Raw genomic sequence first — 72,089 nt, 5'->3', positions numbered from 1 at the left:
AAAGAAGAAGGAAAAGGGGAGTCCTACCACTCTGATGGAGTTTGCTCAATTTTTGGACCCATACCAGGATGTTTTTTACGAGTTGTCCAGATTGTGTAAAATAGCAGTAGTTTTACCGGTGAGCAGTGCATCCTGTGAAAGAAGTTTTTCAACTCTTAGGATCATTAAGAGTTATTTGAGGTCTACAATGACAGAAAAGAGACTGTCAAGTTTGACTGTACTCAGCATTGAATCCAAACGCAGTAAAGCTTTGGATCTCAATAAGTTTGTGAGGCGTTTTGCTGAACAACATGGAAATCGCCGCATTCAGCTGTTATAGCCAACTTGATGCTCTGCTCACGAATGACTCGATGAGCATAGAAAACTGTTAACGTGATAAACTTGTGTTAAGGGAAATGTGTACATTTGTCCTCAGTTGTTAAATATATATATATATATATATTCTGTACTCAAGCTCACAAAGGGATGTCAAAGGGATGTCATGTTATTATTGTACCACTGTGAGGCAATAAATGTTGTTATTCTAAGTTAGCTCGGCTGAGCGAAAGGATGCACCTGCAGTGCAGAGTAAAATAAACCATGCCTAAGGACTTAACAGTTCATCGTCTCTGTCTCAACTATTTCTCTCCGAGTGCAACGTATGAGGAAGCTGCCATCCTTAACCTCTTTGTGGGGGTCTAACATTGATTGTTAACATTGATTGATATGACTGCGATTAAATCAAATCAAATCAAGTTTATTTATAAAGCACATTTTAAAACAACTTTCGGTCGCGCCAAAGTGCTGTACATGAATAAAAAATATACGGAACATATTGCAATTTGTAGCATTTAAGTTAAAAACAACAAATATAAAGGCAGACACAGTTAAAATACAAAATGAAAAATGTCATGCTCTGCTCACTTTTAAAAGGCCAGAGAGAAAAAGTGTGTTTTTAGAGAGGATTTAAAAGCCCCTAGTGTCTGGGCCGACCTCACAGGTAAGGGCAGAGTGTTCCAGAGCCTGGGACCAGCTGCTGCGAAGGCTCGGTGCCCTCTAGTTTTTAGCCTGGTTTTCGGCACTACCAGCAGCATTTGGTCGGCAGACCTTAGAGCTCTGGCTGGGGTGTATCGCTGGATTAAGTCAGCTATATAAGCCGGAGCCAGCCCGTTTAGGGCCTTAAAAACAAATAAAAGGAGTTTAAAATCTATTCGGAACTGAACTGGAAGCCAGTGAAGTGAGGCCAGAATGGGGGTAATGTGGTCACGCCTTTTGTGGCCAGTCAGGAGACGTGCAGCTGCGTTCTGTACTAGCTGCAGGCGTTTTATGGATGCCTGATCCATGCCCACATACAAAGCGTTGCAGTAGTCCAGTCGCGATGTCACAAAAGCGTTAATTACCCTCTCTAAGTCTTTAAAAGATAAAAACGACTTGGTCTTAGCCAATAGTCGTAATTTAAAAAAGCAGGTTTTGACTACGCTGCTGACCTGTTTATCGAATTTAAAAGTGCTATTGAAGGTTACTCCAAGGTTCGTTACAGCGGGGAGGATGTTTTTACTCAGGGAGCCAAGAATGTCAACCTGGGAGGCCGGAGTCCAAAAAGTCAAGCAGTCCATCAATTGCTGTAAGGAGTTGGCATTAGCATTGAGAGGTAGATATATCTGAACGTCATCAGCGTAGCAGTGGAAGGGGATGTTGTGCTTGGAGAGAATTGCACCTAGGGGCAGTATATATAATAGAAAGAGGATGGGGCCCAGAATAGAACCTTGGGGATTAAATCAGCATATACTTCTGCCACCCCTCAAAATCTCCTGCCACCCTCTTGCCACCCCATGAATATTTTTCTAGATCCGCCCCTGTTTCAATGCCATCAGACCTGCCCTGCTCAGCAGGAAGCTACTGGACATGCAGGAGGATGCTCCACTGGTGAGCTGGATAACCAACTATCTGACAGCTCGGCCACAGTACGTGAAGCTGCAGAACAACACCTCTGACATCATATTGAGCAGCCCGGCGCTCCTCAGGGCACGGTCCTCTCTCCCTTCCTGTTCACAGTCTATACATCAGACTTCAGACGCTGCTCACAGTCCTGCCATCTGCAGAAGTTCTCAGACGACTCTGCCATTGTGGGCTGTGTCATCGGAGACCAGGAAGCTGAGGACAGGAGTGTGGTGGACAGCGATGTGGAGCGGTGCGGTCAGAACCATCTGCAGCTCAACGTCACTAAAACTAAGGAGCTAGTGGTTGACTTCAGGAAGCGGAGTACCGCCCCAAGCCCAGTTACCATCGTGGGCATGGATGTGGACATTGTGGACAGCTACCTGGGTGTCCACAGACATTACACTGGACTGGAGTAAAACACAGAGGCCCTATATAAGAAGGGCCAGAGTCGCCTGTATTTCCTCAGGAGACTCAGGTCCTTCAAGGTCGAGGAGCCTCTCTGGAGGAGCTCTAACCGAAGGGACACTGATGGTTCCTCCACGGCTCCTCCACGGATGCATTTCCAGGAACGGTGGAGGCATGATGCACGGCCGGACTTATCTCAGCCAATGACAGCTCTGCATGCATCCCCTGGATATTATTTTAGAAACTGCTTTCATCGCGACGCGATGTTTACAGAGAGAACAGCTGTGAGGTCCGTGCAGAAAGCAGAGCAGTGTGTAAAATATATATCACTCAGTATAACAGGCCTACTCTCTTTATTTGCTTTAGTTTAGTAGATATCTACAAAGAGTCGATATTTTTCTAAGACCATTTAGTGCTTCACATAATAAAATACACAACGGCTGTAGCCTGATTATGCTTTAGGAGCTGTAGGTGTGTGTGGTACAGTGTGTAGGTGTGTGTGTGGTACAGTGTGTAGGTGTGTAGCTCTGACCTGAGTTTCAACAGTCACATTAAAACAGTTACTAAATCAGCCTACTATCACCTAAAGAATATATCTAGGATTAAAAGACTAATGTCACAGCAGGATTTGGAAAAACTTGTCCATGCCTTTATCTTCAGTAGACTCGACTACTGCAATGGTGTCTTCACAGGTCTCACTAAAAAATCTATTAGAAAGCTGCAGCTGATTCAGAACGCCGCTGCTTGAGTCCTCACTGACACTAAGAAAGTGGACCACATCACTCCTGTTCTGAAGTCTTTACACTGGCTTCCTGTGTGTCAAAGAATATATTTCAAAATATTGATGCTGGTTTATAAAGCACTGAATGGTTTAGGCCCAAAATACATTACTGACCTCCTGCTAAACTATGAACCATCCAGATCTCTCAGGTCTTCAGGGACTGGTCAGCTTTCTGTCCCCAGAGTCAGAACTAAACATGGTAAAGCAGCATTCAGTTATTATGCTCCAAATATCTGGAACAAACTCCCAGAAACCTGCAGGTCCGCTGCAACTCTTACTACTTTTAAATCCAGGCTGAAGACTTTTCTTTTTGTCGCTGCTTTTAATTGAACTATTCATATCTTAAACTGCACTGTAACTTTTATCCATGTACTTTTTTCTTGTAATGTTTAATTGAACTATTCATATTTTAGACTGCACTGTAACTTTTATCCATGTATTTTTCCTTAATGTTTCTGCACTGTAACTTTTATCCATGTATTTTTCCTTAATGTTTATTTTATTAGCTTTTCTTTTTTAATGCTTAATGTCTTTCATTTCTTTTTTGTAAAGCACTTTGAATTACCCTGCGTCGAAAAGTGCTATATAAATAAACTTGCCTTGCCTTGCCTTGCCTTGTGTGTGTGTGTGTGTGTGTGTGTGTGTGTGTGTGTGTGTGTGTGTGTGTGTGTGTGTGTGTGTGTGTGTGTGTGTGTGTGTGTGTGTGTGTGTGTGGTACAGTGTGTAGATGTGTGTGTGGTACAGTGCGTAGATGTGTGTGTGTGGTACAGTGCGTAGATGTGTGTGTGTGGTACACTGTGTAGGTGTGTGTTGTACAGTGTGTAGGTGCGTGTGTGTGGTACAGTGTGTAGGTGTGTGTGGTACAGTGTGTAGGTGTGTGTGTTGTACAGTGCGTAGATGCGGCGGACAGACAGGTCTCAGTTGGTTTGGTGTCCTCTGCTTACTTTTAATACTTGTAAATACAACTTTTGACCCGTAATTTCAATTCCCCATTTCAGCGACCAGAGAGAGGGGGGGGGATATATCCAGTCTCTGATTGTGTTACATAATTATGAGAGTGCTCTCATACTTGTTTGATTCTGAAATTGTATATATTTATATAAATGTGTGTGTGTGTGTGTGTGTGTGTGTGTGTGTGTGTGTGTGTGTGTGTGTGTGTGTGTGTGTGTGTGTGTGTGTGTGTGTGTGTGTGTGTGTGTGTGTGTGTGTGTGTGTGTGTGTGTGTCCGCATCTGTAGCCTGTTATTGTCTCATTATACCGCCCTGTGAATGAATCAAAGTAAATATAGAAGTGGTCATGAACACATCTGTCCATCAGACAGAGGGCTGCTGTGCCTCCTGTCATCATTAATGGACGTCTCTTTGAAATGACCGCTCAGAGAAGAGGAGTTCTCATTTCTCTAACCGTCTGCTGCTTCCACTCCTCTCTCTTCGGTTCCCCTCCTCAGTCCTCCGCTCGCATCTCCTGTGGGCGGCACCAAGTCTCGAGGATAGGAGTCGAGGAGGGGAAATTTGAGTATTGAGAAACCTCTATAGTATGCCGCTCGTCCAATGAAATGACTTGGTTGCTCTATGACGCGTTGAACCCAATGTGAGCAAATTACTATGAATGCTGCGACGCAGCACCTGAGATTACTTCCAAAAAGTTATTCAGGTTCTCAATTTTTTACGTTTGACGTTATATTCGTTCAGTACACTTAGGTACACACGTGTACCGAACCAAATGGCCCATACCGAAATTATTCGGAACGGGTACGTATACCGTTACACCCCTAGTGTCTACATATACGCCGGGATCCTGAGTCGAGGCTAATCCTGTTGCTGTGGTCGTGTGTCAGGACACACGACCACAGCAACAGGATGTGCTCAGGATAGAGGATCCAGGGATCCTCTATCCTGAGCACTGGATCTGAGTCCTGGACTTCGAGTCGTGGCTGAACCAGTCTGTGCGGTCCTGCCTGACTCATCATACTACTTCCCTGATGTACAATTACAGGATTGTTGACATCCTCGTGGATTCATCTTCTCATTACAGACACATGCATTTCCTAACATTCGGTCTATATGCTGTAAAATGTATTATCTCTTCAATTTATACACGGCATCTATTGCACGTCTGTACGTCCTGGGAGAGAGGTTCCCTCCTCTGTTGCTCTCCCTGAGGTTTCTCCCATGTTCCCTTTAAACTGGGTTTTCTCTGGAAGTTTTTCCTTGTACGATGTGAGGGTCTAAGGACAGAGGGTGTCATATTGTCATACTGATATTCTGTACACACTGTGAAGACCACTGAGACAAATGTAACATTTGTGATATTGGGTTATATAAATAAACATTGATTGATAGACAAAGAATTTAGATAATATAAATAAATGTTCACCAAAAGTAATAAGTATAATAGAAAGTAGACATAGGCCTACACTTGAGTCAATTTACATTACTGTGATCTGATTAGTGTGCTCTGCAGGTTTTTACTATTGTTCTAACACTAACCCTAACCCTTCTTTCGTAGTGTGTGAAATATATGATATTCTAGGACTAGGGTTACAATATGTAACCCACCGTTCTTCTGCAGAGGTCCTTGAACGCACCGCGGCCACTCTCACGGGGGCTGCGCGCGTTCGTATTAACGCTGTGTTTCACATTCAACAGTGAAATGCATTAATCAGAGCTATTATACCAGGCAAGGTGTGTTTTCTGACAACAGCACACCAGCAGTAGCGTCTCTTGAACCCGTACAGTGCTTTGACAGCACTTTCTGCGGTTTATTCCACTCACATGCGGTCGCCCACCTGCTGCTTCCTTTACTGGAGTTTACAGCGGGGCGGCGAGTGTGGGACAGTGTTCTGTCCTCTGAGGATGAGCAAGAAGCAGCATACGTCAAGCTGCGACTACTCCTCATCCACGTGACCCAGGATATCGATCATCACAGTCTTTTTGGAAAGTGCCATGCGGCGTGATCCCCCAGGGACATCACACGGCAAGCCGTGGCGGCCACACCGTAGAGTCGACCAAGGTATTAATTTGGCCAATGCTGCGGCCAAATAATCGCTCTGATCCGGTGAGGTTGGGGCATCTTGCGGAAGAGCAATGATCGAGATGCCCAACACACCCGTGTTTATTTGCAGACGCCCTGTCACGCGGAAGATATCACTTGCCCCCTCACATATGCTTTCATTGTTACCCATAGTGTGAAATAGCTTATCTCAGGGGACTCATTGGTTTCGAGGAATACATCTATTTTGAGTCAATTTAAGTATTTTTAAAAGAGCAACATTCAGACAGTCGTTGTTCCCATGAGGAGCCCAACAGAACTCCGTCTTTACATGGCGCTGTCTCACCGGAAGTCAACAAGACATACTATAAACTGCTAACACTATCACTACAATTAGAGACTCAAACACTAGTTAGGACCATTACAGACACACTTTATAAAACAAAACATCTCACTGGCAAACAAAATCAATACCTTGACGGTCCAGCTGAGCCCAGGCCTCACCCCTTTACCTCCTCCCAAAAATCCACAAACCTGTGGAGGCATGGACGGTCCCATCTGTTGTTCCGGTTGGCTGCCCCATTGTTAGGGACTGCGGATCAGAAACATAAACATAGACCAGGGGTGGGGAACCTCCGGCCCCTGGGCTGTATACGGCCTGCGAGACAATTTGGTACAGCCCTCGAGGTAATTTATAAACACACGCAAAAAAGAAAAAAAATTAAGAAATCTAGACCGCTAAAAAATTAAACAAGCGAGTGCCTGTTTTTCCTGGTCAAGGTCAGGGTCCATGAACACAACACGAGCCTAACGTGTCATCACGTGGTATATCGTCGCTCGGCACTTCAGATAAGGAGCCGTACACATGCCGCAGTTTAGGCATAGCTGTGTCTTTAGTTGAAAGCCCAGTGGTGATCTGTTCATCTGTCATACTGATTATAAAGTCAATAACTGTGTTGTTATTAGCATCTGGTTAGCTAGCTATGCTAACAAATATAAGAAGCTTTTTCTACAACCAGTGAGGTAAAGGCACATCTTTATATGATCATTATAGTTATAAAAAAATAAGAGAATAAAGTAAAGAGGTATAAAATAGTGAAAAAAATGTGTTATTAATAAACAAGGATACATATCGGTGTTGAGAGATGTATCCATAGATCTCTTAATGTTGCTCTCAAAGTGCACCAGATTGATGCTTTTAACTTCAACATTTAAATGCTTCCCGGGGGAGCATGCCCCCTGGACCCCCCTAGAGGTGGTGAGCCCCCCCCCCCCATTAAATCATGTTCACATGGATAGGAAACTAAATACATTGGCACACATCTTGTGTCCATATCTTTCTGTTGTGGTGGTCATGCCACAACCGTGCACGTGCATGCATGCACGAGTCATGGTGAGATATCTGGATTAAGAGGTTGCTTTTTCTTTGCACAGCAGGAAAGAAAGAAGAAATGAATGGGCTGTGATTTTAGTATTTTTAAGCAGAGGTCAATAATTTGTACGGCCCTCGGAGGATGTTGAAAAAATTTAAATGGCCCTTGAGAGGAAAAAGGTTCCCCACCCCTGACATAGACCATTACATAAATCCACTCTGTAAACTTCACCCCAGTTATATTAAGGACACTGTTGGACAATTTGTTAAGAAAATCAATAACTTTTTAGCATTCCTTCCTCCACTGAGGGAGATTATGAAGTCATACATGCAGTATGAGACAGCCAGATTTAAGCGGGAGGAGTGCCGTTTGGGAAACATGGAGCAGCCGTTTTCAGGGATACAGGAACAGGTTTCCCTGATAAAAGAGAACAGACTAAAGGCAGAGCCGGCTGCAGAACAACAAATGCCTCGGGCCACTCCATTGAAGAAGAAGAAGAAGAAGAAGGTTAAGAAAAGTAAAATGGAGCCGGATGCAGTAGACGAGGAGGGTCTCGTGAGTCCAGCTGAAACGACAGCAGAGGAAAAGAAGAAGGGGAAAAAGGGGAAGAAGGTGGATGGTCAGGAGGAGGTGCAGTCTGAGGACCAACCAGCAGGGGGCAATGCAGAGACAGAAAAGGAGCCGGAGACAACAGATGCAGACGCCTCTCTGCTCGCTTCAGGCCAAAAGAAGAAACGTCTCCAGAAGAAACTGAGTCTGAAGAAGAGACAGAGGATCCAGAAGAAAGAGACGCAGAAACACCGGGCGGAGTGGAGACACATGGAGGAGAGAAAAATGGCCAAGATCCATAAGTGTCGCAGGAATGAGCTACTGTTCTCTTTCGGGAGAGGAAGGAGGAAATGTGACGAAGGTAACTTTGTCACTGTGGACTAACGGCTTCGGGCCTTGTATATTGCACATTTCTTTTATTTTGAAAAGTGTTCCCCCTCCCGTTCTTTCTGTTACTCCTGATTATGTTCACCTGGTGCCCTGTGTTGTCCCCCCCCCCCCCACCTGTGTCTAATTGCTGATTAGTGTGTAGGTATTTAGGCTCTGTTTTCCCTGTCTGTGGAGGCTGGTAGTGTGGGGGAGATCCTTGTGGCTGGTGACTGTGTTCACCTGGGCAGCAATATTGAGGCTGTGTATCCTGTACCACAGCGATGAATAAATGCCCACACCGGGTTATATTTGAATTCTCTGCCTCTGCCTCCTTGCTTGGTTGGGCTGCTCAACGGTCAGCTTCACAGTGCTCAAAGCTCTTTACAAGCAAGTAAAGAAGAACACAAATTACAACTAATGATACTGCAGAACAGAAGTGTTGTTGCTCTGGAAACCATGAAGTGTGTAATACATGGCAATAATTCAAGTGGGACAAAAGTGGTGACCAGACCAACATTCCGAAAGATAGGGGATTTGCTCTGTCATCAATTCCAGCACATTTCTCAATATTTACTTCCCTTTTCTCTTTTAGTTCATTCTTTCTCACAGTCAGCAATAAGTCAATGCTCGCTAAACTGTGGATTTCTTTCCATTGTTTTAAAACACGAAACGTTCGATGACCATATCTCTAAAAAATCCATGAACCATTTTCTTACTCAAACTTAAGCAGAATTCAGTCTCGCCACTCTATTTTGCACATGTTTTCGTCTTAGAGTGTCGAGACTGAATTCTATAAAGCAAACAATCTCTTAGAATAAAAAAAGCAATTTCTTCTTTCTTCCAGGTAAGGACTCTCCCATACCTGACCTTTCTATTAACATCAGCCCCGGTGTTGTTTCCTCCACCCAGACTGCAAAGACTCAGTATGACACAACACACTTTCCCTCACTGCTAACATGGCTCCTGCAGATACAAGAACAACATCAGAAGGATACGACCTAAAAGCAAGGAAAAACGTATCCATGCTTTTATCTTCAGTAGACTGGACTACTGCAATGGTGTCTTCACAGGTCTCACTAAAACATCTATTAGGAAGCTGCAGCTGATTCAGAACGCCGCTGCTCGAGTCCTCACTAACACTAAGAAAGTGGATCACATCACTACTGTTCTGAAGTCTTTACGCTGGCTTCCTGTGTGTCAAAGAATAGATTTCAAAATACTGCTGCTGGTTTATAAAGCACTGAATGGTTTAGGCCCAAAATACATTTCTGACCTCCTGCTAAATTATGAACCATCCAGATCTCTCAGGTCTTCAGGGACTGGTCAGCTTTCTGTCCCCAGAGTCAGAACTAAACATGGAGAAGCAGCGTTCAGTTATTATGCTCCAAATATCTGGAACTAACTCCCAGAAACCTGCAGGTCCGCTGCAACTCTGACTACTTTTAAATCCAGCAAGAAGACTTTTCTTTTTGTCGCTGCTTTTAATTGAAACCGAGCCGTTGTGTTCATCAGTAAAGTGGAACTTCTGTGTGAACTATTCATATCTTAAACTGCACTGTAACTTTTTATTCATGTACTTTTTAGTCATGTATTTTTTCTTTTAATGTTTCTTTTATTATATTTTACTGTTTTTAAATGCCTTTGTCTGAATGTCTTTCATTTTTGTAAAGCACCTTGGATTGCCTTGTGTTGAAAGGTGTTATATAAATAAAATTGCCTTGCCTTGCCTTACCTCTACTGACCTTAAGGTGATGCGAGTCCTGGTCCAGGCTCTGGTCCTCTCACGCCTTCACTACTGCAGCTCCCTCCTGGCTGTTCCACCTGTGCCATCCTCTTCCGGACCCTGGTGCTGGCCCACCAAGCTGTGGATGGATCAGCCCCTTCCCACAGCCAGGCCTTGGTCAAACCATACACTCCAGCACGTGCACTTCGTTCTGCATCGGCCAATTAGCTTGCTACTCCTTCACCGCGAGTGGTACCACAAATGTATATTTATATTACAATGTACTTTAACATTAAGATTAACCTTTATTGAAGTCAGTTTTCCACTCTGTTTTATATTCTTTAATACACACAGTACAAATACACAGGTATAGGTGCACACATGCATATGCATTTAGAGAGATAACACCCCAAGGTAGCTGCCATTCTGTTTGGAGCCAGGGAGCAGTTGGGGGTGTGGTGCCTTGCTCAAGGACAACTCGACAGGGCCTACTGTAGGAGGGAAACTGGGAGACAACGAGGAGGAGTACAGGGCCTTGGTGGAGAACTTCGTAGGCTGGTGTGACAACAATCACCTCCAGCTCAACATCAGCAAGACTAAGGAGCTGGTGGTTGACTTCAGGTGGAGCAGCAAGAGGCCTCTGACCCCCACCACCATCAGGGGGGAGGAGGTGGAGGCGGTGAAGAGCTACAAGTTCCTGGGAGTGCACCTCAACAATCAACTGGACTGGAGTGACAACACCGAAGCTCTCTTCAGGAAGGGGCAGAGCCAGCTGTTCTTCCTGAGGAGGCTCAGGTCCTTCAGCACGAGGCTGCTGCAGATGTTCTCCAAGTCTGTGGTGGCCAGTGGGCTCTTCTTCGTTGGGGTGTGCTGGGGGGAGACAACAACAAAAGGGACAGATTTGTACATATTAGGGCTGAACGATATACCGTGTCATGGCGATAACCGCGGTATGCACATGCGCGGTATTCACACCGCAGGGACGTGCAGTTTTATTCATTTAAAAAAAAAATGCTAACGCACTTTAGCACAGAATTCAAAAATAAAGATACCTTTATTACTTATCGAAACTGCACATACAATATATCTGATTAAAGCTGAGACTCCACAGATTATTTAAAGGGGACCTATCATGCAAAATGCACCTTTGTACGTCTTTTATACATGAATATGTGTCCCCGGTGTTCCAGGGAACTCACCAAGTGTCAGAAAACACAACCCTCTCTATTTTCCTCCTTCGCCAAATCTCTAAAAAAGGGGCTGCAACGGATCTGAAAAAAAACGGATCCAGATTTCAACACTTTTCTACGTCACAGAGAAGTCCTCGGCTTATTGGTCAACTCTCCACCTATCAGGGGAATGAGCCACGGCCACGTGCATTGCCAAACCTCTCATTCGCATATAGGCTATCGGCAGGCTAAATAATCAACACCCCAGTCACATCTGTGTTTTTGCCTGCTCTTGCCAGGATGTCTAAGATAGTTAAACGTTGTGCTGTTGTTGGCTGCAAGACTCGGGACAGGGGACTGCATGCAAGGCCATCAGTGGAAAAATAAATGAATCTGTGGCTAGACTTCATTTACAAGGGACATGTGCCAGAAGACCACGGCAGATTTCTGTTTGTGTGTTCCAAACATTTTACGACGGACATGTTTATGAACTTGTCTCAAGTCCAACACGGATATGCCTCCAAAGTAATGCTAAACCCGGGATCAATACCAACCATCCGGGACCAGGCCAGTGAGGACACATCCAATTTTGAAGCTGTAAGTTTTTATTTAGCGGTGTTTTTCCTGATAAAGCTATCTCTAGCTTGTAGCATGTAGCATGTAGCTTCGCCGTATCAATGTCGCCTCAAACCCACATAGTAATCGGTTAGGTGTTTATATATTTTTGTAACATTTTATTTTGTACGCTCCGCAGTCTTTGCTTTGTCTTTTATTTGAATTATCAGGCATTTGCTAACATGTTCAGACATACTGCCGTAATGGCGATCTGTGTGAAGGCTGTAAAGCCACGCCCTAGGCGATAACACAAGTATTTATTCTCCTATTTATTAGTATTTTGTATCCTCTAAAATCATATTGAGTAAGTTATAACAAACGTAATCTTCTGTAGGCAAGTGCCGTTTTTTCCAGCGTTATATGTAAAAGCTTTTGTGATTGTAGTCTGTAAGAACGATCAGATATCATCGATCTGTAAGCTAAGCTACGCTACGCTAATGAGACATGCCGTTTTTTGCAGCGTTATATGTAAAAGCTTTTGTGATTGTAGTCTGTAAGAATGATCAGATATCATCGATCTGTAAGCTAAGCTACGCTACGCTAATGAGACATGCCGTTTTTTCCAGCGTTATATGTAAAAGCTTTTGTGATTGTAGTCTGTAAGAACGATCAGATTTCATCGATCTGTAAGCTAAGCTACGCTACGCTAATGAGACATGCCGTTTTTTTCAGCGTTATATGTAAAAGCTTTTGTGTGTTTACTTGTTTGCGCACATGAATATAAATGGGGGTGTGTTAGGATACAACACTGTGTATGTATGCGAGGGGACACACACACACCACGAGTAAAACTGAGCTAAAGCCCCGTTGGTCTGTTGTTGTTGACAAGTCCTTACCTCTAGCAACAGGCTAATTAGTGGCTAGCACTCATTACAGTCAGTCTACTGAGCTCAGCCCCTCTCCAACACATCATCTGTATTGAGTCAGAAACACAGCATGCACGTTACGGTTCAAAACTAACTCAGATTGGAAAAGGCTAAGCAAAGAGCTTTGCTAAATAGAGAGTTTTAGCCCCATCTTTTGGGATTTCAGACTATATTTATCCAAATAGTATTTTCTCATCCTGAATACTAAGTTGAGATGATTTTGTTCTAACTATGTGTTCTTCTTTACAGGCCAGCACCTCACATACTTAATAATTAGTGACAATTTGTACATCCTTTGCTATTATTTACATTTGTTTTTATCATGGCGGAAATGAAAGACTGTACCTGGCAGCCCTGCACTACAATGAAAACGCTGAGCGTGCACAAGCCACTACATCCACTGGAAACCCTCTGTATAAACTGCAGTTCCCAAAGGCCAGGAAGGGAGAATGCAGAGCAAAACCAGTAAAGACTGACTCCACATTCCGTAAGTGTTTAAAATATTTATTATACAACTATTTACAAATATAAAATAAAAAAATTAGAAAGAAGTTTCAGTTTTTTACATGCATATACTAATCTAAACCACATTTTTTTGTTGTGCTTCTTTTACCATTGCACAGCCCTACGTGGCCAACTTGATGGACCTCATCTTCGACCAAGTCTTTGTGGACCCTGCACCATTATGAGCGACCTGACAGGGAGGAGGTCATCGCCGGGTATGCTACACGGTTCAATTTGGCTGCTGTCTGAACCCAACATCGACATTTCACGGATCAGGAAACTCCCTGCGTATCCTGAGGACAACGCAGGCCGGAATCACCACTCTGATCCTGCGTCCAAGGAAGCCCCAGCACCAGCTCACAAAGCTTCTGTAAAAATATTTAGTGTCATTTATACAAAATACAAGTAGGCTACATTTAGTTTTTTTGTATGGGTTTTTTTAACCGTTGATTTTGACAATAAAGTTCCGAGTTGATATCAAAATGTGTCGTGATTATTCATGTTTGGATGGGTAAAGAATATTCTGATTTCAAAAGCATAAGGTTGTGTGTGTGGACTTTTTTGTCGTACACATGGGTGTGTTATGCCATTGCTGTGTAGTATATAATATAATAGTACATGTACAATGACAGAATGAAAGATTGCATAAAGCCATATACACCAGTATTTATTTCCATGAACAATATTAGCATTCGTTTTACAATTTCAGTCAAAACAAACAAACCACTCACTGCTCTATTTGCCTCAACTGTAGTCCACCATGTTCAGCTCTGTAAATATTCAACGCATTCTGCAGGGAGAACACATTTAGGCACACAGGCTCCAATCCAGGATGGTCCACCATACAGATTACAGAGTCCTCAAGTTACTGCATCCGTCTTGACACATTCTGATAAACATATATTGAATGACATGTGAAAAATGTATTTAAACAGACAACTTAGTAAAGCTGTCAAAAATGTTACCTGTGGTATCTCCATGCAGCACACATTCTCCGTTCAGAAGGCATCGTGGCGCAATTTGCACAAAGAAGTCAATAACTGAGCTTTTAAAAACACATGAAACTACACACATTGCTGACAACTGAGGTGTTGTTGGAGTTATACTTTTTATCACCCTAAGTTATTCAACTTTCCAACGGTTGTTGCACGATGTTGGAAGAAAAGGACTGTAAACTATTAATAAACACAATGAGGCCATTGTATATATGCTGAAAATATGAATGTCTCCCTTTATAAATATATATATATATATATCGCTGTTTTTGCATTACAAACTGTACACATTGCATTCTTGCTAATTAGCCAAAATATGAACGGAATAAGGAGCAAGCATCGTAACAGAGTAAAATAAATAGGGACAACAGCTTGTCAGCTAACCATTCAGAAACGTCCTGCTGCAACCGAGATGTTTGCACCTCCACCAAAACCTCCGCTGCTTCAGGGTCAGTCTCTGGATCAAATTGATAATATGCTTGAACACATGCATTGCTCTGAGATGACATGTTTTTTCGACACTCGTAATCACAGCAAGCATGGTAACGTGACTCTCGCCGGCTCATGCCTGCTCTTCTGCAGGAGGGCGTGGTCAGCTGCTGCTCAGAATTTTCAAAGACGGGCTTGGAATAGAGCGAAAATGAGCGAAACTAGGCATGTCTAAAAAATGATCTGTTTGGTATTTTGAAAAATAAAATGTATAAATATACCTTATATCGGTATGGTCATACACTATATCATTTAAATATAGCATGATAGGTCTCCTTTAAGTATAGTATCTAAGCGATCCGATCTCGCAACAGGGGAAGCAAACACAGACATCACAACACGTACCTTTTACGGAGCTTTTACGGGAGATCGTCTCACCGTAGCTGTCAATCTGATCAAAAGACGTGTTCAATGGCATTAAAACGAGAAAAAACGCGGCTGAATCGGTTGATCCATAGGTTGATAATGTATCTGTGGCTTTGAAGCAATTGTTTATAATCCATAATTCCATTTTTATGTAAAAATCGGAGCACAACAGTTAGCTGCTAATGGTAGCCACCAGAGTGTATGCAGCTTCCGGTTTTGGCTACACGTCACTCTCACTCCTTATTTGGTCATGTGTGTGTGTTAGACTGCGCTGGACTGCTGCATAGCCAAGACCGGAAGCAGCAGCCACTCTGGTGGCTACCATTAGCAGCTAACTTTTGCTCTGCGATATTTACATACAAATGGAATTATGGATTATAAATTAAATCATTTTTGTATACAGAGACGGTAAAAACCTATGGATTATCCGATTCAGCCGCGTTTTTTCTTTCTCGTTTTAATGCCATTGAACACGTCTTTTGATCAGATTGACAGCTACGGTGAGACATCTCCCCTAGAAGCTCCGTAAAGGTACGTGTTGTGATGTCTGTGTTTGCTTCCCCTGTCCGAGTTCAGATCACTCAGTGATGATACTATATACCTAAATAATCTGTGGAACCTCAGCTTTAATCGGATATCTTGTAAATGCAGCTACGATAAGTAATAATAAGGGTACTTTTATCTTGAGTTCTGTGCCAAAGTGCGTTAGCATTTTTCGCTCAGGGGTAATTTAGATGCTTCTTATGAGACTTGTGTTTTGTTTTGGTAAAAATGGTTAGTATGGTCAGTTAGCTGAGATTATTTCCGGTAATCTGGTATAACACATTAATAGGTTCTTAAATATTACGATCCCCTGAGACACTGTCGTGAAAAAAAAAGTAAAGTACCCGCCGGGACTTTGGGGTTTAATAGGTTAAAAAAAACGCAATATATACCGCAGGGGGGGGGGGGGAAATCGCGATGTCAGTTTTTTTCAATACCGTGCAGCCCTAGTACATATGTCTGTAAAGGATTTTGGTTTCAGTTGTGTGTGTGTGAGCAGGCTCAGATTGGCCATCGGGAGATTCGGGACTTTTCCCGGTGGGCTGCTGCCTCCGGCTGGTCCGGCGCAGTGGTGCTGTGAAAGTCCACTGCCATAACGAGTCTCCAGCTGTAACAGTCCACTACCGCCCGCGAGCACCCAGGTTCGATTCCGGCCTGAGGTCCAAAGAATGTATTTTTTTTTACTTTTTACTGTGGACAATACCCACAGGAGCAAGTTCAGGTGAAGTGTCTTGCCCAAGGACACAACGGCCTGACGCAGTGGCGGCAGGAGCGGGTTTCGAACTGGAGTTCCCCAGCACCCCCCTTGATCTGATGATCAGATGCACAGACCACTGCGCCAACCGCCCCGTTGTAAATGGAATGTAATGTAATGTAATGTAATAATAATACATTACATTTATATAGCGCTTTTCTTGGTGCTCAAAGCGCTTTACAAGCAAGTAAAGAAGAACAAAAATTACAACTAATGATACTGCAGAACAGAAGTGTTGTTGCTCTGGAAACCATGAAGTGTGTAATACATGGCAATAATTCAAGTGGGACAAAAGTGGTGACCAGACCAACATTTCGAAAGATATAGCCAGGGGATTTGCTCTGTCATCAATTCCAGCACATTTCTCAATATTTACTTCCCTTTTAGTTCATTCTTTCTCACAGTCAGCAATAAGTCAATGCTCGCTAAACTGTGGATTTCTTTCCATTGTTTTAAAACAAGAAACGTTCGATGACCATATCTCTAAAAAATCCATGAACCATTATCTTACTCAAACTTAAGCAGAATTCAGTCTCGCCACTCTATTTTGCACATGTTTTCGTCTTAAAGTGTCGAGACTGAATTCTATAAAGCAAACAATCTCTTAGAATAAAAAAAGCAATTTCTTCTTTCTTCCAGGTAAGGACTCTCCCATACCTGACCTTTCTATTAACATCAGCCCCGGTGTTGTTTCCTCCACCCAGACTGCAAAGACTCAGTGTGACACAACACACTTTCCCTCACTGCTAACATGGCTCCTGCAGATACAAGAACAACATCAGAAGGATACGACCTAAAAGCAAGGAAAAACTTATCCATGCTTTTATCTTCAGTAGACTGGACTACTGTAATGGTGTCTTCACAGGTCTCACTAAAAAATCTATTAGGAAGCTGCAGCTGATTCAGAACGCCGCTGCTCGAGTCCTCACTAACACTAAGAAAGTGGATCACATCACTCCAGTTCTGAAGTCTTTACACTGGCTTCCTGTGTGTCAAAGAATAGATTTCAAAATACTGCTGCTGGTTTATAAAGCACTGAATGGTTTAGGCCCAAAATACATTTCTGACCTCCTGCTAAATGATGAACCATCCAGATCTCTCAGGTCTTCAGGGACTGGTCAGCTTTCTGTCCCCAGAGTCAGAACTAAACATGGAGAAGCAGCGTTCAGTTGTTATGCTCCAAATATCTGGAACAAACTCCCAGAAACCTGCAGATCCGCTGCAACTCTGACTACTTTTAAATCCAGCAAGAAGACTTTTCTTTTTGTCGCTGCTTTTAATTGAAACCGAGCCGTTGTGTTCATCAGTGGAACTTCTGTGTGAACTATTCATATCTTAAACTGCACTGTAACTTTTTATGCATGTACCTTTTAGTCATGTATTTTTTCTTTTAATGTTTCTTTTATTATCTTTTACTGTTTTTAAATGCCTTTGTCTGAATGTCTTTCATTTTTGTAAAGCACCTTGGATTGCCTTGTGTTGAAAGGTGCTATATAAATAAAATTACCTTGCCTTGCCTTGCCTCTACTGACCTTAAGGTGATGCGAGTCCTAGTCCAGGCTCTGGTCCTCTCACGCCTTCACTACTGCAGCTCCCTCCTGGCTGTTCCACCTGTGCCATCCTCTTCCGGACCCTGGTGCTGGCCCATCAAGCTGTGGATGGATCAGCCCCTTCCCACAGCCAGGCCTTGGTCAAACCATACACTCCAGCACGTGCACTTCGTTCTGCATCGGCCAATTGGCTTGCTACTCCTTCACCGCGAGTGGTACCACAAATGTATATTTATATTACAATGTACTTTAACATTAAGATGAACCTTTATTGAAGTCAGTTTTCCACTCTGTTTTATATTCTTTAATACACACAGTACAAATACACACAGGTATAGGTGCACACATGCATATGCATTTAGAGAGATAACACCCCAAGGTAGCTGCCATTCTATTTGGAGCGAGGGAGCAGTTGGGGGTGTGGTGCCTTGCTCAAGGACAACTCGACAGGGCCTACTGTAGGAGGGAAACTGGCACGTCTCCTGCTTCCAGCGTGTCTGATGTGCGACCGAGCAATACTGGAGCCCCCCAAGGAACTGTGCTGTCACCATTCCTGTTCCCTCTACACCTCAGACTTTCGCTTCAACTCCGGCTCATGCCACCTACAGAGGTTCTCCGATGACTCCTCCATCGTCAGCTACATCACAGATGACAACGAGGAGGAGTACAGGGCCCTGGTGGAGAACTTCGTAGGCTGGTGTGACAACAATCACCTCCAGCTCAACATCAGCAAGACTAAGGAGCTGGTGGTTGACTTCAGGTGGAGCAGCAAGGGGCCTCTGACCCCCATCACCATCAGGGGGGAGGAGGTGGAGGCGATGAAGAGCTACAAGTTCCTGGGAGTGCACCTCAACAATCAACTGGACTGGAGTGACAACACCGAAGCTCTCTTCAGGAAGGGGCAGAGCCAGCTGTTCTTCCTGAGGAGGCTCAGGTCCTTCAGCACGAGACTGCTGCAGATGTTCTCCCAGTCTGTGGTGGCCAGTGGGCTCTTCTTCCTTGGGGTGTGCTGGGGGGAGACAACAACAAAAGGGACAGATTTGTACATATTAGGGCTGAACGATATACCGTGTCATGGCGATAACCGCGGTATGCGCATGCGCGGTATTCACACCGCAGGGAGGTGCAGTTTTATTCATTTTTAAAAAAAATGCTAACGCACTTTAGCACAGAATTCAAAATAAAGATACCCTTATTACTTATCGAAACTGCACAGAATACAATATATCCGATTAAAGCTGAGACTCCACAGATTATTTAAGTATAGTATCTAAGCGATCCGATCTCGCAACAGGGGAAGCAAACACAGATATCACAACACGTACCTTTTACGGAGCTTTTACGGGAGATCGTCTCACCGTAGCTGTCAATCTGATCAAAAGACGTGTTCAATGGCATTAAAACGAGAAAGAAAAAACGCGGCTGAATCGGTTGAGCAATTGTTTATAATCCATAATTCCATTTTTATGTAAAAATCGGAGCACAACAGTTAGCTGCTAATGGTAGCCACCAGAGTGTATGCAGCTTCCGGTTTTGGCTACGCGTCACTCTCACTCCTTATTTGGTAATGTGTGTGTGTTAGACTGCGCTGGACTGCCGCATAGCCAAGACCGGAAGCAGCAGCCACTCTGGTGGCTACCATTAGCAGCTAACTTTTGCTCTGCGATATTTACATAAAAATGGAATTATGGATTATAAATTAAATCATTTTTTTATACAGAGACGTTAAAAACCTATGGATTAACCGATTCAGCCGCGCTTTTTCTTTCTCGTTTTAATGCCATTGAACACGTCTTTTGATCAGATTGACAGCTACGGTGAGACATCTCCCCTAGAAGCTACGTAAAGGTACGTGTTGTGATGTCTGTGTTTGCTTCCCCTGTCCGAGTTCAGATCACTCAGTGATGATACTATATACCTAAATAATCTGTGGAACCTCAGCTTTAATCGGATATCTTGTAAGTGCAGCTACGATAAGTAATAATAAGGGTACTTTTATCTTGAGTTCTGTGCCAAAGTGCGTTAGCATTTTTCGCTCAGGGGTCATTTAGATGCTTCTTATGAGACTTGTGTTTTGTTTTGGTAAAAATGGTTAGTATGGTCAAGTAGCTGAGATTATTTCCGTTAATCTGGTATAACACATTAATAGGTTCTTAAATATTACGATCCCCTGAGACACTGTCGTGGAAAAAAAAAAGTAAAGTACCCGCCGGGACTTTGGGGTTTAACAGGTTTAAAAAAACGCAATATATACCGCAGGGGGGGGGGGGGGAAATCGCGATGTCAGTTTTTTTCAATACCGTGCAGCCCTAGTACATCAACCCTGTCTCCTAAAAATTACGTTCCCACAGAACTAAACTGCATTCTCAATTACGTTTAGCTAGAAACGTATTTACTCCCACGTTACGTTTGTTATGAACGTATCTCAAATACGTTTATTTTCTACATATCTTCTAGAAACATGTTTTTTCCCAGGTTACGTTCCTTATGAACGTATCTGAAATACGTTTATTTTCTACATATCTTTGCCATTTATTGTCTTGCTTATAATGATGATAGGCTAATAGTCATTTATAAATATCATTTTAGAGCACACCTTTGAAATCGACAATCGGGCTCGATATATGGTTAAATTAAAATCAGTAGGCGAGGCTGTAATTTCGCCAGCTGTTACTCTCATGTGCGAGGCAGAACATAATAGTTTTAACATGCCAAAAATTGCTGTGTCGTTCATTGCACCTCAAACATTAAAACAAATCCAGAGTTACGTGTTTCTGTACTTCCTCTAAGAAGAAAGGACAGTAACAGAAGAGCTCTGTGGCTTCAGGCTTGATCGCCGTTCAAATGACAGCGTTGGTTTCCCCAAAAGTGGGCGGGGCTGTAAAGTGAAGTAGATTTTACTGTCATCTATTATTCAAAACCATTCTATTTATTCTAACGTATTACATGCCAGTGTTTTATCTTTTTATTTATTTGTTTTTATTTTAAATCGTATAATGTCGGACTTTATTTCTCTTGTTTTACTTCTACACATTAATATCTGATTTGTAAAACATCACAGACAGAAAGGCATAGGCTATCCGTCATTTAATAGTAAGCTATTGAAATTGTGATTCCATAGATGTGTCTGCCATCACCCAAATCCCCTGACTATTCTCTCAACTCAGTATTTAGATTCTTATATTCAAAGAAAATCAGTAATATCTTTAAAAACTACAAGTCCTTTTCGATCAGCTGTGCACCGTTATGGTGTAAATATAACCTATATACCAATTGGATCAAATATAAAAGTCAGCCGAATTACTATTGATACTGCAAGGAGACGTATTTTGTGAAAAGAAATTGAAGATGTTGTTTAATTGTTGATATATTTATGATCCACGTCAAGTATTCAGTTTTGGCAGCAGTTCTCCTGTTTGTCTCTCTCTATAAATAAAGAATTACGGCAGATGTGTAATATGTAATGCAGCCGAACCGTGTATTACAATGCCGTTATGTGATGACTTCCAAAGAGAAAAGCAAGCACACTCTGAATTAGGTATTATTTTATTTTTCGTTGTCGGATATCATATCTCCATATCATATCAACACCATATCCCAGCGTGCATTGCGGCTAAAACATCCAATCAACAAGCTTCAAGCTGAGGATCTTGGGTAATCAGTTTAGTGGGTTTGTGGTGTGTATCGCTCAAAATGTCCCGTCTGTTTCCGGTGACTTTATTTACGGCTAAAAAGCCCAAGATTATAGAATTAAATGAATAAATAAAAACAAGGATAATTGTGTGTTATTGTTGAGTAAATAACAGTGTGTTATTTAGAAAAGAATAATAAATTAGAAGGAAAAGATTTAAAAAAATACAGATTTCAGTATTTTGAGGCTCTGAGCCCCATTTCTTTTCCTCACAGACGGAAAAAAAGTCCGACATTATACGATTTAAAATAAAAACAAATAAATAAAAGATAAAACACTGGCATGTAATTTACGTTAGAATAAATAGAATGGTTTTGAATAATAGATGAGAGTAAATCTACTTCACTTTACAGCCCCGCCCACTTTTGGGGAAACCAGCGCTGTCATTTGAACGGCGATCAAGCCTGAAGTCACAGAGCTCTTCTGTTACTGTCCTTTCTTCTTAGAGGAAATACAGAAACACGTAACTCTGGATTTGTTTTAATGTTTGAGGTGCAATAAACGACACAGCTTCTTGGCATGATCAAACTATTATGTTCTGCCTCGCACATGAGAGTAACAGCTGGCGAAATTACAGCCTCGCCTACTGATTTTAATTTAACCATATATCGAGCCCGATTGTCGATTTCAAAGGTGTGCTCTAAAATGATATTTATAAATAACTTATTATCATTATTATAAGCAAGACAATAAATGGCAAAGATATGTAGAAAATAAACGTATTTAAGTTACATTCATAACTAACGTAACGTGGAAGAAAATATGCTTCTAGAAGATATGTAGAAAATAAACGTATTTGAGATACGTTCATAACAAACGTAACGTGGGAGAAAATACGTTTCTAGCTAAACGTAATTGAGAATGCAGTTTAGTTCTGTGGGAACGTAATTTTTAGGAGACAGGGTTGAGTACATATGTCTGTAAAGGATTTTGGTTTCAGTTGTGTGTGTGTGAGCAGGCTCAGATTGGCCATCGGGAGATTCGGGACTTTTCCCGGTGGGCCGCTGCCGTTGGTGGGCTGCTGCCTTCGGTGGGCCGCTGGCTCAGGCATAGGTGGGCCGTGGACTTTCACAGCGCCACTGCGCCAGTACCGCATCCGCCGCCGAAAACACCCACCGTTGCGAGGCTCCGGCTGGTCCGGCGCAGCGGTGCTGTGAAAGTCCACCGCCATTATGAGTCTCCGGCTGTAACAGTCCACTACCGCCCGCGAGCACCCAGGTTCGATTCCGGCCTGAGGTCCAAATAATGTATTTTTTTTTAAATAGAAAAAAATGATAATAATAATCTCCCGTTCATCGCGCGCCCCACACTTTGAGAAACGCTGGTTTAAGCTGATGGCACAAAAGCTTACTGGCACGTTGCCCATGTTCGTAGAAGTTAAAACATGATTTTAAGGGAAGATCTCCAGTATCACCATTGATCAGAGAATCAAATCCTGTTTGAAGCGAAATGCTCTCCTTGTAAAGATTCTCCGAAGGCGATATGGAATGTAATCGGTCAATCACTTTAATCCTATCAATCAATTATGTAGCTCCTTTGGATTTCCTTTTAGTTTTAACAGCATTATAAGATATCACTTGCCCCCTCATATATGCTTTCATTGTTACCCATAGTGTGAAATAGCTTATCTCAGGGGACTCATTGGTTTCGAGGAATACATCTATTTTGAGTCAATTTAAGTATGTTTAAAAGAGCAACATTCTGACAGTCGTTGTTCCCATGAGGAGCCCAACAGAACTCCGTCTTTACATGGCGCTGCCCTCACCGGAAGTCAACAAGACATACTATAAACTGCTAACACTATCACTACAATTAGAGACTCAAACACTAGTTAGGACCATTACAGACACACTTTATAAAACAAAACATCTCACTGGCAAACAAAATCAATACCTTCACGGTCCAGCTGAGCCCAGGCCTCACCCCTTTACCTCCTCCCAAAAATCCACAAACCTGTGGAGGCATGGACGGTCCCATCTGTTGTTCCGGTTGGCCGCCCCATTGTTAGGGACTGCGGATCAGAAACATAAACATAGACCATTACATAAATCCACTCTGTAAACTTCACCCCAGTTATATTAAGGACACTGTTGGACAATTTGTTAAGAAAATCAATAACTTTTTAGCATTCCTTTATCGCCGAGAGCCAGTGCACTTACGCCTTTCCCTAACCTAACCCTAAAGTGCGAATGGCAATGAATGGGTTTGAGGAAGTGTGAATGTGCCTGGACTCATGGACAGAGGCAGAAATCCTTCGTCTCATGCTGGCTGTGTAATAATAATAATACATTACATTTATATAGCGCTTTTCTTGGTGCTCAAAGCGCTTTACAAGCAAGTAAAGAAGAACAAAAATTACAACTAATGATACTGCAGAACAGAAGTGTTGTTGCTCTGGAAACCATGAAGTGTGTAATACATGGCAATAATTCAAGTGGGACAAAAGTGGTGACCAGACCAACATTTCGAAAGATATAGCCAGGGGATTTGCTCTGTCATCAATTCCAGCACATTTCTCAATATTTACTTCCCTTTTAGTTCATTCTTTCTCACAGTCAGCAATAAGTCAATGCTCGCTAAACTGTGGATTTCTTTCCATTGTTTTAAAACAAGAAACGTTCGATGACCATATCTCTAAAAAATCCATGAACCATTTTCTTACTCAAACTTAAGCAGAATTCAGTCTCGCCACTCTATTTTGCACATGTTTTCGTCTTAGAGTGTCGAGACTGAATTCTATAAAGCAAACAATCTCTTAGAATAAAAAAAGCAATTTCTTCTTTCTTCCAGGTAAGGACTCTCCCATACCTGACCTTTCTATTAACATCAGCCCCGGTGTTGTTTCCTCCACCCAGACTGCAAAGACTCAGTGTGACACAACACACTTTCCCTCACTGCTAACATGCCTCCTGCAGATACAACAACAACATCAGAAGGATACGACCTAAAAGCAAGGAAAAACTTATCCATGCTTTTATCTTCAGTAGACTGGACTACTGCAATGGTGTCTTCACAGGTCTCACTAAAAAATCTATTAGGAAGCTGCAGCTGAATCAGAACGCCGCTGCTCGAGTCCTCACTAACACTAAGAAAGTGGATCACATCACTCCTGTTCTGAAGTCTTTACACTGGCTTCCTGTGTGTCAAAGAATAGATTTCAAAATACTGCTGCTGGTTTATAAAGCACTGAATGGTTTAGGCCCAAAATACATTTCTGACCTCCTGCTAAACTATGAACCATCCAGATCTCTCAGGTCTTCAGGGACTGGTCAGCTTTCTGTCCCCAGAGTCAGAACTAAACATGGAGAAGCAGCGTTCAGTTATTATGCTCCAAGTATCTGGAACAAACTCCCAGAAACCTGCAGGTCCGCTGCAACTCTGACTACTTTCAAATCCAGCAAGAAGACTTTTCTTTTTGTCGCTGCTTTTAATTGAAACTGAGCCGTTGTGTTCATCAGTAAAGTGGAACTTCTGTGTGAACTATTCATATCTTAAACTGCACTGTAACTTTTTATTCATGTACTTTTTAGTCATGTATTTTTTATTCATGTACTTTTTAGTCACGTATTTTTTTAATGTTTCTTTTATTATCTTTTACTGTTTTTAAATGCCTTTGTCTGAATGTCTTTCATTTTTGTAAAGCACCTTGGATTGCCTTGTGTTGAAAGGTGCTATATAAATAAAATTGTCTTGCCTTGCCTTACCTCTACTGACCTTAAGGTGATGCGAGTCCTAGTCCAGGCTCTGGTCCTCTCACGCCTTCACTACTGCAGCTCCCTCCTGGCTGTTCCACCTTTGCCATCCTCTTCCGGACCCTGGTGGTGGCCCATCAAGCTGTGGATGGATCAGCCCCTTCCCACAGCCAGGCCTTGGTCAAACCATACACTTCAGCACGTGCACTTCGTTCTGCATCGGCCAATTGGCTTGCTACTCCTTCACCGCGAGTGGTACCACAAATGTATATTTATATTACAATGTACTTTAACATTAAGATGAACCTTTATTGAAGTCAGTTTTCCACTCTGTTTTATATTCTTTAATACACAGTACAAATACACACAGGTATAGGTGCACACATGCATATGCATTTAGAGAGATAACACCCCAAGGTAGCTGCCATTCTGTTTGGAGCCAGGGAGCAGTTGGGGGTGTGGTGCCTTGCTCAAGGACAACTCGACAGGGCCTACTGTAGGAGGGAAACTGGCACGTCTCCTGCTTCCAGCGTGTCTGATGTGCGACCGAGTAATACTGGAGCCCCCCAAGGAACTGTGCTGTCACCATTCCTGTTCCCTCTACACCTCAGACTTTCGCTTCAACTCCGGCTCATGCCATCTACAGAGGTTCTCCGATGACTCCTCCATCGTCAGCTGCATCACAGATGACAACGAGGATGAGTACAGGGCCCTGGTGGAGAACTTCGTAGGCTGGTGTGACAACAATCACCTCCAGCTCAACATCAGCAAGACTAAGGAGCTGGTGGTTGACTTCAGGTGGAGCAGCAAGAGGCCTCTGACCCCCATCACCATCAGGGAGGAGGTGGAGGTGGAGGCGGTGAAGAGCTACAAGTTCCTGGGAGTGCACCTCAACAATAAACTGGACTGGAGTGACAACACCGAAGCTCTCTTCAGGAAGGGGCAGAGCCAGCTGTTCTTCCTGAGGAGGCTCAGGTCCTTCAGCACGAGGCTGCTGCAGATGTTCTACCAGTCTGTGGTGGCCAGTGGGCTCTTCTTCCTTGGGGTGTGCTGGGGGGAGACAACAACAAAAGGGACAGATTTGTACATAGCCTATTAGGGCTGAACGATATACCGTGTCATGGCGATAACCGCGGTATTCACACCGCAGGGACGTGCAGTTGTATTCATTTAAAAAAAAAAATGCTAACGCACTTTAGCACAGAATTCAAAATAAAGATACCCTTATTACTTATCGAAACTGCACATACAATATATCCGATTAAAGCTGAGACTCCACAGATTATTTAAGTATAGTATCTAAGCGATCCGATCTCGCAACAGGGGAAGCAAACACAGACATCACAACACGTACCTTTTACGGAGCTTTTACGGGAGATCGTCTCACCGTAGCTGTCAATCTGATCAAAAGACGTGTTCAATGGCATTAAAACGAGAAAGAAAAAACGCGGCTGAATCGGTTGATCCATAGGTTGATAATGTATCTGTGGCTTTGAAGCAATTGTTTATAATCCATAATTCCATTTTTATGTAAAAATCGGAGCACAACAGTTAGCTGCTAATGGTAGCCACCAGAGAGTATGCAGCTTCCGGTTTTGGCTACGCGTCACTCTCACTCCTTATTTGGTAATGTGTGTGTGTTAGACTGCGCTGGACTGCCGCATAGCCAAGACCGGAAGCAGCAGCCACTCTTGTGGCTACCATTAGCAGCTAACTTTTGCTCTGCGATATTTACATAAAAATGGAATTATGGATTATAAATTAAATCATTTTTTTATACAGAGACGTTAAAAACCTATGGATTAACCGATTCAGCCGCGTTTTTTCTTTCTCGTTTTAATGCCATTGAACACGTCTTTTGATCAGATTGACAGCTACGGTGAGACATCTCCCTAGAAGCTACGTAAAGGTACGTGTTGTGATGTCTGTGTTTGCTTCCCCTGTCCGAGTTCAGATCACTCAGTGATGATACTATATACCTAAATAATCTGTGGAACCTCAGCTTTAATCGGATATCTTGTAAGTGCAGCTACGATAAGTAATAATAAGGGTACTTTTATCTTGAGTTCTGTGCCAAAGTGCGTCAGCATTTTTCGCTCAGGGGTCATTTAGATGCTTCTTATGAGACTTGTGTTTTGTTTTGGTTAGTATCGTCAGTTAGCTGAGATTATTTCCGTTAATCTGGTATAACACATTAATAGGTTCTTAAATATTACGATCCCCTGAGACACTGTCGTGAAAAAAAAAAGTAAAGTACCCGCCGGGACTTTGGGGTTTAACAGGTCAAAAAAAACGCAATATATACCGCAGGGGGGGGGAAATCGCGATGTCAGTTTTTTTCAATACCGTGCAGCCCTAGTACATATGTCTGTAAAGGATTTTGGTTTCAGTTGTGTGTGTGTGAGCAGGCTCAGATTGGCCATCGGGAGATTCGGGACTTTTCCCGGTGGGCCGCAGCCGTTGGTGGGCTGCTGCCTTCGGCGGGCCGCTGGCTCTGGCATAGGTGGGCTGTGGACTTTCACAGCGCCAGTACCGCATCCGCCGCCGCAAACACCCACCGTTGTGAGGCTCCGGCTGGTCCGGCGCAGCGGTGCTGTGAAAGTCCGGCGCCATTACGAGTCTCCGGCTGTAACAGTCCACTACCGCCCGCGAGCACCCAGGTTCGATTACGTGGTGGGGGGCATTTCTGCGATTGGTTGCTGAGATGAGAAGCGAGGTAAATGTTTCCCCATTGTTATGTGTTGTTGCACAACTGAATAATAATTAATCTCAACCATGTCTGTGTTTGTGTTTTATTGATCTCTCTCTGTGTTAACATGTAAGGTTGGTGAGCTATAAATTGCACTAACAAAGCCTTTCTCAAATATATATGTGTGTACATTTGAATGGAGTCTCAGTTAGGGGGCCGTAGCTCGGGGTAACGGCTACAATAGCAAAGCGACTTCAGAGGTGGGGAAGCAAGCTCTCAGTGTGTCCTGGATCTGATGTAAGCTCCTTTATCCCAGTAACAGAAGATAATGGTTCTTTATGTCAGTGGTACCTAACTGGGGGTACGGAGACCCCTAGGGGTACTTGAGGGGATGCAGGGGCTAAGTTATTAGGGATTGCAATATATTTCCACCCAAAACATTTTTGGGGATACATGTTCATAAGCCTGGGTCCTGCCCCCAGAAAAACCAAAGCTTATAAAGACAAGCAAGCTCAAGTGTCTCATTAAAAGCTCTTAACAAAATGTGTTGAAACTGCTAGAAGTGAGTCTTAATATTATTATTTCCCACTCATAATAAGTGTAAATGTCAAGTTTAAATGCATTTGTAATAAGGGTGAGTTATACCAGTGATTGTCATTTAGGAGCAGTTGGGTTGAATATGATTACAAAGGGTTTAATACAAGAAAAAAGGTAGGTTATTCATCACAGATGAGTGAGGGGGTACTTCGACCAGCTCAAGGGGTACATGAGACAGGTTGGGAACCACTGCTTTATGTCTCCAAACAGAGGGCCAGATGGAATTCAGGCTCTGTAATAGGGTGCTTCCATTATGCCATGAACTCAATTGCGTCTTCATTTTGAACGACAGCTTTGCAGTGATGGCTCTCATTTTTCCAGGCATATCCAGTCCCTGCATGTATCAGAGCTTCTCCATAACATTGCAGCCACCATGACCTAACACTTTGTTTTCTCTCTCTCTCCGTGTCAGCCGCTGTGATTTTGTACTGATTTCAGGGTTCTTAGAAGACCCTGCGATGCTGCAGAGCCCCTCGCAGCAGACTAATGTTGGCAGCTACAGACCACTTCCGCTAATGTAATGTTATTAACTGTTCCAAATAGAGCAATCTCCCCTTCATGTTCCCTCCTCCTTGGTGTTCCGCATGTGCTGAAATCCAAACAAAGTCCTAACTGTAGCTAGGTTTTGAGGGTTAGGTTCTAGTCTGATCCTGTACTGACATGTTAAACTTTGGTGCAACCTGGTAGATGCGTTTCTCCTGTTGTCTGTCTAGCATACAATACAATTAGCTGTGAACATACAATCATATACAATACAAATTATTACTAAAAACAAAACATACCTCACTGTTTCATTTCATAATTGTTTTAATTTGTTATTACAACAGTGCCAGAGTAAACATGAGTTATGTCATTAACAAAACATAAACAAATTAATAAGTGACCAGAGAAAGTACAAAAGCACATTTACATTAAGAATGAACAAGGTCAAATGATTTTGAAAGACATGGTATACATGAATTGCATTCCAAATGGTGACTCTTTTTGCAGCGACAACATTTTACAAGTCCATAAAAGGCGTACAAATGATATCTCTGTAATATTGGGCTATTCAAGGAGAGATAGGACATCTCTCTGGAATGTGAGGTCTGCGGACCAGTTCCTAGTTCTCACAGGGGGCTGTCCCATTAAGACAGGTCAGGGGGGGGGCAGTAATCTCAGGTCTGCTGCTGCCTGCTTCTTCAGTGCCTTGCAAACCGGAACATGATTATTAAGCCTCTTACACACCAAACTGACACCAAAGAACACCAAGGAACGTCGGGACGCGTCGCCTCACGTCTCCTGCGTCTTGGCCATGTGTCGCACTGGAACACACCGCAAAGACTTCAGCCGACGGCCAAGTTGCACGTACGAACTGCGCATGCGTGAGTGTCAATAAATCTCCTTACCAGCAGGCGGCGGTAGTGTGTATTCGTCATTCAAAAGAGGCAACAACCGGAAGACAGACTGCGTGATACACCGAGAGAAGAAGAACAAACTGCGTGATATAAACAAACAACAAATAGCGTGTGCGTTCCATTTTCCCTCTACAGCGAGAAGCTCATGGGGTTTTCCTGAACCTGTGTCGAGAGCTGGAGTTAAATGAAATCTCAGATGTGCCTTCTTAATAGTTTGTTTGGGTCCCTCACTTCCGTTTAGCTTCTCATGCACTGGTTTGCTAAGCTGAACAGCCAATCAGAGTGATTTCTTTTTTCAACATGTCGAATCGGCGGCAGAAGGTGTCGGCCGAAAAGACACGACGGTGCAGTACACACCAATCTGAGTAGGGCGACACAATGCTCATCGGCGGCCCGACATCTATCAACGCCGAAAATCAGCTTGGTGTGTAAGGAGCTTTAGGCGAGCAGTCTGGGCATTGACAGCTGTAACTAAAGGTATTCCTGTTCACATGTGAACTGTGCTTTTAAAAGGCATGTTCTAACAGCACACTTCTTTCTGTAAAACCCCATACTTTTTCACAAACTCACACACAATGTAAAATGCAGAATGTAACTCACTGGGTCACAACTTTATTTATATACTGTATATGTACATAATTGTGTATGAAATAAACACAAATATATCAAAGATCAACACTTTGTAAATAGTGTAAAAAAAATAAAGCAGTGCAAGTGAAAATACACACCATCTGTTCCAGAAGACTGCAACACCATGAACACCATGAACACCAACACCATGAACACCATGAACACCAACACCATGAACACCAAGAACACCAACACCATGAACACCAACACCATGAACACCAACACCATGAACACCATGAACACCAACACCATGAACACCATGAACACCAACACCATGAACACCGTGAACACCATGAACACCATGAACACCAACACCATGAACACCGTGAACACCATGAACACCAACACCATGAACACCATGAACACCAACACCATGAACACCGTGAACACCATGAACACCAACACCATGAACACCATGAACACCAACACCATGAACACCGTGAACACCAACACCATGAACACCGTGAACACCAACACCATGAACACCGTGAACACCAACACCATGAACACCGTGAACACCAACACCATGAACACCAAGAACACCAACACCATGAACACCAACACCATGAACACCAACACCATGAACACCATGAACACCAACACCATGAACACCAACACCATGAACACCAACACCATGAACACCAACACCATGAACACCATGAACACCAACACCATGAACACCGTGAACACCAACACCATGAACACCGTGAACACCAACACCATGAACACCATGAACACCAACACCGTGAACACCAACACCATGAACACCAACACCATGAACACCGTGAACACCAACACCATGAACACCGTGAACACCATGAACACCAACACCATGAACACTAACACCATGAACACCGTGAACACCAACACCGTGAACACCATGAACACCAACACCGTGAACACCAAGAACACCAACACCATGAACACCATGAACACTAACACCATGAACACCAACACCATGAACACCAACACCGAGAACACCAACACCAGGAACACCATGAACACCAACACCGTGAACATCAACACCGAGAACACCGTGAACACCAACACCGAGAACACCAACACCATGAACACCATGAACACCAACACCGTGAACACCATGAACACCAACACCGTGAACACCATGAACACCATGAACACCAACACCATGAACACCAACACCATGAACACCAACACCGTGAACACCAACACCGTGAACACCATGAACACCAACACCATGAACACCAACACCATGAACACCAACACCATGAACACCAACACCATGAACACCAACACCGTGAACACCGTGAACACCAACACCATGAACACCATGAACACCAACACCGAGAACACCGTGAACACCGAGAACACCAACACCATGAACACCAACACCGAGAACACCGTGAACACCGAGAACACCAACACCATGAACACTGTGAACATCGTGAACAGCTTCAGATTCAGAGAGCCAGTCAGAGCTCAGTGTCTGCGTGCAGCATGAGTTAGAGGGGAAGATGTCCTCATCGTGACCGCTGCTCGTCCACACATTCAGATAAACTGGTTAATACAGGACATTCAAGTTTTTCAGTGTGAAAATGAATACTTGAAGTTAGCCTAATTAGAAATCCACTCACTAGCTACTATAGGTACCTTACATCGTATTATAAGTCCTCTTCAGTAAACACTTAACTACTGAGCTTGCTTGTCAACAAGTCCTAAACAAACTCCATCCGATGATAAATGTTAAACGGACTGCATTTCTATATTGAATGTGGTGACAGCCAAGGTGTGTGTAAAGGAGGAGGAATACGTGATCTGGTGTATATGACTGTTTGATCTCTGTGTCACAGCAGACAGTCCCCACGTCCTGCACACATGGCTGACTGTGCATCCTGCTCCAGCCACTCAGGATACATGTCCACAGTTTGTAGCCACAAAAGTGTGATATAATACTTTTACCACAGGAACAAATCAGAATGAGATGTCCTTTCTTTAAGGTTGTTAATGTTAAACAGTTGTTATTTCTTCCCTAATGTTTGCTTTTAATGCAGCCCACTATATTGAAGTATTGAATCATTTGGCTGATGTGTAATGAAATATTCAGCTCTTGACAGACATGCATAACAACACTGACAACTGACACGTCTCCTGCTGAGATATCAGCCAGCTCTGTGGAGAAGTCATACGTACGAGCAGATAGACAAAGGGGAAGCACACACACAGGTGATCAGCCATCTCTGGAACAGAAGGGGGGGCCATTGGCTGATCAGTTCAACTCGGGGGGGGTGAGTGCTGTGGGGGTCTCTGGTTCAGCAGGGCTGAAGGACTGTAAAAGACAGAAGCAGAATCAGCACCATGCCATCACTTCTCCTCATATCATAAAGTTGTGACTATAAAAATACATGTTTATGAGAAGAGGGGGAGGTGCTTACGACAAGGTGCTCTCACTGATTTGTATTATTAAGTAACGCTAATATAAGTGAAAACTGGCAGGCCTGTCATTTCATTTCGTGAAAATATTTATATACGGCTGATTTGTATTCTTTTAGTTAGTCTCCTTGCTGTGTGTGACTGTATACCACTTTTACAATATACCATATTTTAATTGACCTTTGTACATTTAATCGTCACATTTTGTCTTTCGTCCGATTGTACTTCTTGATGACCTTTGACAGAGCTCTGGCTGTGCCTTAGCAATGACACTGTTGTGGTATTATTCTCTTGTATGAAGTCTTTGCTCGTGAGGTGAAAGTGTTGCAGCCTTACAGTGTACGGTCCGAAGCCGTGTCTCTGCCTGAAGAGCAGGAAGCAGAGGACGGCAGAGATGGCCGTCTGGGCCAGGGTGAAGACGAGGAGGGACACCTTCACTCCTCTGCTCAGCCTCTGTTGGAAAGACACACAGCGCTTCATCGACTTGAGTCCCCAGCTCAGACTGTCCTAATGCCAGAACACCTACACCATACCACTGGCACTTCCTAATACTTTAACTTTCCACTTCACTTCAACCCCCTGGACAATCATTTACATTTTTCAGTTAATATCCTCAACAATGTTTTCTATATTTGCCATTATTAGGACGTTTTTAACCAAAATGGTGGAGCTCGAAGGAGGTGTTGTTTTTCTTCTATGCTTCACACCAACCACACAGCACCTCTACATGGCAGTCATCACGCACTGAGTGTTGGAACATGTGAGACCTTAATGTTAACTTCATGTTTGTGGATGTATTAAGAATGAATGGACCAAAGCACTGAGTGACTATTGAATGGTGAACTAGGAACAGGCAGGGCTGCATTATTACAGTTCAGAGTATGGATGTCTGCTGGCGGCTGAGTTTCTCTCAAACAGCAGGAAGAGAGGTGGACAGTGAAGATACCTCTGCACGTCCAGCTTGCATTATAGTCTACGTACCATAGAGCATTACAGTTCATTCAAGTTAAAGCCTTTTATTGTCATTATACAAAAAGTACAACGAGATCAGAGTCCATTGTGGGTCCACAACTGAGACCTTATTCATCTATCAGTCTAAAATGGAGTAGGCAAAAGTACAGCGGAGAGCCAAACACTGGAAGCATCCTGACTCACCCAGTTCATTAACTGACTGCAATCCAATTATAGATGTGTTTATTTTCTTAAGGATACAGTGATTGCCTTGCGTGTTCATGCTTATTGATGAAGTTAACTTGTTAACCTAGGTTCAGGAGCAGGGCCAGGCCTAAACCCCGTCTCCAATCACGGCCACCCCTATTTATATCCGGCCAAACTTCCAGCCACTGCCTGTCTCCATTCTCTCAACCCACCTTCCCTCTCCTTTCTACCCATACAATTCCCCTTCCGCCTCACACCGAGCGATACACCCCTACATCCATTCACCCCTCCCTTCCCTCATCCCTTCATCCTTTTGTTGTTTTGTTTCCCATTGTAAAGCGTCCTGGGGTCTCTTGAAAGGCGCTATAAGAAGATATTGAAATGATTATTATTATCCCTTCATCCCTTCATCCCAACATCCTCTGCCTGTCACCATTTATATTTGAACTGTGTATATTTTAATTCTAGGTATCGTCTGGGGCCCGCAATCAGCCCGAGCAGATCATGCCGGAGACGGTACCCCCACTCTGAGTCTCCCTCTGCACGGACCACAGCACGTCCCGCCAGACCAGCACATCTCATCAACCCCTCCATATCAATTCATTGTTACTTCTTGCAATAAACCTACAAACATCACACTGTTGTGGCGTGGTCCCTGCTCGTGAGACGTCCCTTTGGTATGATGGCTATCAGTTATTCTGTAAACCCAATGGAAGTTAGTCGGGGCTTTATGACTGTGCATGTCATTTAAAAGAACTTATCAACAGCCAATACTCAATATTAGTCATTATCAGTGAGCAATACTGGGCTTTACCAATGTTAGGGGTGTGTGCTGTATACTGGTGTTGTATAATACCCTGTACATATTATCCAACTTTAAATCTGATTTCACAAAAGTCTTGTAATAATGACAGTGACACAAATATAAATGATACCTACTGTGGCGTGGTACTGATCGCTGCAGACGCCATCCGGATTCTTGACGCAGGGCACTGCAGGATTCTTGCCCATGTCCACAGAGTAGATGATTAAAGCCACCACGGACAGCAACGTGGACACTATGGTCACCACCAAACACACCCGCAGCTACACACACAGACGCAACATTATTCATTTTTTGTATTCAGTGTGTCAACAGTACACAGTATATACACACTGTTTAGCTGCATGTAGCAGATTTTAGACTACTTATTTTGGTGACTTCTGATGGCATATTGTTTGTCTTGTTTTTGTTTGGAGAACAACATTTTGCCTCCATGTATGCCAAATGTGTGAAATCATAACGAATCTTGAATGTGTATGTGCGGCCTTAAGACTCACGATCTTCATGGTGCAGTGTTTGTCCAGGACGATAGTGACCACTCCTGCTGTGATGAACTGAGACAGGAACACGACATGATGTCACAACGTTAACGTCCACAGAAGTCCTACAAGTACTCATATCTTGTAGTGAAGTAAAAGTACAACAGTGTAGTAATACTCTGTTACAGTAAAAGTCCTACATTTAAAATGTTAATCAAGTAAACATAGAAAAGTATTATCATCACAATATAGTGAAAGACAGTAAAAGTAGTCATTGTGCAGATTGGTCCATTTCAGAATAATATATATGATGTTTTATAATGATTGATCATGAAAGTGTTCTCAAAGCTGGTGAAGGTGCAGCTAGTCTGAATGACTATCTGTAAAGTAACTAAAAGGTATTCAATAAATGTATGAATGCCGCTGCGCTCAGGTGACTGAAGCCTTTCAGAGGTTCTGCTTCTTTTAAAAAATAAATGTAAACAATATTGGTAGAAATGCAAAAGAAAACAGATGAAACAGCAAGTATGGCTCTCCGTCCCAGAGACTGACCGTCAGGCCGCTCCACCAGGGGACACCCAGCAGCACCACCTCCGTCACGTCAGTGAAGAGTAGGGGGATGGAGTAGGACACGACCATCAGCCCCAACATCACCTGGCTCACCTACACACACACACACACACACACACACACACACACACACACACACACACACACACACACACACACACACACACACACACACACACACACACACACACACACACACACACACACACACACACACACACACACACACACACACACACACACACACACACACACACACACACACACACACACACACACACACACACACACACACACACACACACACACACACACACACACACACCTTTAAAGAGAGGCCTCCAGCTGTGTATGAATCTCTTGATCAGAGTGCAGCTGTGTGATCTGTGTGATCTATTGTTCGTGCATGTAGGGATTTTTTAGCAGTGCTGTGCCCTGTACTACGAAGCCGGATGTTCGCTTAGCGAGGTAACTTCAGGGTTAACTCTGGGTTTCCGGTCCTACGACGCTGATTCACTTCTTACCGGGGTAGTTCTATTTCGTATAGGCGTAGCCCTCTAAGGGTATCGCTATTGGGTAATCCCCTGCACCCCCGCGCAGCACTGAAACACTTGTAATCCACACTTGTAGGTGGGGCCCACCTCGGACTCACTTCCGGTATAAATAGGAAGGAGGCCCACAATCTGCTCCCACTTTTCTTCAGCACACCGGTACTGAAGCACTGTAGAGACACTAAAGAGCAAAGGCTCTTTTAAGAGCCACCTCGAAAAAGAGCCTTAAACATGAGTACACAGGGTTGTGTTAGAGTTTGCTCCTCATGCCAGACGGGGTACATAATGGGTTATGAGTGAACATAGGTTATGACCGGCACTCACGATGTGAATCCTGCCTGGGGTCGGAGCATGCGCACACGGCTCTCACCAGCAGGTGTCATGTGCTCATTGTGCCCGTCTCCCTAAAATGATCTCCTTTTCTTTCTATGTTGAATGGCAAGATATTTGGATTTAGATGTTTTAATTTCAGTCAAATATAATAGATAACAGGCCAAAATGCTTCTGATAAGTTGTTGGACTCATTTCCAGTTTATGAAGCATGGGATATTTTTGGCCCCTGAACCTTTATATACTTCTTTTTTTTTGACAAGAAGAGAGCTTAAATCGTTTAATTGTTTACTTTCTAGTGTTTTTTTTGTTGCAGCATTTAACCACTGGCTTTCGCAGTTGCTTTCATTTATTTATTCTTTCTTTTTCTTTTATTAATTTAGAATTAACAACATTTTAATGATTTTTTAACCACAATTCACATTTTCACCATCCAATTCTTTCCAGATTTGGCACATTAAGTTTTTGAATTAACATTTTAAAGTTATCCATTATTATTTTTCTCAAGTAACGATTGGTTGCTGAAGTGTAGTGGACGTTCCCTTATCCTGTTACAATCCCTCCAACATCATTCAGATTATCACATGACCACACTGCAACAGGTGAGTGTTCCTGCAGCACGACACTTTAAAGAGTTAAACTGGCCATTTACAGCTTACCTGTGGAGTTACTACTTTTACTTCAGATGGTGCAGTACACATCTTTCATACACATCTACAGATGGCTGCTAAGCACCAAGATATGCCAGTCTGTAAACATGGAGCTGCTGTATGTAAAACAGAATGTGAACACATTCTGGACCTATGTTTGCAGCAGTGCGAAGAGATGAGAGAACGATATTTCTGAACTCCCCTCTTTTTCTCACAATGCTTCCCCTTTCCCTCAAATCGTGGTCCTATCTTCAAGTGAACCAACCCAAAGCCTCCTGTGTGTGCTCACTCACCCCCAGACACTTTGGCTCTCCCCTCTGGATGGCTGCGCGCAGAGCCTGCTGTCGCTCCATCAGCTTGGCAGCGTTCACGTCCTCCAACACCGTCACCGTCATGTCCCGGCACACCGCCACCGCCATGCCTGCAGCCCCTCAACAGACACATGGAGGAATTTGGCTTTGGAAATAGAACACACATTTCCTATTTTTGTCTGCATTAACTATAATCATTTAATTTAAGGAAACCATTTTTTTTAAGCTTTAACAATTAAAATGTTTTCGACTGTGACTTAAATTTGACCTTGTTGACTGCTGACTGAATTATAACTATTGAGTATCAGAAACAAAAACAAAATGAGATAAAAAGCTCTTTATTAGCCCAATATTGAAAATGTTAATCTAACTTTGCTAAAACTCACAATATGTTTGAACAAAGCTTGACTTAATGTACTATATGTTAGGAAAACATTTGTTTCTTTAGGATTTTGGTGCAGCCCGGAGACCGTATTTATTTTTGTCCACAGGCATGTTGAATTCACAGTGGGTTTCTACACAATATTACTGGTGAAACATCCCAATCAATGCTATTGAAAATCAAACCCAAAGGAACAGCACGTTATACTGGAAACTAACCAGGACAGATAGAGCTGCAGATCTCTTCATATCCTCCCTATTAGCATGAGCTACAGTAGGCTATTCCTCATGGGGTACACATATTCACACGCACACACAACAACCACATACAGACATCAACACGCACACAACTATAGGCATCCAAATAACAAAATAGGAAAAAAGTGAAACAAAAATGAGAATCCTTTCGACCATCATTAACCCAAACACGTGATTAACAATGTAAACACATTGTCAAGAATGAATAACACACTTCTACAAAAAAACACAAATGCTTGTCTGAAACAAGTGAACTTCTTAGTTTGTCTGTCCTGGCATTCAGATAAAGTAAACTTCAAGAAAATAAGGTATGAAAAATAAAAAATAAACTGCCATTGTTTTTGAAGTTGTTCATAGTTATCAGTAAAAGTAATCCCAGACAAAGTTGTTGGTGTACCCCCCTCCCCCGCGTTGCGCAGTGTTCTGCTGTGAACTGCGCACATTACACACACACATAGCGTATTCGCTGTTGAAGCGACGGACCCTCTCCTTTATCAGCAAGTCGTTTAGCCCCCCCCCAGCAGCACCAACTCATTCCTACCTGTTCCTCTGGAGAGTGAATATGGAGATGAAGTCAAATCAGTCCACAACTGTGAATGCAGGCTCCAGTCGACCACTCCCTGTCTCTGGGTGTGCGTGTGTGTGTGCGCGCGTGCGTGCGTGCGTGTGTGTGTGTGTGAGTGAGTGAGTGAGTGTGTGTGTGTGAGTGAGTGAGTGAGTGAGGATGAAGAGCTCCGCCCAGTCTCCCGTTTCCTGTGAAACTTGTTGTCGGTCCGTCTAAATAGGAGCCGTGAGACCGTTATTCTCCGGGCCGTCAGACCGTTAAATTCTCCGGGCCGTCAGACCGTTATTCTCCGGGCCGTTTCGCAGTGCTCCCAGCTCGCAGACTCCACACACTGAGGTGAGTGACGCTGCTGTTTGGACTGTCTACACGTTGACATGTTTGAAAGGTCATGTTTAGAACTGTGAAACATGTTCTAATGTTACGGCAAGAGGCTAACGAAGTAAACATATTGATACCTCTGAGAGAAATAACCCGGACCGTGCTAAGGCATTCAAAGCGATACACAATCATTAAAAAGTTAAGATAAAAACAAAAGCACTCACTCTGCACAAAGGCCCATTTCAGAATCATGAATGTACATATAATTGATTCATATAATTTCATTGTAAAATGGACATGACAGTAAACTTGTACATTTACTCAAGTTCTGTACTTAAATACAATTTTGAGGTATTTGTGTAAGCTACCCTGCAGTATACAAAGTCATTCAAACTAGCTGCACCTTTACCAGCACTTTAATGCATCAATGATTATTAAACATATCATATATTATTCTGAAATGGACCAATCTGCACAATCACTACTTTGACTTTTGGTACTTTAACTATATTTTGATGTTAATAATTTTATAATTTTAATTGAGTTTGAGTTGACATTTTGAATGCAGGACTTTTGCTTGTAACAAAGTATTCCTACACTCTGGTACTTCTACTTTTACTCAAGTACAAGATCTGAGTAGGCTACTTCTACTTTTACTCAAGTTTAAAGGTGGGGTAGGTAAGTTTGAGAAACCAGCTCCAGATATACTTTTTGTTATATTCCATTGAATGCTCTTAACATCCCGATAGCAATGAATATCTGAAGTGTTTTGACAAAAAATCCATAACAAAATATCATCTTCATCAGTGGGAGCCGTGGCGCTGTAAAAAGCACGACCAATCATCTGAGCCGGCCCGGTTAAAGTAACTGGACCTGCCTGTCAGCCTTCCATCTGTGCGCACACTCATTGGTCATGTGAGCGTTCGTGTGTGTTGGAGGAGGGGCTCTGTAAGGAAGTGGCAGATTTGTTCCGGCTGTGTATTTTCAAATTCGAGCTCACTCGAGCTGGTTTCTCCAAAATTACCTACCCCACCTTTAGAGTACTTCTATTTTTACTCAAGCACAAGATCTGTCTACTTCTACTTTTACTACAATATCTGAGTACTTCTCCCACCTCTCACATGCATGTGTTCATCACTTGTTGCAGCTGGTGGAGAAGGAGCTTATTTTTTAAGTATAGCTTATAAACAACAGGAACTATACAGTGTAAGAAAACGTTTTTAGAGAGTACTTGTCCATGGACTATACTTTGTGCATGCTGCACCTATTTTAAATATGATTACATATCAACATAAAGCATACAAGAATCTGGGGTACTGTAACTAAGCTAAAATGTTATTGTTTATTTGTTCATATTTGGCAAGAAACATGCTATACAAGAATCTTCCTCTTTGGGCCACTGGAATATTCTTCTTCGGCATCGTATTTTACATTTTCCCACGGTTTTACGATAAAGATGTTAGTGCATCACACATAGGATGGGTATCGTTTTAACGGCACTACTACTTTTAACTATACCGATAACTGTACTCTTATCGGTTCTTTTGAAATGTGAACTTACAGAACTGTAAAAAACACATTTAAAAGTATTTACTGCAGTGGTACAGGGCAACACAGGTGGGGCATACAGGTATGCTGCAAAAGGCCTAACGGTTCTTCTGGAGGAAGATTGAGGTTGTGGTGGAACATTACGGGACATAATGTGTTGTTGTTTAGACAAATTGCTCGTGTTACCGCCCTTACATGCTAAACTCTTATTGCACTTTTGTCAACGAGCATTGTCCACATCGAGACGGGTAAAGTTTAACCACACCTTGGAGCGCTTAGTTCTCTCTGCCATCTCCGCCGTGTGTGTGTGTGCGTGTGTGTGTGTGTGTGTGTGTGTGTGTGTGTGTGTGTGTGTGTGTGTGTGTGTGTGTGTGTGTGTGTGTGTGTGTGTGTGTGTGTGTGTGTGTGTGTTGCATGCATGTAGCAGCCGCGTGTGTAACCGGCCCCGCCCCTTCACACACAGACAGGGGAGAGAGATCTCGTCTGGATTGGAAATATTGAAAATACATCATAGACGCCTTGTGTAGTCTTATTGCATATTAGAAACGGAGTTGGCGAAACTATAACTGCAATATAATGTTTATGTAACAATAATACATATGACATATATTTTTTAAATGTCTCCAGTACCGATAAAAAGACCAATAACTTCGGAGCTTAACGTTACCACTGTCTTCAATAATTCCGCCCCGGGGCCCGTTTAATACCGGAGCTCGGTACCCATCCCTAATCACACATGACGAAGAAGGAAACGTAAAGCGGTCGCAAACAACAATGGCGGACACGGACAATTTGCGAATGAGTTCTGCCTTTTGTAAGCTGAATTTATCAATAATTTGTCAATAAATATGGGCGAATAACGTCACTTGTCCGTCTGATGATAAATGTAGTAAAAAGCTCAAGGAAAGACACACATTTGAACTATGAGTAGCAAATGGTCAAAATAATACAAGCCTACAAAATGTCAAACATCAGTGAGTTGGGGGGGAGGGTCCCAAAAAAAGAGAGCGGGGCAAACTGTATCACGAATTAAACAGGAAGTCTTTAGTGAGTGCAACAATGTCTTAAATACAATTTTGCGAAAAAAGGTTTCTGAGTTTTGGAGGGCTTGGATATTGTGTGTACAAAGCGTCACTAATGAAACAGGAACTCTGGGATGCCTCCCACAAGTTCTTATGACAAACGGTTTATGTATTATGAGAGGGGGCGGGGTCACAGTGTAAGGGGAGAGGCACACTATTGGCTGTGAATGTCCTCAGGCCTGGATTCTCATCAAGTCTGTCAAGTTGGGTGCAGATCAGAAGTAACAGGCACTTCCTGTTTCATGGGGAGGAAGGCCTTTGCGAGATCTCATAACAACTCTAAAGCTCTGCAATTTATCATTACACCAGTCAGTGGAAATCAGTTTTGTTTAAATATTTTAAAAGGTTGTGCACTTTAACTTTATTGTTTGAGTTATCAACTTTTCCTTTGCAATTTAGCATCACATTGGTGACAAAGTTAGTCCAACCAAAATGCTAATGTTTGCTAAAAGTTTGCTAAAATTACAGGAAGAACCTTATTTTTCAAAACGGCCGACGTCTGAGTAGCCAATGCTCATTAAAGCCAATTTGATATTTGTTGACAATAGCAAGGGCAATGTGTGAACTATCATGAATATCGAAGGACTTTTGCCTGAACATTATTGAATTATGTTACTATTCTAACTCATTTTACAGTTAAAGGTGGGGTAGGTAAGTTTGAGAAACCGGCTCGAGATACACTTTTTGTTATATTCCATGGAATGCTCTTAACACCCCGATAGCAATGAATATCTGAAGTGCTTTGACAAAAAATCCAAAACAAAATATCATCAGTGGAAGCCGTAGTGCACAAACTTATCTCGTGCCCTCATTGGTCATGTGCGCGTTTGTGTTTCTAGCGCACTCGAGCTGGTTTCTCCAAAATGACCTACCCCACCTTTAAAGGAGACCTATCATGCTATATTTAAATGATATAGTGTATGACCATACCTATATAAGGTATATTTATACATTTTATTTTTCAAAATACCAAACAGATCATTTTTTAGACATGCCTCGTTTCGCTCATTTTCGCTTTATTCCAAGCCCGTCTTTGAAAATTCTGAGCAGCAGCTGACCACGCCCCCCTGCAGAAGAGCAGGCATGAGCCGGCGAGAGTCACGTTACCGTGCTTGCTGTGATTACGAGTGTCGAATAAACATGTCATCTCAGAGCAATGCATGTGTTCAAGCATATTATCAATTTGATCCAGAGACTGACCCTGAAGCAGCGGAGGTTTTGGTGGAGGTGCAAACATCTCGGTTGCAGCAGGACGTTTCTGAATGGTTAGCTGACAAGCTATTGTCCCTATTTATTTTACTCTGTTACGATGCTTGCTCCTTATTCCGTTCATATTTTGGCTAATTAGCAAGAATGCAATGTGTACAGTTTGTAACGCAAAAACAGCGATATATATATATATTTATAAAGGGAGACATTCATATTTTCAGCATACAATGGCCTCATTGCGTTTAATAGTTTACAGTCCTTTTCTTCCAACATCGTGCAACAACCGTTGGAAAGTTGAATAACTTAGGATGATAAAAAGTATAACTCCAACAACACCTCAGTTGTCAGCAATGTGTGTAGTTTCATGTGTTTTTAAAAGCTCAGTTATTGACTTATTTGTGCAAATTCCGCCACGACGTCATTGTACTATTATATACTACACAGCAATGGCATAACACACCCATGTGTACGACAAAAAGGTCCACACACACAACCTTATGCTTTTGAAATCAGAATATTCTTTAGCCATCCAAACATGGATAATCACGACACATTTTGATATCAACTCGGAACTTTATTGTCAAAATCAACGGTTAAAAAAACCCATACAAAAAAACTAAATGTAGCCTACTTGTATTTTGTATAAATGACACTAAATATTTTTACAGAAGCTTTTTGAGCTGGTGCTGGGGCTTCCTTGGACGCAGGATCAGAGTGGTGATTCCGGCCTGCGTTGTCCTCAGGATACGCAGGGAGTTTCCTGATCCGTGAAATGTCGATGTTGGGTTCAGACAGCAGCCAAATTGAACCGTGTAGCATACCCGGCGATGACCTCCTCCCTGTCAGGTCGCTCATAATGGTGCAGGGTCCACAAAGACTTGGTCGAAGATGAGGTCCATCAAGTTGGCCACGTAGGGCTGTGCAATGGTAAAAAAAAAGCACAACAAAAAATGTGGTTTAGATTAGTATATGCATGTAAAAAACTGAAACTTCTTAGCAAAGCTCTCTATTTAGCAAAGCTCTTTGCTTAGCCTTTTCCAATCTGAGTTAGTTTTGAACCGTAACGTGCATGCTGTGTTTCTGACTCAATGCAGGTGATGTGTTGGAGAGGGGCTGAGCTCAGTAGACTGACTGTAATGAGTGCTAGCCACTAATTAGCCTGTTGCTAGAGGTAAGGCCTTGTCAACAACAACAGACCGACGGGGCTTTAGCTCAGTTTTACTCGTGGTGTGTGTGTCCCCTCGCATACATACACAGTGTTGTATCCTAACACACCCCCATTTATATTCATGTGCGCAAACAAGTAAACACAAAAGCTTTTACATATAACGCTGCAAAACACGGCATGTCTCATTAGCGTAGCGTAGCTTAGCTTACAGATCGATGATATCTGATCGTTCTTACAGACTACAATCACAAAAGCGTTTACATATAACGCTGGAAAAAACGGCACTTGCCTACAGAAGATTACGTTTGTTATTATAACTTACTCAATATGATTGTAGAGGATACAAAATACTAATAAATAGGAGAATAAATACTTGTGTTATCGCCTGGGGCGTGGCTTTACAGCATTCACACAGATCGCCATTACGGCAGTATGTCTGAACATGTTATTAAATGCCTGATAATTCAAATGACAAAGCAAAGACTGCGGAGCGTACAAAATAAAATGCTACAAAAATATATAAACACCTAACCGATTACTATTTGGGTTTGAGGCGACATTGATGCGGCGAAGCTACATGCTACATGATACAAGCTAGAGATAGCTTTATCAGGAAAAACACCGCTAAATAAAAACTTACAGCTTCAAAATTGGATGTGTCCTCACTGGCCTGGTCCCGGATGGTTGGTATTGATCCCGGGTTTAGCATTAGTTTGGAGGCATATCCGTGTTGGACTTGAGAGAAGTTAATAAACATGTCCGTGGTAAAATGTTTGGAACACACAAACAGAAATCTTCCGTGGTCTTCTGGCACATGTCCCTTGTAAATGAAGTCTAGCCACAGATTCATTTCTTTTTCCACTGATGGCATTGCATGCAGTCCCCTGTCCCGAGTCTTGCAGCCAACAACAGCACCACGTTTAACTGGCTTAGACATCCTGGCAAGAGCAGGCAAAAACACAGATGTGACTGGGGTGTTGATTATTTAGCCTGCCGATAGCCTATATGCGAATGAGAGGTTTGGCAATGCACGTGGCCGTGGCTCATTCCCCTGATAGGTGGAGAGTTGACCAATAAGCGGAGCACTTCTTTGTGACGTAGAAAAGTATTGGAATGTGGATCAGTTTTTTTCAGATCCGTTGCAGCCCCTTTTTTAGAGATTTGGCGAAGGAGGAAAATAGAGAGGGTTGTGTTTTCTGACACTTGGTGAGTTCCCTGGAACACCGAGGACACATATTCATGTATAAAAGACGTACAAAGGTGCATTTTGCATGATAGGTCCCCTTTAAAATATGTAGAATGAAGATGCCGGCGCAGACAGCAGCGGCCCCTAGCTCTCACGCGTCTTTAGTTTTTACGACCGCTGGACAGGAGACACCGCAGGCGGTGTGAGAGGAAGCAGAAGAGGGGTAAGTGCGGAGGCTTCCGGGCTAGGCTAGCAGCTAGCCCACACAGGCCCGAGCCTTTTCATGGCTATGTACACTCACTGGATAATAAAATGGACAACTTAAGACTTCTCCGGTCGACCCAAAGTGAGGTGAGAGAATGCTGTGTGTACGTTTTCATGGAAATATAGCTAAATGACAACATCACAGACTCTGCCTTTCAGCTCGACCGGCTAACATGCTACCGCTCAGACAGAGCCACGGTTAGCAGGGGGGAAGACCTGCGGTGGAGGGGTTATTGTTTACATCAATGATGCTTGGTGTAGGGACGTTGTGGTTGTCTACAAACACTGTTCACCGCAGGCGGAGTTTATGGTCGTGAAGTGCAGGCCTTTCCATCTTCCAAGGGAAATCAGCGCTATTCTGCTAGCAGCTGTTTACATCCCCCCCACCTCTAACAACAAGGACAGAGAGGAGGCACTCTGTGAGCTATATCGAGCGACTTCAAACTGTATTGAAGTGAACATGTATTATTTCAAACTGTATTGAAGTGAACATGTATTATTTGGGACTGTTTTACTGTAATCCTATATATATATATATATAACCTTCTCACTTACACTCACTGACCCAGATACCAGCACACACACATATTCTTTTCAAGGTTCTTTCTGGGGCCAATATAATCTCAGGCACCAATATATCTGTGTACAATGTTTGATTGTCTGGGAAAGAATAGAGTTTGTGTGAAATACTCCTTGGGAAAGTAAAGGAGTGAACTCAGGTGCAAGATAAAAAGTGACTCTGTCCTTGTTTACTTCCGAAGCTCTCACGCTCTGTTCAGAAGAAAAATACTTTTTCCCAGAACTCTGATTCGCTGTATTGGGTCCGACCCGAAGTGAATCCTACCAGTAAGAACACCTAGGGAAGTGAGCAACCGACACAACTCATGCCCACGGACTCTCTGATTCGCTTAGGAGTGAGGCAATGAACCGCCTAGAGCAGGGGTGGGCAAATCTTTTGGCTCGGCGACCTATGAGTTTTAAAATTTGACAGACGGGCTGGGCCAGTAGCAGATCGGTGAAAACATATTTAGCTGTCCACTCCTCATTATACACTCGGCACTCAATGTTGACTTTTCTTTTCTTTGGTCCACTCATTTTTACAGATGCAGGTTCAAAGGGGAATTATTGCATTATTGTGTAATCGTTTGCGTCATGACGTAACCGTTTACGTGCCTTCTTATGCGTTTTACGTCGCTGATTTTCTCCGCAACACCGCTCACAACAACATCAATAGAGGACTGCGTCGGGTAGTTTTTAATTATACGAAGCCAGATTAAATTAAATAACTACTTCTCCAACCTTATACCTTTCTCCAGAGTGCCGTGGTGCATTGTTTATTAATGTGGTTCAGCTGCATTACTGCCCGTTGCAGTGCTGCTCGTCTACCGGAGTGTATTCTCCCGTTAACTCACAGCCGCTGTAAAGTTTTCACTGTCTGACTGTCACACAACATCCATCCATCCATCCATCTTCTCCCGCTTATCCGTGGTCGGGTCGCGGGGGTAGCAGTTCCAGCAGAGAGCCCCAAACTTTCTTTTCCCTGGCGACATCAACCAGCTCTGACTGGGGGATCCCAAGGCGCTCCCAGGCCAGCGAAGAGATATAATCCCTCCACCTGGTCCTAGGTCTACCCCTTGGTCTCTTCCCAGCTGGACGTGCCTGGAACACCTCCCTAGGGAGGCGCCCAGGTGGCATCCTAACTAGGTGCCCGAACCACCTCAACTGGCTTCTTTCGACGCGAAGGAGGAGCGGCTCAACTCCGAGTCCCTCCCTGATGACCGAACTTCTCACCTTATCTCTAAGGGAGACACCAGCCACCCGGCGGAGGAAACCCATCTCGGCCGCTTGTATCCGCGATCTCGTTCTTTCGGTCATGACCCATCCTTCATGACCATAGGTGAGGGTAGGAACGAAAATGGCCCGGTAGACAGAGAGCTTTGCCTTCTGGCTCAGCTCCCTTTTCGTCACAACGGTGCGGTAAAGCGACTGCAGTACCGCTCCCGCTGCTCCGATTCTCCGGCCCATCTCACGCTCCATTGTTCCCTCACTCGAGAACAAGACCCCGAGATACTTGAACTCCTTCACTTGGGGTAAGGACTCATTCCCTACTTGGAGTGGACAGTCCATCGGTTTCCTGCTGAGAACCATGGCCTCAGATTTGGAGGTGCTGATCCTCATCCCAGCCGCTTCACACTCGGTTGCGAACCGATCCAGTGAGTGCTGAATGTCGCAGACCGATGAAGCCATCAGAACCACATCATCTGCAAAAAGGAGTGGTGCAATCCTTAGTCCACCGAACTGCAGACCCCCCCCCCACGACTACGCCTCGAAATCCGATCCATGTATATTACAAACAGGATTGGTGACAAAGCGCAGCCCTGGCGGAGGCCAACCCTCACCGGAAATGGGTCCGAAAACTGTTCTTTAGTCGGGTGGTGCGGGGTGAAGAGGCAGGTGTGGTCACCAGCAATACTGAGTGCTCTGCGGGTGAGGCGGGTGTTGTAAATGTCCAGGAGTGAAGCACCGTTGATCCTATCAGCTGTGTTCACAATGCGCTGCAGGGTCTTGCGGTTCGATGCTGGGCAGCTTCCGAACCACACCGTGATTCAGCTGCTGAGGATGCTCTCGATGGCGCCTCGGACAAAATAGAGACACTGCTGGGCTTTCTTGGTGATTGATGTTGTGTTGTTACTCCAGGAGAGGTCCTCGGTGATGTGCACCCCCAGGAATGTAGTGCAGCTCACCTGTTCCACAGCAGTACCACCAATGGTCAGTGGGTGGGGGTGTTGGGTGTCGTTTCTCCTGAAGTCGACAACATTTTATTTGCTTTTTTTTAGCCTCTCAAAGCACTTCATGATGGTGGAAGTCAGCGGGGCGGTAGTCATTGAAGCAGGACGGTGATGACTTCTTCGGCACAGGTATGCTGGTGGTTACCTTGAAGCACGAGGGAACAACAGCCTGGCAATACAAAAAAATACACTTTTAAAACTTGTTGAGAGCTAAAACTAGTCTTTGCTGCTGCCTCAAAGAGGAGAAGGGAGGAGAGGAGGGAGACAGGTGAGGCTGATTCAGGAGCACAGACACACTCACAACTATAAATGAACCAAAAACAAATAAATAAACAAGTTTCAATGTTTTTCATATTGGATATGGTATGTTATTGGTTATGGCCAAGTTCTTATGATTTTATGATTATTTAAATGTATACAGTTATGTTTCATGTGGGTGTAGTCTCTTTATTTCCCCCTCAAAGTGCACCAGATTGATGCATTTAAGTCCAACATTTAAACAAAAATCTTACCGGGGGGGCATACCCCCGGACCCCCCTATAGGATTTGAGGTCCACCCCCACTTAAAATATGTTCACATGAATAGGTTCCTAAATAGATTTGCACATTTGTTTAAATAGTAACCAATCTCCATATATTTATTTTTGGGTAGTTTCATTTAATTTCAAACCTTTATGTATACAGATAAATCCCATTGAGATCATTGATCTCTTTTTCAAGTGAGACTTGCTCAAGTAGTTCCACATGAAACATAAAAACTAGAGCCGGGACTCGATTAAAAAAATTAATCTAATTAATTAGAGGCTTTGTAATTAATGAATCGAAATTAATCGCATTTTTAATCAAATATACATATTTGACCTGAGAACAGTGAGAAGCAATTTTCACATGGATTTTACTCCAAGTGGTCTACAGTCGAGTGCAATCCAGTGACCCAGGGAGTTGGTTATTTTCTCAGACGTGGACTTACTTATCCTGGCCCTGGTTGAGTGTGGGTTGGGTCAGGGTGTGGTTCCTTGCACTCGGAGTCGAGCTAACGTCCACGCTAGCTGCTACATGCTTTGCATTTAGGTGATACTTTAGGCTTGATGTGCTGCGGTGATATGCAAATTATTGTTTGCATAATTTGCACACAATCGTGCTCTTATCCGTCCGTTATTTAAAACAAAATTTCCCATCCACGGGCCGACCAAAGCGGTCTCATCAGCTTGTTCGTTCATGTTTGACTAGTGTTCACCGTGGTTTGTTGTTGTTTGAAGTCCCATGAACGTTAGTTGGTGCTCCAGTATAATCGGTACGCCTGAAACTCATCCAGTGAGAAACGTTCCGCTGTGCAAAAATAAGTGCGATTAAAGTGCGATTAAAATGCGTACATTTTTTTAACGCGTTAATTTTTGTGTAATTAATTAATCTTAATTAACGCGTTAAAGTCCCGGCCCTAATAAAAACATAAATAGAACAACAAAAGGACATCATACAGCATCATTTACATAATTATCCACATAAACAGGTAACAATAGCCTCCGATTGACTAGCATCCAACCGAGCTTTAAAAACATTTAGTGGCACCAGATTGTTCAGTTTCCATTTAATTTGCACTATTCCAAGACAGAGGAGCAGCGCATCTAAAAGCTGTCTTCCCTAAGACAGTCCTAGCAGTTGGCACATTTAATAAAACCACAGCATTCGATCTCAGGCAGTAGCCACTTACAATTCTCCGTGAGATCAGGGAGCAGATATAAGATGGAAGTTTCCCTAACATGGCTTTGTATATAAAAATGTACCAGTGACTGAGCCTCCGTACAGTTAGTGAAGGCAAACCAGCCCTTGCATACAGGGTACAGTGATGGGTTAATGCTTTACAGTTTGTCACAAATCTCAGTGCGCTGTGATACGCAGCATCTAACTTGACCAGGCAATAGGCAGGTGCATTCATATACATCAAATCACCTAAAACAGGCTCTGGTGTCTTTTTAGCTTTAGAAAAGAGCATTACCTTGGTTTTCTCAACATTTAAAATAAGCTTTAGTTCAGAGAGCTGAGTCTGAATAATGTTAAAAACAGCCTGTAATTTAACACCAGCCTCCTTAATGGAGGGACCTGCACAGTACATCACGGTATTATCCGCATAAAAATGTAAAGTAGCTTCATCCACATTTTCACCTAAACTGTTGATGTAGATGGAGAATAAAAGTGGACCTAAAACAGAACCTTGAGGAACACCATTAGCTACGTTCAACCACTCAGAAGACAGCCCATCAAAATGAACACATTAGGACCTTTCAGAGAGGTAGTTTACAAACCACCCACTGCATGGCTGGACATGTCTATACTGGCTAGCCTCTGCTTTAAAATGTGATGATCTACGGTGTCAAACGCTTTGGAAAGGTCAATAAATAGAGCTGCACAACTCTGCTTATTATCTAAAATACTCGCCACATCATTCACCACGTTCATTGTGGTGCTTTCTGAAGCCTGACTGATGTTTAGACAGGATGTCATTTGTACATAAAAACTCCTTTACCTGTTCACTCACTAAGTGTTCAAGAACCTTAGCCAGAACTGACAACTTAGAGATTGGCCTATAGTTATTTAATAAGGTGGCCCCCTCCTTTCAGTAAAGGCAGGACATACGCTGACTTCCACAATTTTGGAATTGTGTTAGTGCTGAGGGAGAGGTTAAAAAGAGTAGTGAGAGGTGGAGCAATAAAATATGCAGCTTTCTTTAAAAAGAAAGGTTCTTCGTTGTCCGGACCAGCCGGTTTCTTAGGATCTAACTTGGTTAAAGCTTCACAAACAACATCAACAGTAAAAGGGGTAAAACTAAAAGGGTTTTCCAACACACGTTTTTGAGAGTCACATACTGTAGTGTTCACAGAAGCAGAGTTAGTGACAGAATCAAATAGAGAACCACAGGACACAAAATGCTCATTAAAGCAATTGAGCATAGTAGCCCTGTCCGATATAGAGCCAGATGCTGTGGTAATGCACGGAGGTAGCTCATTATGGATATCGCCGGTGGATAACGATTTAATGGCTTTCCAAAATGTTCCAGGATTATTCAGATTCTTTGTGGTTACTGACAGATAGTACTTTGATTTAGCACTTTTGATATGTGAAGTGAAGCTATTCCTTAGCTGCCTAAAACGCAGCCACTCTACCTCTGAGCCTGATCTCCTAGCCTTTGCCCAGGCCTTGTTTCTCTCATGAAGGAGACTGGACAGATCAGCAGAAAACCAAGGATTGTCTCGTCCCTTTACTCTAAGTGTACGCAGGGGTGCATGTCTATCAATGATCTCCATAAAACCAAGATAAAAATAAGACCATGCGGTTTCTACATCAGCACACAGATCGATTTTACCCCAATCAAACCCAAACAGATCATGCACAAAACCCTGCTCCACAAAATGTTTTTTGTCTCTCTTAATGATAATACGAGGTTTAACCTTTTGGACCTTAGTGTCCCTAAGTGTGGTTATAACACAGTGATCACTCAGATCATTTGCAAATATTCCCACAGATGAATATTTATGGGGAGCATTAGTTAAAATGAGATCAATTAGGGAGGATTTATTAGGGGACTTAATATTTGGGCGAGTAATCTGAGTAACATTTAAAGAGATACAAAGGTTTTTAAAATCCTCTGACACTGCAGTTAACCAGTCCCAGTTAAAATCTCCAAGTAGCACTATTTCCTTGTAGTCTAGTTGTGATAAAAGATTTGCTAGTGAAGACAAGGAGTCTTTGACAGCTGAGGGGGGTCTGTAACAACTCACCACCATGACCTGTTGACCCTTTGCCACTTCTATATTAATGGCTAAAAATTAAAATTGCTTACTGATCGATTTGGAAACTAATGTGGATACACTGAACTTATTCTTAACATAAATGGCAACGCCACCACCTTTATTAGGCCGGTCGGTATGATACACATTAAAACCATTTAAGGCAATGTCAGAGGCCAAAATAGATTTGTTTAGCCATGTTTCTGATAAAACAATGACGTCAGCGTCAGTCGAGCTCGCCCAGATACGGACAAAATCTAGTTTACCTAACAGACTGCGCACTTTCAAGTGGATGAAACCCAACCCAGACCTAGCTTTAGAATCAGCAGGAGTAGCGATCTGACTACTACTACTGGGCGGACCAGGGTTAGGTTGTACATTTCCTGACAGTAATAACAACAACAAAAAACAGGCATCTTTTCCTCTTAAACGACACACATACATTGTCATCTAATTTAGAAACACCGGAAAAGTCTGCGAGAGTGTGATTAGAGCTTAAGAAGCAGTCCTGAAGAACCATCATCGCAGGAAAACAAAAAAAGACAAACATATTTTGTCGAGCAGATTGTCTGTGACAAGGCAACCGGTAATTGTTTGAGCAACACATCCGAACCTTTGCAGGGGATGCCCACTGCGGGTGGCAGAACAGACCTGAATCCAGTAGACTCCTGAGAATGACTAGAGATCTTCTCATCGTCCAAAACAGTTAACAGGCATAGCAGAATCCCGATATGGGCCATTTTCCCAGACCAGCACACAGTATCCGCGATGTGAAGCAAATCCAGCAAAATGTCACAAAAAACTGGTAGTGGCCTGGCTGGGTGTATAATTCCCGGCCTGACTTATTGTCCCAGTCCGGCCCTGCTAAACAAGATGCTCTCTGCAAAGCTGTATTCTTCATTCAACCTGTGTTTTTCATCAAATAAGGATAACATATAATCTTATTGTGAAATAAGTTTGACTAAAATGGCAACTTATTGGTTTTGGCTCGATTAGTTGGACTGAAATGTTCAATATAATTTGATGACTAAAAAAGACAAAAAAGTAGACTAAATAGTTTTCTTTGACTAAAATAAGACTAAAATGCTCAGACTTTTAGTCGATTAAAACTTGACTAAATTAAAAACAGGATGACGGTGACTAAATATGAGTAAAACTAAAAAGGACATTTGACACATGACTACGACTAAATACAAAAATAGCTGACGAAATGAACACTAGTAAGGAAGGAAGCCACAACAAAAACGTTTCCAATATTTAACTCCCTCCCCCTTTCTCTCCCTCAGAACACACAGTTCTTCTCTCCTTCTCTTCCAAACTCCTCCTCCTCCTCTCCTTTTCCTCCCTCACATCTGCTTCTCATCCTACAGCATTCCTGTCTTTCCTAAGAGGATTGTGACATGTGGTTTTGATGAACTCACACGCTCTCTCTGTTCCCTTTCCCCCCCTTTCACTACCTCATTCTGTTCTCTATTTCTCAACATCTCCTCCTCTGTCCAAACAGATACACACACACTGCAGAAACACACATGAATACACAAACACAAGACACTACTCAGTTTCATTGGCTTCCCACTGTCCTCCCCCTGTCTAGTGGTGTGTCTCATGATCATGTGGGCTGTCTTTGTTTTTAAAAACCCTCTTCTCGTACAGATTGCAACACTTTTTCTCTGGTTTTGATTTGGCAGTGTTCAAACACTATCCTCGATTGACAAACATTTTTCATCGGAAATTATTTTCTCTCGCACTACAACACACTTTTATAAACCATTTCATTGTATATATCTTACCTATTATAATGTGAGAACATTCCGAGTGAACACACTGTATATCTGTGTACCTGTGTAAGACCATTAGATCTAATCACTCAAACATTAAATTGCACAGTATTTGACTTACACACTTCCTTCCCGTGGACATGCCTACTAGAGCAATTTGGGGTTCAGAGCTCTTCACATGAAATTGCACATTATTCCTGCAGTGAAACATTGTACTGTTTTTCTGTCATCCAGGGGGGTATGTGCTTGGTTTGAGTATAACTGAATGGATTTGTATCTTCACTTCAGGACAGTTCTATTGGTTATCTGACTTCCTGTCTGGCAGTATGATATCCTTTGAGGGTACAGTGGCAGCAGGTGAACCCAGGCTCCATCGTCTCTACCCCTGGTTCGACCCTGAAAGTGCTGCGGTGAGATCTACACACAGTTCTGGTGGAGCCCACTTACATTTCAAGTCTAACTACTGATCAAATATAATTGTGTGTGTGTGTGTGTGTGTGTGTGTGTGTGTGTGTGTGTGTGTGTGTGTGTGTGTGTGTGTGTGTGTGTGTGTGTGTGTGTGTGTGTGTGTGTGTGTGTGTGTGTGTGTGTGTGTGTGTGTGTGTGTGTGTGTGTGTGTGTGTGTGTGTGTGTGTGTGTGTGTGTGTGTGTGTAGGTGGTGACCATCCTGTTGGGGCTGTTCCAGGTGCTGTTATCTGTCCCTCTGGCTTGCGCTGACCAGACTCTGCCAAAACTCTTCATACTGCCGCTGGTCTTAGGGATCCTAGTATGTATCTCGTCATTTTAAGTCTTTGGATGACTTTGGGTCAGAGGGTCAAATAAAACAAAACATGAAAATCTGTTGCAGATTATATTTCATAAACATTTCAGTCAACATAAATCTAGGTCATTTAGAATTCTCTCAATCTCTGTCTAATGTAAGGCTGACAGCTGCACCATCAGTCTGACCTTAAATGTCCCATATTATGCTATATTAATAACTAATATAATAATTAGGGATGCACGATATTGGTTTTTTGAAACCGATACCGTTAACTTCCTGCTTCTCAAGACCGATACCGATAACCGATAATAATATAATATATATATTAAATGTACCTGTAGTTTTTGCACACCTGGTGGTAAAAAAAAGACTAGTAGTGAGCAAAGGACATGAGCATTACTACTATGAACAAAACAAAGCCAAGAACAGTTTTGACTCTTCAAAGTGACCATATTTATTTTCCCAAATAAAGTTATTTTTCAAAAGCCTCGTCGATAGGTAAAAGCCCCGGTGCCTTTGTAGCTGGCTTTGGATTCGCCGCTAGTTTAGCAGCGCAGGCGTCTTCATACGCTTTTAACACACCATCGTAGACATGGCGATGTTTCAGTTGACTGATCAGGTTGGAAGTATTATAGCTCGTTGCCTTCTTCCCTCCTCGTGGAACTTCTGCATTGCATTTGTTAATACAAATAGCAAGCGAACTATCTAACTCTGAAACTTTGAAATAGTCCCATACTACCGACGACATGTTTGTTTACTGTCCTGGCTTCACGGCCGCTCACCATTTACGTCACAGCCGGGCATAAGTTAGGGAGCGCTGGATTTGTGAAAAACTCCCCTCTTCCTAAACCACTAATACCACAGTACTGGCAAAACGGGAGGAGCCGAGTGAAAAACAAGCGCCCCTCATCCCAATCCACCCACACCGCAGGATTTTTTTCTTTTACCCAAAAAATATATTATCGGGAATATTAATACTTTTATCGGGTTTATCGGGATGATGTCATAATTCCTAATATCGGACCGATAATTATCGTGCACCACTAATAATAATAATATATTATTGGGCCATATCTATAAAAACATGTCTCTGAAGTGTTTTGCTGAAAATACCAAACAGATCACCCATTGTAGCATGCCTCATACCCCTCTATTTCAGCCCTGTTACAAAAGTGCTGATTCTGGGTCTGGCCCTTTAAATTTAACCAGCTGCTGCTGGCCACGCCCCTTTGGAGCGTCTGTCCGCATGCAAGCAGTGAGTTCTGTGAAGAGAAGGCTGTCTATCAGCAGAAACTCAGCTAAACGCTGCCGTGATTAAACTCCATATCATGTTCCAAACCACATCAAGCATTATTTCTGAAACAGAATGGAGCTCAAACACTTTCTCTCTCGCGGGTTTACTACAAGGACAGTACCTTTTTATTTCCTGCTTCTTCACACATATTCTCTCCAATACAGCGTTAGCTCTGAGTGCAGCAACGTTTCTGATAGGGGACGATAGGTTGGGCGATACGTTGCCAGGAGTTCAACGTAAAGCCAGCCCAGATTTTGGTAATATCGACATGATGCAGCAAATCTATATCAGCTCCGTTGTGCCTCCGTTTTTAGAGATGTGGGTAAGGAAGAAAAGAGAGAGGGTTGTATTTGATGATACTGTGTGAACTGAGGACAGATTTTTTTACACAGCTTTAATAAAGTTGTTAGTTGCCCAAATAAAAATAAAACATTAATATGTATCATGTTTTAACCGTCACTATTGACATTGTTTGAAGACTGGTAGTTTGTAGAGATCAAACTTAGGCAGTACTCACATAATGCCAGGTATAGCTTTATCAGTGGCTTTAGGCACTCTCAGGTACGCCCCGGCTGCTTTAAGTGTCTTTACTACACAGATTCCTACTGATGGTATGAACTAGGGGTTTCACAACTACCAATATTTACTAGTCGACACGTTTTTGAAAATACCAGTCGACTAGTCGTTACGTCATAATAAAGACACACTGTATTTTATATTGGAACTCATACTGGATATATATTGGACTTAGTAAATAACAAACAGTAACTGGACTCACCAAAATCGACAGCAAAAAACTCTGTTTACATAAATGCCACGTAAATCCAGTGCGCAACAGCGCATTGCGCAACACGTTACTCGCTGTCCTCCACGATAACGTCCACCTTTCCAGATTTTTGGTTTGCGTTGAGGAACACCAACGCATAGACACATCCTCTGTTTTATTTATTTGATATGTTATATACTGCATTGTCTTGTTTATGTTTCTTATGCTGGTGTTAGGTATTGTGTATCTTGTTTTTATGTGTTTGCACGGCGACCTTGAGAGCCTTGAAAGGCGCCTATATAAAATAAATGAATTATTATTATTATTATGTGAGGGAAGGAGGCTTGACCGCTTTCGGGTGACAGTGTTTCCTGCCAGGGAAAAACCCCTCTCACTCGGGGTGCTTGTGGCTGGAATAGCCATGTAGCTCCTCGAAAGCTTGGCTAAATGGGGGAAGAGGTGCACGTTTTCTGCCCACCACTCCAGTGGGTTATCCATTGTGGGGATATGTGGTGTCCGCTGGCAGTAATCCCGTAGCTCATCATCCGCATCACTGTTGACCCGTTTTTGTTTTGCTGCTCGTCTGCCTCTGTCCAGTGCTGACGCCGGTCCGTTGCTCACTGGTGCTAGCATTACTGCTAGTGCTAGCTGTCGGCAGCGGGTGTCTCATCTTCAGATGGTTGAGCATTGCAGATATATTTTTGTTGTACTTCAGTACAGCTGTACACAACTGACACTTCACTGTGGAGTTGGTTACATCTCCGTTGAAGTACTGCCATACATAAGAATGTCGGAGGTGTTTTGGAGCATTTTGCAGCACCTCGTTTACCTCCATTTTTTTCACGACTAGTTGACTAGGGCCTACAGCGCCGACTAGTGGTAAAGGTAGTCGACTAGTTGATTAGTTGGTGAAACATGAGGAATCATTACAGCTGCAAATAACCCTCTAAATCTTCATATGGACATGTGACTATTGTACTGCTGAAGGTTGCTCAAATGTATACCTATCCTTTCTTTAAAGGTGACCTGCTGTAGTATTTACTGTATCTGAAGCTCTTAATATGATTGCTCATATTTCAAGCCATTTTTTTCCCGGCCCCTTGCTTTGGATCATTTTCATCAACCGGCCCCCATTCCAAACTGATTGAATAGCCCTGATTTAGAGGGTTATTTGCAGCTGTAATGATTCCTCATGTTCATACCATACACAAATGAAACATTTTCATAGTAATTCCTTATTTCAAACTTAAGCAATCACTCCTTGCATTGACAATATATTTTAATGAAAATATGTGTGTCCTGTGTCTTGCAGATTGTGGCGGCAGGATCCTTTACCATTGCCAACGAGAGAAACTCCAGCAGACTACTGGTATGTTCACAGCACATTTTCATCTTACCAACATCTGAAATATCATACACGCTTTTGCTTTCTTTGTATCAACATTCACTCGACAAACATTTTCAGTTAGACTCATGTGTTGCATTGATAACCCAAGAATAAAAACTCATAAAAATACAGACGAAGCCTTTGTGCGTCTTTTGTAATATTCTGTAGTTGCAATACTATTTTGTAAGTTATTCACTAATACAAGTGTGTGGGTGTTCTGTGCATATTGATGGAACTCTGCTGTCCCCCCCACAGCTCTGTGGTTGTGCATGCAGTAATGTTGTTGGCCTGCTGGGGGCGCTGCTGGCCTTCTGCATCTACAGCTACAGCCTGAGCAGTGCAGACAGCAAGGAGCCTTGTTTTCCCGCTGCTGACCATGAATATACACACAGAGGCTCCTACTACAGCTGCCCCGGGGAACACCTGATGGTCAGTGCTGCTTTTATTAAACTTCACTTCTCTCTTCTTTTCCAGTAGAGATAAAGAAAAGGAAAAATAAAAATTAAAAGACGATAATGTTGTTGCAGTGATGATGCAGATTTACGCAGACCAGGAAGTTTGCATCGCAAGAGATCCATCGACAAAAAGCAACATAAGATCCGTTGCACATGTTTATGATACCTACACATTTTGTTTAGCAGGATCATCATCTGTTTCCAAAAAGTAAAAAATGAAAGACAACCGAAAGCAGTAAAAACCTGTTAAGCCCCGAGCCTGTTTTCCAGGTCTCAGGCTCGAAAAGGACATTCCCAGAACAAATGACTATATAAAAAGGGGTACATTAAATAATAAATCAAGTAAAAAAATAAAGTAAATTAATAATCTTGTTTCTCAAAGCAATGATAAACCTGTGAGTTGGATGTAGCAAAGTCAGAATCAATATAGATTTTTGTTATTTTAAAGTAAATTCAGATTGAACAAAAAAACGTAAATATATATTATTGTGTCAAAAAAAACACCATTACTTATAGTGAAAACCACCCTTGAATGATGGGATAGTAGACTAAAAGCTTTAGGAATCCAAACTATAACATATAAGTACCCTGTATCAAGATTTATGCTAAACAAGAGACATTTGACCTTTTTAGAGAGGATTAGCAAAACAAAAAACCACCTCTGGGGTCATTTGGGTGGATTTGCCGTATCTCTGGAACCCATTGGTCGATTTTGATGATTGACACCACTTTTTAAACCGTTAGAGCCAATGGAATCGAGGGGGTGAGAGTGATGCGCACGCAGTTTGCCCAAAACCGAAAGCTCCGTTACACTCTAATGAAAAATAGGTTTATTGCCATAAATGTTATGATAGATTTTCAGTAATCATTTCAAAGTGACACAGAGACATTGTATTAACCTTCAGCAGTGTTTATATGCGTTGTAAAGGTAAGACGTATTTGCCCTTTTGGCCCTGTAAAGTGAAGTTGTGTGTTGTCTTTCCTGGCTTTCGCTGCCGTGAGTTTTGGTCGCACAGTGATGATAGTTATACCATTGGAATATGTGGAATATCAGCTTTCTTATGATATCTAGTTTGTGCAGATTGCATGAAGTATAAAATATCGTGTGATAGCACTCTTTCGCTTAGTGATAATTCAGAGGCTTGGTGTTACCCTTGTGTTTCGTTTATCTAAAAATGGTTCATATCGTCAGTTAGTTGAGTTTCTTCCCGTTAAGTGGGTATGACACATTAATAGGTTGTTAAATGTTAAGAAGCCCTGAGACACAGTGCTTAACAGGTTATGAGAAGAATTGGGGGAAAGAATGTTGATGATGTGTGTTTTGATTCCCTGCAGGCCTACTGCTGGAGCATGACGGTGCTGCTGCTGCTCTACAACACTGCAGCCGCTCTGCTGCATGGCCTGCTGTCCATGAACGCCTTCAGAGCACTCAAGAGAGACTGACACACACACAACATGGAAACATTGAAACTAGTTTATTTGTTATAAGTGTCAAACCTGCAGATTTCTGGTTAAGTGGACTTGGTGACACTGTAGTGAGTTTTTTTTTATATAAAACAGATCAAGTTATATTCTGACCAAAGTGTGTCCTGACTTCAGTGATGGTAACACAGTAAATAAGTTCTTCTTACTCAGTCAGCATACACAGTCGATGTGACGAGATTAAATAAACTAAATTGTCAATAACTGTGATATGTATCCAATATTTTTCTAGAAAATAATAAGAAAAAAAAGGCAAGGACTTAAATTAAAACCCACTACATTTTATATTATATTCCTAATAGATACCCATGATCCTACACACTGCTCCTCTCAGGTGTGTGTGTGTGTGTGTGTGTGTGTGTGTGTGTGTGTGTGTGTGTGTGTGTGTGTGTGTGTGTGTGTGTGTGTGTGTGTGTGTGTGTGTGTGTGTGTGTGTGTGTGTGTGTGTGTGTGTGTGTGTGTGTGTGTGTGTGTGTGTGTGTGTGTGTGTGTGTGTGTGTGTGTGTGTGTGTGTGTGTGCCTTTTAATGACTGTGGGGGTGGGGGGTTAACCTCTTCAATGCAAAAAATATAAATACATGACAAAAATGTTTCACTGTAAATATGTAAATATTCAAACGTATCTTTCTTCAAACCTGTGCTTAATGAATCTTTGCGTTTTTATTGTTTATTTTTAAAATTAACAGACCCTGGAATGGAATGGCTGCCATACATGTAGAGATTGAGTGGTCTTTTCATTTTGTGCTGTATATTTTTCTTTTTTACAATGTTTTAACAAATGAAAAGGGAGGCACTGTGATCATCTTTATTAATCAACACATATCATTTTTTTCTCAACTCTAACATCACTCTAGATCAGGCGTGGGCCAACTAACGCCCGCGGGTCATATACGGCCCATTGGGCTTTTTAATCCGGTCCGCCGAATATTGGTACAAAATTGTCCAAATTATAGTAAAGGTGTAGGTAACATATGTGTTCGGCCTACCAGATGTGTTCGGGGTCCGTTACGCTTCCCAATGACGTCACGCATTGGCTGTACGGCAACCCAAGAGGACATTTTACACGGCCAAATTCAGAATGTATTGAAACTCCAGACTCAACATAAGAGCTTGAGCCTCTTCGGGGGGTGCTAACATTTAAACATACACTTCATTCTTTACTTTGTCCGTTATTATATGTAGAAGATATAACTTTTTTCTCCGTCATGTTTCCATAGCAACAACTTCAATATAGATTTGTGTTCTACACACCAAAATACGTTATTTGAACACCCCTCTCGATCGATTTACAATAAAAAAAATAGTATGGCCCGCCCTAATACACCAACGCAGTTTTTAAAGATATACATTTTTCAACACAGAATCATTTACCAAATTTACTTTCTCCGTCTTTATATGTAGATATTACTTTTCTCCGTTAATCTCCGTCACGTTGTTTCAAAAGCAACAACAACTTCCTGTCAACTGCGCTACCTCTCCTTCAAAATAAAAGCATGTCCATAAATAGGAAGCCAAGCCAAATTACACTTAAGACATATACAACTGCAACGAAAGTAACAAACACAATGCAATATCCTTTTCAATTTGAAAGAAGACAAATTGGGTTACATTAACAAATAACTATAAAACAACAATACTGTAGAATAACAAATTGAATAAACCGAAATACACGCGTTGAAGCGGTTCGCTGTAGATTATTACATCATTATTTACATCCCGTTTTAGAAGTGAAGATATAGTCTTTGTTGTGTTAGTGGCATTTTCGAGCCTGAAACCTGAAAAACAGGCTCAGGGCTTAAGAGGTTAACAGCTTCATCCCTTGATCAGACCCCCGGTATACCCTAGTCAGCGCCCCTAGTTACACCAATCAGCGTGCCATTACCGTACAGCCAATTACAATGCGTGATGTCATTGGTAAGCGACGGACCCCGAACACATATGGTAGGGCGAACACATATGGTACTGACACCGGCAAGATCTACATTGGAGGGGGTCAAGATTAACCTGAGCAATAACCGTTCATGGCGAGTACAAGTTGTAACAAGCAGTAGCGCTGAGCAAAGTGACTAGAACGCGACCACACACACTTGTAAAAAACACTTATATAAAGTCAGGCAACACTAACCAGGCTTAGTGTGATTCTGTTTATTTTACCTTACTTTAATAACCATCCAGGGCTCGACATTAACGACTGCCCGATGGCCCGAGGCAATCTAGTATTTAGCTCGGGCAATGAAGCCTCACCTGCTGGTTGCCCGATCGGGCAATCTATTATGACAATTGTGGAGACGTGTCAGTGCCTGACAGCGGTCAAATCGGTTGGAAAACGATGAAAAAGTTGCCAAAAGTCGGTCAACCCGTCTTTCTTCATGGACGTCGCCATTTTGTGTGCTTCGCGGATGCGCTCGGCTCCTCTCGACTGCTGCTCGGGTCAGCTTCCGGATGAGGAGGCATTCGTTCGACCAACTTCGCGATGTTCGGGCTGGCCGGGTCAATACCATTTCTATACAATGAATACTACCTGGACAATGAATCGAATGCAACCACATTTTCGCGGGAATTTCAATTTGTTTACAGATTCTGATGCTGAATACCTAACGATCAAATCATTTAAAGTCAGTGTATTACAATGTTTCTTAGTCCACCAAAGCAAGGTGAACAACCTGGAAAGAAGAAGAGACAACATCTAAGACCTGCAAAAATCTAAATTTTCTAGGGGGAGGCCCCCCAAACCCTTTGTCATTTAGTCGGCACGCATTTTTCAGGGCAATCTGTATTGGGCTCAGGGCCATCTGTAAATTAGCTTAGATGGCCCACAATCCAAGTAGGGAATGAGTCCTTACTAGGGCTGTGGATCTTCACTGGTCTCACGATTCGATTACGATTATCCCGTCAACGATTCGATTCAATTCGATATCCCAATGCATCACGATTCATACCAATGCGTTGTATCCTCAATTTTCTATATTACTGCACATGGCTTATTTTTCATCAATGCATACATGCAGTAAATACATATGAACTCTCTTTTTATTATTTAGAAAGTGCTTCAGAAATCAATAACATAAATGTCTTGACATTAATTTATAAACCTAAATGAATTGTATAGGTCTAGCCTCCCTATATCGGTGTGTGAAATTGTTCCATCCTCAAAAACAAAAAAATAATGCTTCTGCAGTCTAGCTGCAGCTTCTTCTGTTAAAAAGGGCACTGAATGTCCTGAATGAGGCTTCACACACAGGACTTGAGTCTGAACACAGCAGACAACAGGAGTATTTACAATAGCATATACAAACAAAAATACTGCATGTGGGTGCACACTTACATTCTCTGTCTTACTGTTACATAAATCCCATGAATGTCTGAGATTAAGTTAGCTTCATTATATCTCAGTGATTACGTGAATAATAAAGTTTCTATCGGGTCACTATTTGTTTGTTTGTAGCCTTTATTTAACCAGGTTAACCTTGAGATCAAAAGATCTCTTTTTCAAGGGTGACCTGCAGGACATTAGTTACACATGTAACATAAAAACAACAGAACAACAATAAGGATGACATACAACATAATGTACAGGGTACAGTTTACAAAACTCTATTCACAGTGACAGGTACCATGAGTATCAAACAGCATGTCACCCAACCGAGTTTTAAAATGATGCAGGGGAACCAAAGTGCTCAGTTTTAAACAGGTTTGCAGACTGTTCCAATTTAGTGTAGCTGCACATCTAAAAGCTTTCTTCCCTAAGACAGTCCTAGCACTTGGCACATTTAATAAAACATCATGAGATCTCAGGCAATACGTACTTTCAATTCATCGAGAGATCAGAGAGCAGATATAAAAAGGTAGTTTACCCAACATGGCTTTATAAATGAACATGTAACAATGACTGAGCCTCCGTACAGTTAGTGAAGGCAGACCTGCCTCGGCATACAGGGTACAGTGATGAGTAAGTGCTTTACAGTTAGTAACAGGTGCATTCATATATATAAAATCTGTTACGGCGTGTGAAGCAGGTAGGACCCAAATGCAGATTAAAGTAAAAATAATTCCTTTATTCCAAGGCTATATATACACAGACAGAACAGAACACTCACCGAGGACAAGCCAAATCACAAGACGAACCGACACTGAACACTGGGAGACAGGGGAATTTAAACACAGGGTAACTAGACACAGGTGGCCCTAGCAAAACTAGGGCCACCAGGGTGGGTGGAGGGGGTCCGGAGGACGGGTCTTGGGCTGACAGCCCAGGGGGTTAGGGTTAGGGGGAGAGCAGACGGCGGGACCTCCAACGAGACAGGACATGGGGTTGGCAGGACCCCCGGCAGAAGAGTAGTCTGCGGGACCTCCAACGGCACTTCAGTAGGGACTTGAGATGGGACTAGAGAAGGGACTAGGAAAGTGACCTGAGGAGGGACTAGGGAAGGGACTAGAGAAGGGACTACATGAGAGACTAGAGGAGGGACCAGAAAAGGAACTAGAGAAGGAAACTCGAGAGGAGACTCGAGAGGGGAACTAGATAGGGGACTCGAGGAGGGACTAGAGGTGGGACTAAAGGAGGGACTAAAGGAGGGAACTGGAGAGGGGACTCCAGAGGGGACTAGAGGAGAGACTAGAGGAGGGACTAGAGGAGGAACTAGAGAAGGGAACTTGAGAGGGGACTCGAGAGGGGAACTAGAGAGGGGACTCGAGGAGGGACTAGAGGAGGGACTAGAGGAGGGAACTCGAGAGGGGACTGGAGAGGGGACTCCAGAGGGGACTAGAGGAGAGACTAGAGGAGGGACTAGAGGAGGAACTAGAGAAGGGAACTCGAGAGGGGACTCGAGAGGGGACTTGAGGAGGGACTAAAGGAGGGACTAGAGGAGTGACTAAAGGAGGGACCAGAGGAGGGACTAGAGGAGGGAACTCAAGGGGGAACTGGAGATGGGACTGTGGCAGCTGGGGCCACATCTGGGTCTGGAACCAAGGCTGCTGGGACCGGGACTGGGGCCGGAATTGAAGCCAGAATCCTGGCTGAAAGGTCCGGTTCTGGAGCCGGAAACATGGCTGTAAAGTCCAGTTCTGGAGCAGGGACCGGCACTGGAGCCGGAACTATGGCTGCTGGGCAGGGAACCGGAACACGGATCCATGGCTGTGTGGGGTGGTACTGGAGCACGGTACCATGGCTATGTGGGATGGTACTGGGTCCGTAACCATGGCTGCTGGGGGATGAAATGGTTCTGGAACCCTGGCCCTTTGGGCTCGTGCTGCCAACCTGGCCTTGCGACCCCTTCCTTTAGGAGCCGTTTCGAGGCTCCGTGGACCTCCAAAGGCCAGACGAGTACCAGCGAATGGCTCCTGGACAATAGCAAACACTGGGTGAGAAGCAGGGGCTGACGCCAGACGGACCACACCAATGCGTGTGGTGTCAAAACAGGAGTTGGGAGACCTGGGTCTGTCAGGATCGGGAAAACAAATTGTGAGGTAATCCAAAAGCCTGGCAGGTAAGAATTTCGCCAAACTTTGATTGCTCAGTGTAAGGTGGACTGCATCTGCCAGAGCAGCATCTCGCTGCTGAACCCTGACCGCTCCTATCCATTGATCAGAGCAGGTAGCCAAAGAAAAAGTAAAATCTAATAACTCCTGCTCAAAAGGATCTGCTGGGCCCATATTTAAGGTCGGGTTGTAATGTTACGGCGTGTGAAGCAGGTAGGACCCAAATGCAGATTAAAGTAAAAATAATTCCTTTATTTCAAGGCTATATATACACAGACAGAACAGAACACTCACCGAGGACTTTTTTTTTTAATTAGAAAAATTCACAATTCAACATTTTCAATTTTTACCTGTGGTTTCAATGTGGCCCTGCATTTAAAACAATCACACATAATAATCATGCATAACATGACAAAAATAAAAGAAGCTTAATGCAATTAGCCAAAAGAAGATTGCCAAAAAAAAAATTGGATCTTACTTAAATATCCATCATAGTCAGAATCAGAATACGAGAAACAAAAAACACTGCTATCAGGCAATCATTTATATGACACATACTCCACGCTTTTCACGTTTCACACTAGACCTGTTAGCCAACACTGTCATACTTATACACCAGTCTGTCATTGTCACCAACCTCCACCAGAGTGCACCCTTCCACAAAGCTCTCCAGAAACGCGTCCTTTTCTAGGTACACATATGCCATCTGAATGTCCTTGCTTAAAATCCTCTTAAATACGCCCCATACGTCTATCTTTCTGTTCCCATAATGGGCCAAGTCTCTCCTAAGTGTTACAGCATACCGGGCTCAGCACATAGTTACAGAGATTCACATTGGGACCTTTCACTCCCCCCCTCACCCCAAACAGCCACAACTCCTTCCATACCAGCGTTTTTAATATTCTATCCCCCCCAACACTTAACAATTAGCCCTTTCACCCGTTCAAAATACACCTTTAGCTCTCTACATTAAAAAAATTCATGCATACACGTTTCCACCATTACCTTACACACATCACACTCTTTCTTCACCGTGGCATCCAACCTGCTTATGATCAAATTGTTGAACACCCTGTTGTGACGAAAAATAAAATCAAAATGCTCACATTCAATGCTATACCATTTCACCCTTAAATTACCCCATATCTTCCGCCCATCAAACTTTTCACAAACATTTCCCCACACACGCTCAGAAGCAGGTCTTCTTATTTTACCTCCCCTCAGCATTTTGTAAATCACCCTCGTGTTTACTTTCTCCATTTTCACACGAGTATCCCCCTCCCCCACATACATTTCCGCCATGCTCTCTCCACTTCTTGTAGCCTCACCTTCAACCATTCTCACCCAGCCCACAGGCATACCCTTTTTCACCCTCTCCATGATATCTTCCACCTTTCTTCATAGCATACTCCCCCCCCCCACCCCTCACCTCATCCACTATGACCCGTGCTCCCATGAACCCCGGCACAAACTCATACACTCATACAACCCTTATGTTTCTAAAACCCGCCCTCCACATTTGGAGATCAAATATAGGACACTTCTGCACCGTGATCATATGGTTCATGAAAATGGGCTGATTCCACACTTGCTCAACATTCACACACTCATGCTTTACCCCTTTCAGAAACTCACCCCATGCTAATAGCGCCTCCCTGTGGTACTCCGAAACACTGCTAAGCATTCCTTTTTTGAAAACCATGAACAAAGCGCTGTCTCCACAGCCTCCACACTTATTGATAGCTTCTTTTAAAAATACCTTCCACGCATAATCTTTTTTCCCCTCCTTGTCACCAACATATTTTAACATCATTTTAACCCTTAGCGCCTTCTTTTTCCTTTCCACGTTGATCAGCTTCATCCCTCCATCCCTATACTCGTTCTCCATTACCTCCCTAGCAACTCTAACTCCCTTCCCTTCCCACACAAACTCATTTATTGCCCTGTCTATTTCTTTATGAACCTTTTCAGGCATTTCCATGACAGTCATGATATAGACCAATCTGCTCATTATGAGCCCATTTATCACCACTACCTTCCCTCTTAACTTTAAATGCCTCATCTTCCAAAACCTTAGCGTTTTCTTTATTCCGTTAATGATTCCCTCATATTGCTCATCCCTCCCTTCCTTTTCTTTTATACCCAAATTAACCCCCAGCACCTTAAAATAATCTTGCCTTTCCTTGAGCCCTATTCCTGTCCTATCCACTCCTTCCTCACCTATATACATTACCTCTGATTTGTCTATATTTATCTTCGCCCCTGATGCCCTGCCATACTGCTGCACTACTTCTAACACTTCCCTCACACTATCCCCATCTCTGACCGTAACCGTGGTGTCATCTGCATACTGGTACAGGAGACTGGTCTGTCCCCCCGGTATCTCCACCCCTCTAATGTTCTTGTTCTGAATTAGCATTGTGGCTAAAGGTTCAGCTGACAAGGCATACAACATGGAGGAGAGAGGACATCCCTGCCTGACCGACCTCCCTAACCTAAACACATTTGTAACTATCCCATTTATTTTTACGCAACTCACCGGCCGACTATATAATCTTTTGATCCAGCCCACCAACTTCACCCCAAACCCTGCTTTCCCTAACACTCTATATAAATACTCATGATTGGCCCGATCAAACGCTTTATTTAAATCAAGACTCATAACTATGCCACCCTTCCCCTCCTTCATGTGTTTAATAGTATCTTTGATACTGCTTGTCGTGTCACTTATATCCCTCCCCGGTACACTATATGCCTGAGTCCCACCCACCACCGTTTTAATTACCCTCTTTATTGTATTCCCTAACACCCTCGCCAATATTTTGTAGTCATTGTTTAGCATGCTCAACGGCCTATAGTTTTCTAATCTGTCCCTATCCCCCTTTTTGTATATGATGCTTATAACCCCCGTTGCCATGCTGGCCGGCAGGTCATCCTCCTCCTCAATGTGTTTGAACACCCTGTGCAGCACCGGTACCAACAGTTCCTTAAAGGTGATGTAGAATTCTGCTGTTAACCCATCTAACCCCGGACTCTTATTTCTACCCAACCCTCCTATTGCTAGATCTATTTCCCCTTTACCAATCTCTCCCTCACACATCTCTCTATCATTCTCATCTAATACTTTATCCATACTTTCTATCACCGTCTCTGCACTCTCTGTATCTGCCTCTTCTTTCTTAAATAATTCCCTGTAGAACTCCTCCACCCTTTCTGCTATCCCTACTAAATCTGTTATCTTCCTACCATCCTTTCCCTCAACCTGTTTTCAATATTTGTTTTCCTGCTTAATTTTTTCCAACCTCAGAAAGTAGCCAGTACACCTTTCCCCCTCCATTGCATACTTTGCCCTGCTTCTAACAATCGCCCCCCTGCATTTGTCCCTCTCCATACCCTCTAGCTCATCTTTGATCCTCGTGTATCTCCCTAAATCTCTCCCTGTCTCTTTGTCTATCTTTGCTGCCTCTTTAGCCAACTCTCCCCTCACCCTTTCCTCCCTTCTTCTATCAAGCACATTTTCCCCCTTACTGTGTTTTATGCTTATTCTCTTGATCTCCTCTTTTAACTCCCCCCACCACACTAATATATTATTGTCCCTTGTATCAACCCCCTCCCTTATACATTCTCTCACCCTTTTTTTATACACCTCATCATTCAGTAGTTTCGCATTCAAGCACCACTTCCCCCCCCGCCTCTCCCATTCACCTTCAGCCCCATCCTGAGACTAAGAACCATATGATCACTCAACGCTGTGGTCCTATATTCAATCTTTCCAATCTTTTCATTCACGGCTTCCGAACACAGAGCTAAATCAATCCTGCTCTGCCTAAGTTTATCTTTCACCACCCGTCTCCAAGAAGATTCTCTGACATCCGGATTTCTTTCTCTCCACACATCTATCAACCCATTCTCATTCATTATCTTTTTGAGTGCCACCCTCGAGGAGTCGCCAATAAAACAAGCACCCGCAGGCTCATCCAACCTTCCACACCGCATATTGAAGTCTCCCACAATCAAACAGTTCCCCCCACATTTTCCCTCCAACCCCTCAAAAAAAATCCTTCTCTCCCTCTTTATATTAGGTGCATACACATTTATCAACTTATACGTGTCCCCCATGTATTCATACTGCACCCCGATCATCCTCCCTTCCCCATCATCCTCAACCTTCCTTGCATTCTTCACATCCCCCGACTTGATAAGTATCGCCACCCCTCTAGCACGCTCACCCCCATTATTTGCAAACACTTCGCCCATCCACTCCTTTTTAACCTCATCCACACTCTCCCCATCCCAATGTGTTTCCTGCAGACATATGATGCTGGCCTCACATAGACTTAGCGCCCGGCTTCTTCTGATCTTACTTTTGAGACCATTACCGTTTAGGGATGAGATAGTTGCCATCAAAAGGGAAGTTATTATAATGAACGTCCATTGCATCATTACCTTTCACTGGTTGCTTTCCCGAGCTCCCCCTCTGTTGAACCCGCTCTCCTCTTCTCCACCTCCCTCTCCTTGTCCGATTTTCGTCTAGCAATCATCCCGGCGTTCTCCGCTGAGGTCGTCTTCTTCTTCTTCTCCTCCTCGCGCCTGTTTCTTCTCGTGCCTCGGCCCCTCTGCTCATCATTAGGGCTCCCGAAGACCATGGCGCCCCCAGGGTCCTCCCCCAGCTCTCCCTCCTCCATTCCGGAAGCCTCCGAGATGTCTTCCACCTCCTCAGGACTCCAACTGCCTCTGCTGCTCCCTTCGGCTCCTCTGCTGCTTCCATCGGCGCCTCTGCCGCCCTGCCTGGCACTTTTCTTGCTCTTCTCCACGTGCTGGTGCTTTCTCTTCCATCACCGAAGCCCCCGAGATGTCCTCCACCACTGGACCTTCATCTTCGCTGCTGATCTCCTCATGGGGTCTTTTCTTTGCCCCCTCCGCCTCGTCGCCTTCCCCCCCCTCTTCTTCCTCCTCCTCATCTTCTTCCTCCTCGTCTTCCTCCTTGTCGTCTTCCTCCTCTCTCTCTTTCTCTCTCTCTCAGCCCTCTCAGCTCCAAACTTGCACTCCTTGGCATAGTGCCCTTGCTCATAACACCTGTGGCACTTAAAGTCTGGGTATTCTCTAAAGATGTGACCCGGCTTTATACATAACCTGCACACTGGAACCTGGCCATTGTGCAGGACCCGAAAGTACTCCGCCCCCTTCACCGTGTCGAACTTCGTGGAATACGGCAGGGAGCGGACCTCATTGTTGAACCTCACTCTCAGGAACCTCGTGCCGTCTGCAATGTCCGAGTCTGGCCACACTCTTTTTTTAATGTCCGAGATGGGCTTAACTCCCCACTCCTCAAGCCTATTTAGTATAGTTTTATCCTGCAAATAAACAGGCAGATGCAGGAACGAGACGGTCACATCGGTGCTCATAATGTTTTTTGCATGCACCGCGGCCCCGTTTACTCTCAACCCCTCCATTAGTTTCATTTTCCCCAGGACGGTCCTCATCGTCACTTCATACTGTTCTCCCGTCACTCTGCATCCATCCACTGTCCCACACTGTTTCTGTATTCCTTTAAGCAGGTCCATCATAGACAGTGCACCTTCCACAACTACTTCCACAGTTAATTCCACACTGTACCTCGTCCTTCCCCTCTTTTCCTTCCTCTCCCGCTTTCTTGCCTTGTTCTTGCTCTTCTTCTTTGTCTTTGTCCTTCCTTTCATCCGCCTTGTCACTTGCCCTTCCGCCTTCCATGTTCGGCACCTCCGCAGTCCTTTCCACCCCAGCCGCTGTTGCCATCAAAACACTCGCCGCACCAGATCCCAGCACCGGGGGGGGGGAGCCCGACCGGCAAGGCCGTTAGGGGAGGCCGTGCTTCGGGCCGTACCCCGTTTTTTTGCCTTCGGTTGAAGCCCCTCCGCTGACTGAAGCCAATCGTTTTTTCAATCGTTCTCACTCACTCACTCACTCTTCCTGTTAAAGTTACACTGAACCGTTTGGAGATAACTGTGCGCGTGTGGCCTGCTGCTGTTTGCGCGTTGACATAGAGGACAAGCCAAATCACAAGACGAACCGACACTGAACACAGGAAGAGACGAGACTAAATACAGGGAGGGGTAATCACAAGACGAGACACAGCCGGGCAGGGGAGGAGAAACACAAGGGCCACAAGTGAAAACAATCAGGCAACTAGACACACCAGGGAAACTAACGACGGGA

At 43.2% G+C, this 72,089-nt stretch overlaps 2 protein-coding genes across 6 annotated transcripts; one reads left to right on the top strand and one right to left on the bottom strand.

Moving 5' to 3' along the window:
- Nucleotides 1–25,666: 25,666 nt before the first annotated feature.
- tmem176 (transmembrane protein 176) lies at nt 25,667–39,260 on the bottom strand. Of its 5 annotated transcripts, XR_004553456.2 has the most exons (8): nt 38,912–38,948; nt 37,922–38,049; nt 36,080–36,190; nt 35,546–35,602; nt 35,165–35,311; nt 33,404–33,520; nt 32,828–32,963; nt 26,306–26,395 (listed from the first exon to the last, which is right to left on the bottom strand). XR_004553456.2 is itself a non-coding variant. In XM_034099594.2 (7 exons), the coding sequence occupies exons 1-7, from the start codon at nt 38,931–38,933 to the stop codon at nt 32,904–32,906; spliced, it is 642 nt and encodes a 213-aa protein (XP_033955485.1). In that variant the 5' UTR covers nt 38,934–38,948; the 3' UTR covers nt 32,146–32,903. The 5 variants fall into 5 exon arrangements, 4 of the variants coding, with proteins under 4 accessions (XP_071061659.1, XP_071061658.1, XP_071061657.1 ...); XM_034099594.2 differs by lacking the exon at nt 26,306–26,395 and having other exon boundaries at nt 32,146–32,963; XM_071205558.1 differs by lacking the exons at nt 32,828–32,963; nt 33,404–33,520; nt 38,912–38,948 and adding an exon at nt 39,120–39,260 and having other exon boundaries at nt 25,667–26,395; nt 35,161–35,311; nt 37,922–38,058.
- Nucleotides 39,261–39,338: 78 nt separating this feature from the next.
- On the top strand, nt 39,339–60,621 carry LOC117458884 (uncharacterized). The gene is made up of 6 exons (XM_034099599.2): nt 39,339–39,479; nt 54,559–54,680; nt 54,926–55,036; nt 58,406–58,462; nt 58,736–58,909; nt 60,271–60,621. The coding sequence occupies exons 2-6, from the start codon at nt 54,597–54,599 to the stop codon at nt 60,376–60,378; spliced, it is 534 nt and encodes a 177-aa protein (XP_033955490.1). The 5' UTR covers nt 39,339–39,479; nt 54,559–54,596; the 3' UTR covers nt 60,379–60,621.
- Nucleotides 60,622–72,089: the final 11,468 nt, after the last annotated feature.

This window comes from Pseudochaenichthys georgianus, chromosome 14 (assembly GCF_902827115.2).
Source record: "Pseudochaenichthys georgianus chromosome 14, fPseGeo1.2, whole genome shotgun sequence".
Lineage (NCBI taxonomy): Eukaryota > Metazoa > Chordata > Actinopteri > Perciformes > Channichthyidae > Pseudochaenichthys > Pseudochaenichthys georgianus.
This window is presented reverse-complemented; position numbering and strand designations above follow the sequence as displayed.

Coding starts and splice junctions, on each gene's coding strand:
- tmem176 (XM_071205556.1), bottom strand. CDS start 38,933: ATGAACAACTTCAAAAACAATG. Junction 36,191..37,921: donor GAGAGCCAAAGTGTCTGGGG/GTGAGTGAGCAC, acceptor GTGTGTGTGTAG/GTGAGCCAGGTGATGTTGGG. Junction 26,396..35,160: donor TCAGTACCACGCCACAGTAG/GTATCATTTATA, acceptor GTCTCCCCCCAG/CACACCCCAAGGAAGAAGAG.
- LOC117458884 (XM_034099599.2), top strand. CDS start 54,597: ATGATATCCTTTGAGGGTACAGTGGCAGCAGGTGAACCCAGGCTCCAT. Junction 55,037..58,405: donor CGCTGGTCTTAGGGATCCTA/GTATGTATCTCG, acceptor TGTGTCTTGCAG/ATTGTGGCGGCAGGATCCTT. Junction 58,910..60,270: donor GCCCCGGGGAACACCTGATG/GTCAGTGCTGCT, acceptor GATTCCCTGCAG/GCCTACTGCTGGAGCATGAC.